General features: G+C 40.7%; 3 protein-coding genes across 3 annotated transcripts; all 3 read right to left on the reverse strand.

The window, feature by feature from the left end:
- Positions 1-6,442: 6,442 nt before the first annotated feature.
- On the reverse strand, positions 6,443-50,936 carry chsy1 (chondroitin sulfate synthase 1). The gene is made up of 3 exons (XM_084541303.1): positions 50,224-50,936; positions 41,818-42,313; positions 6,443-9,768 (listed from the first exon to the last, which is right to left on the reverse strand). Exons 1-3 carry the CDS (start codon positions 50,532-50,534, stop codon positions 8,176-8,178), a joined length of 2,400 nt encoding a protein of 799 aa, XP_084397429.1. The 5' UTR covers positions 50,535-50,936; the 3' UTR covers positions 6,443-8,175.
- A 3,331-nt stretch (positions 50,937-54,267) lies between these two features.
- selenos (selenoprotein S) lies at positions 54,268-58,832 on the reverse strand. The gene is made up of 6 exons (XM_084541232.1): positions 58,174-58,832; positions 57,748-57,876; positions 57,200-57,306; positions 57,027-57,113; positions 56,667-56,739; positions 54,268-56,013 (listed from the first exon to the last, which is right to left on the reverse strand). Exons 1-6 carry the CDS (start codon positions 58,283-58,285, stop codon positions 55,934-55,936), a joined length of 588 nt encoding a protein of 195 aa, XP_084397358.1. The 5' UTR covers positions 58,286-58,832; the 3' UTR covers positions 54,268-55,933.
- A 1,753-nt stretch (positions 58,833-60,585) lies between these two features.
- snrpa1 (small nuclear ribonucleoprotein polypeptide A') lies at positions 60,586-65,544 on the reverse strand. The gene is made up of 9 exons (XM_084541051.1): positions 65,377-65,544; positions 64,311-64,458; positions 63,729-63,807; positions 63,337-63,383; positions 63,142-63,244; positions 62,792-62,871; positions 62,308-62,383; positions 61,600-61,693; positions 60,586-60,858 (listed from the first exon to the last, which is right to left on the reverse strand). Exons 1-9 carry the CDS (start codon positions 65,456-65,458, stop codon positions 60,701-60,703), a joined length of 867 nt encoding a protein of 288 aa, XP_084397177.1. The 5' UTR covers positions 65,459-65,544; the 3' UTR covers positions 60,586-60,700.
- Between the last annotated feature and the right edge of the window lie 6,545 nt (positions 65,545-72,089).

Genomic DNA, 72,089 nt, shown 5'->3' on the forward strand with positions numbered 1-72,089 from the left:
AATCTCGTATGACTCATATTGATTCTCATAAAGTGTGTGCTTGCGCATTTTAAGCTCGTGTTACTCACGGAGATGGACAATGTAGATACAATTAACAAACCATGTACAAGTACCTCTAAAGTGTATTGAGAGGAGGACTTGAGTCTGCTTGTTTCTTGCCTGTGGTGCCGTCGTCCAGATGCTGTCAAGACTGAGTGCTGCCCCTCCCATTGGTTTGCTGGAGCACATCGTTTGATCTGAGATCAGGCTGTCCCTCCGACTGCAGAGCCCATGTGGCTACCAAATGACAGGAGTGGGTAGAGCTGCACAGCGGAGCTTTAACCAGAACAGGGTAATATTCATTGGGTATGCCGGAGATCAAGTATAATCCCCTATACACTGGGAAGGGAATGTTTCATTTCATTTTGGACCGTTTCACCTTACAGAACCGCTTCAGCTCTTGTCTGATATGAAAGGTTTGCTGGAGGCGTCATCCTGAAAACAGTGCCCGAGTTGCAACAAGCTTCTTGGGTGGACAGAAACCCTAACGCTACTTCGATATGGAAGCAAATATATTTTATCCCAAATAATGGAAAACACTCTCCGGGTACTCCAGCTTCCTCCCACCATCCAAAGACATGCTGGTTAGGTTCATTGGTGATTCTAAATTGGCCTTAGGTGTGCATGTGAGTGTGAATGGTTGTCTGTCTCTCTGTGTTAGCCCTGTGATAGACTGGTGACCTGTCCAGGGTCACAGGAATAAGCGGTTACAGAAGATGAATGAATGAATGAATGTCCATCACAAACAATTCAAGCTTAGTTTCATAAGGTCCACAAAATATAGCAGTGGGTTCCTCCTTAGTGCCCTGCCATGGACGTTCGGCTCCCCGCAAACACGCACAATGACCTCCGGATGAAAGACTCAATAAAAGAGTTGTCAGCCAGCTTCAGTGATTCCTTTGAGCCTTTCATGTTCACCGTTACTTCCTTGCGTTTACCTCACTGAGCATTCTGTGTTGTGCCAATGGAATCATCCCAGCTGGACCCATCTAGTGAGAGTAGTCACAGAACTTAATTGTATCCATTTGTAAACAGTTTGTCTAACTGTCGACTGATCAATATGCAAACTGAGATTGCTTTGCAATCCTTCCAGCTTTATGCAAATCCCCAATTGTTCATTGTACGTTGTGTGAGATTTCCTTTTTTGTGAGGCATGTTTCACATTAGCAGATGCTCTTTGTGCATTGAGGAGTGTCAGAATGCCCGAGTATCAAACTTGCTCTAACCCACCTCCAATCTTGACTGGACTCCAGGTTTTGGTAATGTCTGAATCCAGTTAGCATTAGTTAATGTCAGTAGCCTAAGGATTCACATTTTTCTCTTCAGTGTATTCAAAAACAGTCCAGTGATTTATCTGTTATTAATTAAACCAGACCGTTTTTTCCATAACTGAAACTGAGATGACTATTTAGGCATATTCTAAGATTTATACAACATGAATCTTTTCATGCCAGTGTCTCCAACTGAGGGGGATTTTAGTTTCTCATGCTGAACAGTAGAAATCTCATTTAGTTAAACAACATTTCTACTGCACAGCATCATGAGCCATTTCTGAGAAACATGAAGTAGAAAGTGACTTTGGGTGACTTAGTGGTGTGGTGGTTAAAAGGGACATACTAGGATTTATTTTATTTTCATACTGTTTACTGTGAATACAATGATAGAATAATGCATGTTCACATTAAATGTGTCTCATATGCTTAGGCTTCAGACTGCTTTGATCACTAGGCATCTAATGCTTTTTCACTGCTTTCCTCCCAAGCTGACGTCAGCTCACTACGGTCATGCTCCAGGCACAGCACTCCCTTAAAGTCAAGCTGAGGTTACTATAGGACATGTACAGACAGATTTGAGAAGTTGCCACTGCTAATCAAGAATAAGAACATGCTATGGGTTTTTGTAACGTCCACACCAGCACGATGATTCAGTGGTTCTTACAAGCAAAGGCTTCAGCCAAGCCAGGGCTTACTGTACTTAATAACTAAGTAGCAAAATAAAGCGCACACACATGTGTAGACAGAGGGATGCACATCTGTAAACATGCTATACAATAGTAGCACACAAATGTATGAGTGGTAATAGAGAATAAATTAGATAAGAAATTAGAGGATAGGTGCCCAGGGCATCATCCTCCAGCAGCCTAGGCCTATAGCAGCATAACTTTTTATCAAAAAAGGGTGTAAAAAAAAAGTCTTAAGCCTAATCTTAAAAGTAGAGCGGGTGTACACCTTCTGAATCCAATCTGGGAGCTGGTTCCACAGGATAGGAGCCTGACACCTGAAGGCTCTAACTCCCATTCTTCTTTTTGAAACTCTAGGAACCACAAGGAAACATGCAATCTGAGAGTGAATTGATCTGATGGGATGATATGGTACAATGAGGTCTTTAAGATATGATGGAGTTAGGCCTTTAAGGGCCTTGTATGTAAGCAGGAGGATTTTAAATTCATCTATTCTGGATTATACAGGGAGCCAATGAAGAGAAGCTAAAACTGGAGTAGTATGATCTCTCTTGCTAATTCCTGTTATGTGCTCTTGCTGCGGCATTTTGAATCAATTGGAGGCTTTTCAAAGAGTATTTTGGACAGGCAGACAGTAATGAATTACAGTAACCCAGCCTGGAAGACACAGATGCATGAATGAGTTTTTTCAGCTTCACTCTGAGACAGGATGTTCCTAACACCAAGGTTTTTCACAGTAGTACTGGAGGCCAGAGAAACTAGGTGATTAGATAATGAATCTCTGAGATGTTTAGGACTAAATACAATGACTTCTGCTTCATGTGAATTTATTAAGAGAACTAATTTACAGGTTATCCAAGCCTTTATATCTTTAAGGCATGCTTGGAGTTTAACCAGCTGATTCGTTTCATCTGGTTTCATGGATAAATATATATAAATATAGCTGGGTGTCATCGGCATAGCAATGGAAATGTATGCAAGGTTTCTGAATAATATTTGCTGTTGTAATTTAGTTGTATAGAAATATAAATGTAGCAGACAGGGTTGCTGAAAGAGTAAATCAAAAAAGTTTGAAAGCCTGTGTGCAGGATTTAGCGAAAAAGAAATGCAGTGTTAACAATTATATTAATGTCATTAGTATATAATCAACTGAAACTATGAATTGTTGTGTTTTCAGTAGCTCAGAATGAGCCCTGCATGTGTTCTCTTCTTCCACAGAGCTCAGCATGTTGTACCACCATGATTCTACAGTAGCCCACAGCAGACCAACCCGAAAACAGACACTGTGGAAAGGCTTTGTCCCCAGTGCTTGGACAGGAAGGGGTGATAGAGGTGTATTGAGTTGGTTTCTATCTCAAATGTCACTAGACGCCAATAAAGCCGACACAGGGGTCCAGTCACATATTAGCTTCAAATGAACTTTGGAATCTATTTCAATGCGGATCCAAGGATTTTGTCACCCCTTGTCTGCTTTAGCACATTGGAAGGACATTAGGAAGGTTTTTTTTTTCAATGCCATTAACAGGAGAAATGACTACAGCAAAGACCGTTTTAATGTTCACCAGAGTTGAAGTTTAAGTTTTACATGGAAAAAGTATAACTTCATACACTCTTTCGAAACACTTCTCTAATAAGCCTCAGATTGTTTCAAAATGCTGCAGGGAGAGCATTGATCGGAATGAGCAGGAGAGATCATATTACCCCAGTTTTAGATTCTCTTCACTGGTTCCTTGTAAAATCCAGGATAGCATTTAAAAATCCTCCTCCTTGCATACAAAGCCCTTAAAGGCCTAGCTCCATCATATCTTAAAGACCTCATTGTACCATATCATCCCAACAGATCGCTTCACTCTCAGGTTACAGGCCCCTCTCCTGTGGAACCAGCTCCCAGATTGGGTTCAGGAGACAGACACCCTCTCAACTTTTAAGGTGTTTAAGGTTGGGTTTAAGACTTTCCTTTTTGATAAAGCTTATAGTTAGGAATGGCTCAGATGACCTTGAACCATCCATTATATATGATGCTATAGGCCTAGGCTGCTGGACTTCCCATGATGCCCTGAGCACATATCCTCTATTTTCTTATCTAATTTATTCTCTATTACTGCTCATAGATTTGTGTGTTACTACTGTATAGTATGCTAACAGATGTGCGTCCCTCTGTCCACACATGTGTGTGCGCGCTTTATTTTGCTACTTACTTATTAAGTAAGTCGTGGCTTGGCTGAAGCCTTTCCTTGTAAGAACCACTGAATCATCATGTATTTGTGTGCTACTACTGTATAGCATGATATTAGCTGTGTGCCACTCTCTCCATCTGCCTTTTCCTACCTCCCTCCTCCTTCCATCCTTCCCTCCTCCCCGTGTCTCTGACCTGGAGTTGTGTGTTTCTGACCTGCAGAGCTCTATACCACTCTTTCATCAACCTGCCCAGTGTTTATGGCCTGCAGTTATCCACTCCTGCCTCAATGCATCATTCTCCAACCTCTTATATTCAATCATTATAGCAGCCACCTCACCTGCAATACCCAATAAATGTTTCTACAATTAATATTTTAATTGACAGCTCTATCCATTCTTTTTTCTTCATTATCAGTGTCTGGTGTAACATGCATCAGCTATATTTTGTACTCTTGTTTCTATTATAATTACTCTACATATATGCTTTAGTCAGATGTATGTATCTATGACAGATGGATGTTTATCTTGTTCCTCCTGCTGCTCCCCTCTCTCTCTTTCTATCTGCCGGCCGGCTTCAAGCAGACAGGACCCTCCATGTGAGCTGGGTTCCCCTTGAGATTTGTTAAAAGGATTTGTTTTTTTCTTGCCACCGTCACCTTCGTGCTTGCTCTTCGGGTTTCAGGCTCTGTAAAGCATCTTGAGACAATTTGTATTCTTATTGACGCTATAAAAACAAATGTAATTTATTGCACTGAAAATGAATTGTACTGTATCTCAGGGTAGTAAGTATCAGTGTCCCTTTAACGTGATCTAAATGAAAACATTCCCAGCTACCGGGACATATGATGGCAGCTCTTGCTGCTCATCACTGATAGCGTTTGGCAGAGATGTGGTAGTTCAGCAGAGAGTTTCAAAAGGACCCTGTGTGGGACCTCATCTGGCTCACATCAGACTAGTCAGATACGTCCTGCTGGGCTCTCGTCATGCTCTGCTCCGCCTGTTCGAGAGTTTTACTGATAAAAGGCAAAGCTCTCCTGATAGGAATCAGGGGATTTAACCAGATCCTCGGATCCTGCAATGTCCTGAAACCTGAGACAGCACCTCCCTGGAGTCAATGTGTATCGACTAGAATGAGAACAGTACCGGTTTCTGCAGGTGTGTCAGTGGTGGTTGCAACACAGTTTGACTGATGACATGTTTATTGCAGGACTTGGCATGACATCGGCTGTAGTTTACAGGAACTGTCGTGTCATTTATTTTTTTAAGTATTCATTCATTCTAAACAACCCACTACAAATAAGAAGGGCTACATACGGGAACCCACTACTCAGATGAGTCTGAGGTGAGATTTCTTTTTTGACATTTGTAACACAGAGAACAAAAAAAAAAAGAATGTTCTGACCTTCACAATGTATCACAGCAGTCCTGTAACAAATGTTGTCTTTGTGAAACTTTATCATTTTAGATCATTGCTGGCATATGTGATTTAATACTTTGGTCCTACATATACTTTAATGAAGTAGACATACTTACACTATACACTACACTATTTCTATTAATGGCTTTTTGGTAACAAGTATACAAACCAATCAGCCACAACATTAAAACCACTGATAGGTGAAGTAAATAACATTGACCATCTTGTGTCAATTCAATGTTCTGCTGGGAAACTTTTGGACCCGGCATTCATGTGGATGTTACTTAGACATGTAGCACCCACCTAGACCAGACCAGACACCCCCACCCCATAGCAATGACACAGCTGTTACTAAGATACAGTAGTGCAGGTATATTGGGGAAAAAAACAAAGCTAAAACTGGGGTAACTGCAATTTTTGGTTTTAGTTTAGTTTTTTGGATATACCATGGCCTGAATGAATGAGAACCTTCACAGACAGTACTGTAGCTCACTTTGTACAGTATAAGAGAAACTAAATGACCAAATAAACAGTTTAAGTAATGACATTGGCAAAAACATTAGAAAAACCCTTAGATCTCTTACACAACTATCACAGATGGGAGTATGAATTGAAGATGATCACAGTAAGTCACAGCAGACCACTCAGCTACTCCACACTTTCACTCAGGGCTTATTTGCAGTCATTAAATCACATGATTTATTGCCCTTTGATATGTTGTTTTTCATTTATCTAAAATGCTCATGCCCTGTTGTGAAATGTTTCTTTCCATAGGCTGATTATGAACGCCAGCACAGGAATGTTCCCAAGGCTGGATTGCTACAAAGTCTAAGTGGGCAACTGCCCCAGGCAGCCACCTTTGTAAATGAACTTTAAATGTTTTTGGCAACAGGCACAATTAAAGTGAAATGATAACGGTGATTCATTGTTACATGTGGTAAAATGTTCCCAGGAACTATGACTGAGAGTTGGAGTGAAATATACCAGAACAAAATAACACAAAAACCTGAAATCTTTCCCCTCAATTTTATTTCTTTTTAAATAGAAAACCTTGTCCGTTTGGACAGAGCTGAAAGACCAAAAATACAAAAAAGTCCGAGAACAAAACAACAACAACAATACTATGATGACAGCACAGTAATTGATCCTGTTATCAGTGTTAAAAATACAAATCGGCCATTCATGTTGGAATGCTGAAACAGGAGCATTTACCGAATGGAGCGCTACAACATACAGTACCTGTCTATAGGCAGCACAGGCAGGAGCAGGATAGTGATTCAGACCTGCCATGAGGAAATACTCTGCCATCAAACCTGTAACACAGGACCAGACAACATGGGTTTTCACATCACAGCTCCATGGAATCAGCACTGAAGCCACACCTCTGTAGACAGGAATGAACCACAACACTTTTTATTTCGACATAAAAGAAAGTGATTTATAAAAAGAGACAGCGACGTGTGACTCGAGCCGGCCAACCAGAGTGCTGCTCCCATTTCAACCCACTGGCATAAAGGCCAGACCTGCTCCCACTTCACCCATCAAAAGGCCTGGGATAGATAGAGCTTTTGTGTTTACCCTCCATTATACAGTCAGTTTCATGTTTGTGCCTGCAAACACCACCCACACGCAAACATGTACGCGCACACACGCACACACACACACACACGTACACACAGGCAACATGATACCTAAAGCAGACTGTGCAAAACTCTTTGGTGATAATGAGTTTAAGAAAAGGAACAGGGGGAGAAAAAAAAACAACTATCCCACAACTGGCATGGTATACAATCTTTCCCATATACATATTTCAACAGTCAGAGTGTAGAAAACGGAGCCTGCAAATTCAATAAATTAGACAGCGAATAATGAATTGCAGATATCAAATCCAGCAGTTGTGTTCACAGAAATTAATAATACAGAAAAATATTAAAAAAAAAAGAAAAACAGTAACAGTGTTAAATCATATTACGAAAACTATAAAAGTAAATGGAAAAGGAAACAACTGAAAAGGAAAGAAATCAATCTAAATGGCCCTTCGTAATCATTGAGACAGCTGTGATTTGACTTTTCATTCATGGATTGTTGTTTAGAATCAGTCTTTTGTAAACATTCACAATCAGAAGTTGAATTTTGTTTCGAGCACTGTTGGTCTAAGAGTACATGGAAATCAGTCTGTTTTCTGCACATAAGACAAATAGAACAATTACAGACAGTGACTGAGTACTTCACTGAGGTACATATTAATAACCCCTGCCTTCCCCATTTTCCACTGTATTGACAGATAACATTTAACAGGCTGAAGGAGCCTCAGGCCCCTGGTGTGATCAGGCTCATACAAGATTATTGGTCAACAGTCCTTCTACCTTCAATCCAAGCGTGTACTTCCAAACTGTCTTTTTTTGTTCATTATGGCATTTCTATATATTTTCTTAAAAAAGACATATTTTCAAAATATATCCACATAAAGTCTTTCATTTCAGTAAAAATAAATTAAGCGGTGAAAACACCACTAAGGAGGAGGAAGTGAGCACAGAACATATTCAGGTTCAGTTTCTGACAGTCTGCAGCCCAGCTTTTCTTACGCTGTCCTAACTGAGCCGTTATTGCTGGCCAGTCTCCTGAAGCCGTGGTCGTTCTTCTCCAGCCAGAGCTCAGCCAGCTGCTGGGTAGAGCCATGTGATGAGGCTTTGGAGCCCAGGCACATCTTATACTGCTTCGCCTCCAGGTTGGGGTCACATATGACTGGGTGGTGGACGTGGACTATCCCCGTGTCTGTGCTTCTGAACAACTTAATCCCTGACTGGACAAATTTATTATAAAGGTCCACGTCCTCTAATCCCCACCCCTGTATGGAGGTATCAAAGCCTCCAGCTCGAACCAAGTCTCCCTTGTAGACACACACGATCCCAAAGCCGTAGTTTCTCCACAGGCCTGTCTTGGAGGTGAAGACGTAGTGGTTGTTGCTAGGGACCTTCCCAGCGTACACCACCTTGGGGTCGTACTGGCTGAAAATGATAGGGAAATAGGTCTGCTCACCCAGGGCGGCATTGGTCCGACATCGCTTGAGGAAGTCACTGGAGAAGAGCAGATCTACATCACAGTAGAAGAGCAGCGAATCATTAGTGAAGTGCAAGGAACCCACTTCCAAAGCCAAAGCCCTGGAGAAGGAACCATCCACTGGCTTTATCTCCATCTCGGCCCGAGGATACTTCATGTGATACTCCCTCATCAGCTCCACCTGCTTGACACGCTCTGTGTTGTTGTCTGTGCTGAAGAGCAGAATCAGTAGTTTGACGTTCTGATTTGGGATCAGACAAACTCGTTCAAAGTTAGCCATGAAGCGTACAAATATGTCATATCGCCCTGACAGCGGCACCAAGATGTTGACTTTCTTCTCTTTTGGTTCCCTCTGGTCCTGGCCTGAGGTAGCCAGCTTGAAGGGCACCAGCATCTTCAGGGAATTGGACAGAAATGAGAGGGAATCTGACTCCTTGTTGATGTGGCTGGCCAGAGCTCTGGCATCCATCTCCTCCTCCTCTCTAAACTGGATCTGGCTGAAAGTCTGCTGAAGGTAGGCATGCCTCCTCACGGGAACTGTCATGGTTTTTCCTTTGTGCTTCTTATACAGCAGCAGGAGATCCAGCACATATTCTGCCCCATATAAGGGATTGACTCTTCTGTATCCATACTGGATTTCTTTGAAATCAATGACACGGCCCCGGGTCTTGGCATTGGCATTGATCATCTCCATTACTTGCATGATGATGTCATCAAGGGCCTGTCTCTGAGAGGAATCCATCCCACGTCGGGGTGGCTGACTGTCAGATGATGAGAACAGGTACTTCCCAGTTAAGAACTCCCACTCCAGGACTTCCTCTCGCTGACGTGGGTGGAAGCGCATAAATGAGGGCGGCACACCAAGCTGGAGGTCCTCCCGGCTGGGTTCAGCTGCCCCGTAGCGTCCCATCTGGACAATCTCCCGATGGAGCTGAACGGTTCTGTGGCGCAAGTCTGCGATCTTGCGACTAAGCATGTAACTATGTAAGCGATACTGGTAAGGAGGGTTCTTGTTGGGGTGGAGGGTGATGGCCCGATGGATCTTGCTGTTGTGGAGATCCCGTATGTAGCCCTTCTTATTTGGTTCATAGTTCTCATAGAAGAGCTGCTGCATCTGTGAAGACAGGAAATAGATTACAGTCAATCCCACTGAGTTTATATATATTCCACTAGCGTTATACAGTATATTATATATATAACACTAGGGATTTACTATTAAATGTTAACATTCAAATGCAAAACATCAGTTTTGTCTGTCCCTTCATACACTGCTAACTGTGACATGACACATGTCCGAAGGTACAGGCCTAACCAGCAATTTCTGTTCCCAGCTGTATGCAGAGCCATGATCTGGCAAAAACATGATAAGCACTGTGCTATAAGTATTGGTGTGATGAGCTTCATTCTGTAAAGTGTAGTCTGAAGTGATCCACCCAATAGATGTGATCATACTTAAAGATATTCTTTAACATAAACATGGACCTCCTTTAGCAATGTTATTTTACAGTCAACTCTTCATTCCAAGATGAAGCCTCCGATGTTATTCCCTAAAATACTCGTTATTCTTTTTTTATTGTTTTATTAAAAATGTGTGCAAAAATTCCATGAATTCTTTCGTTGAACAAGCAGACGATAAATATGGCAGCAGTTAAGCCCTGCATCTCTTCATTCCTTGAAATTCCAAACATTTAATGTAATCAGTTATTCCTCTTTATAGACCAATCGATGGTCTCCAAAAGTCTCAAAAAGTGTGTTGTACACTGCACAGTGCACCGACTGCACAGGCCACAGCAGACAAGTATTTACTGCAGAGTGCTGGAGCTTTACAAACTTACATTTTCTGGAGGCTGAAAAAGTAAACACACTGGGACAGCTGTTTTTGAGCTGCAAACAAGAGCTCAACCATGTTAAAGAAGGCAATGTTTGTGACGTTGCCTCCCAATGAAGGGAGCATCAGAACGGCTGCTGCCCAAAAAGTCTAATTTGAGAGGACAGCTCTGGAATACAGCCACAAGCCTGATCCCCAGGGAAAGGCCATACTGAGAATAAGACAGGACGGCCCTGAGAGCACTGGAAAGTGACACCTAGAGCTAAATACGATCACAGGAAGTGCCTAAGTAACTCTTTGCTTTTCCATGGCTTTAGTCTGCATTCCTCTGCACCTAAGAGAGGGCAGCCAGCCAATCAAAACACACAGTAACCATATCATCGATGGACGTCTTGAGCCAAGCTGTGCCTCAAGTGGTGAAGAAGTATTATTAACACCTCATTTATCCAGATCCTTACAGATATATCAATAAATATCACCAAGCGGAAGTACTCTCCTCAATCCAAAGATGGAGATTTCTGCATAGCGAGCTTGATTACACCAATGAGCTGTAACATTAAAACCACTGACAGGTGAAGTAAGTAACATTCACCATCTTGTGACAATTCAATGTTCTGCTGGGAAACTTTTGGACCTGGGATTCATGTGGATGTTACTTAGACATGTAGAACCCACCTAGACCAGACCAGACACCCCCACCCCATAGACACTCCTTAATGGCAGCAGCCATCTCCAACAGGACGCAGCCTGACACAGGCACATACACAAAAACAGTTTAAGAACAACTAAGCACAAAGTGTTGACCTGGCCTCCAAAAGATCCCCTCAACCCATAGGACCCAAAGGCCCCCACTAAAAACATTCTGTTGCCAGACACCACAGGACACCCTCAGAAGGCCCACGTCCATTCTCTGATGAGACACAAATGTTTTGGAAGCACAAGGAAGACCTACACAATACTAGGAAGGTGGTCATAATGTTATGCTTGCCTTATCTACTTTCCTTCATTTGAGACAGTTTGCCAAATTGTCATCAGACAATGTAACAGGATCCCACATACAGTACCTTCCTAATTGTTTCATTCATTGGAGAAGGTTAGAGTTGCCTCAGAGTAATTTATGAGGCCAGTTCCGTTGATAGACGCTGGATAAGAGCTCAGACCGTATCCAGCTGGGTAACACCAATGGTCATCATATGACAGACAACAGCTCAGGATGTTTTTATGTCTCTCTCCTGTGGTTTTTCGAAATCATTTGCACCTTTCCTAATTGCATGACCTCAGTGCTGCAACCCACGGCTCATTAGAGCAATTTCTTCACAGCCATTTACCTCACAAAATCCTGTCCTGCTAATCAACAGTTCTCTAACAAAGGCAAGTCAAGATAAGCTACAAGTTAATCCTGGTAGCTGAGGCCTGGTGTACTTCATTTCAGCCATTAAGGAGATCATTCTTGAAGCCGATGATATACAGAATGGATGCGCCAAGATATCAAACCTAATACTGAACTCACATATTAACAAAGAACAGTCAACACACATTATATTAAATACGAATGAGTCACAAGAAAGGCTTGCATGATACCTGTTCACTGAATCCCCAAACACTGTAGAAGTATTTGTGCAGCAAACTGCATTTGTAGCCGTGTTATTTAAATGCAAATAATCATGCTACATTCACATACCTCAGTTTTCTTTGTGGTTAATACTGAATGGTTTCTCCTTGTTTGACCCTGGACTTTATACTGTCCATTCACAATCCACATAAATAGGCAGATTAAAGGACATATAGCTTCTCTTTAATACTTTACAATCAGTGTTTATTTATAGTGCTCCCTAAAGAGTGGGATTCTTTATTTAATTGTTGAGTGTATTAAAATCCATACACCAATTGTTCCAACAGTTTAGTTGGTGTTGACATTCTGCTTTGTTTGGAAATGGCCTGACCTATTATATGTACATGTTCCTCTGTAACTGTGTTACTAAAAGGCTCTTTGTACCTGCAAAAATGAATACTATTAGTGTGGGGATCAAGCTGCTTTCAGTCAGAAATTAACATGTTGCAGTTGTGTCAATGTTCAGTGATGCCCAAGTCAAACGGCAAATTAAATTTTGCAGTCACTTTACCATGCAGTCACAAAGACTCTGTGTATCTGTGCATGTGCATATACAGGCTTGAGTGTGTGATACTAGAAGGCTTGGTGCAGTGAGGGGAGTATGTGCAGGCACATGAGACTCAGTCAGAGCAGGTGGTGAGGCCAGCAGAGCAGTGCTGCTGCTGCTCAGGCTGAGTTTAATCTGCAGGACAATAAGCAGTGCCTGCCTCTGAGCGGGCCATGCAAATCTAATTGGAGACGGCATTATGCTGCTGTAATTGGCTCTCTTGTAAACAGGGGTGGTCTGTCCAAACAAATTTTTCAACTATAGAAAAAGCTTTCCACAAATAAGACAGCTCTACAATAGGTCTGGTATTGATGTGTGTTATGGGAAGCACCAGCAACAGCTTCATGACACCTGATGGCTTCATCAATATTAGTCATCTAACATGTGAACTGCTGCTGAGTGAGACTGTACAGTCCACAGAAAACTTTTCGTATAGACTGTAAAGCTGCTTTACAGTGGGCGGACCACATTACTGGACTGATTCATAGGATTCTTTGTGGTACTTGGATAAATGATAAATGCTTTGATAAATGAGACCCTTATTCCAGTTCCTTCATTTCATACATATTATTTAGAGGATGTATTTTCTCCTAAACTTTAACAGTTACTTAATATCAGTCTTTAAGTATAGAATATATTTCCATCTGAATATGAATCCAGCAGGGTTCTGCGACAAAAACAATAGAGAAGCTTGTATAAATCACAGAATTTTGCAGAAAAGCCTCAGCTGCCCAGTATTTTTACAGACAAGATGTTCAAATCAGTTCAAATCACAGATGAACAAGACGGGTCAAAGTAATTTAAGCAAGCCAGTAAAATATAATGGCCATTAAAACATATAATGCTAAAGGGAACAGGAGAGATTCAGTAGAAATAACAGATTGTAAATTGGCAGGGGAACTGAGGAGATTGAAAGCTGTGGCCTGAAGTCATTTGATGAAACACCAAACAAAGAAACATGGGCAGTCTGAAAACAGCCACGTCAGGATATTAGAGAGACAGGAGCCAGGATATGAGAAGTGAACCACAGATTTAGTGTTGCCAAACACACAACGGAGAGCAGAATCATTTCATTCAACAAGTGCCACATAGAAAGAAACTGTAAAAACTTGCATGTAAATGTGTCTACCTTCAAGTAACTTTTGTTTCAACATCTAAAAATCTTGCATCTACTTCAGCATTTAGAAGGGCACTTAGAATAACATCACCAGATGTTTATCTTTCCCTAACTGCTCTTCCAGAACATAGCAGCACTGGATAAGCAGTGTTTTGTTCTTAGGGAGAATTGCCCAGAAGGAAACTACGCAGGCGCTGACATGTTCCTGTAAGTTTACTGCAGCACAACCAGAAATATCCGTCTTACACAAATCACTTGATCTAAAATGACAGAGTTATCCCATGACAGAGTAATGTCTGAACTACATCCCAACCCCATTCTTTGTGTTGTTTTGTTTCTTACAATCTGTAGACTGCCAACCAGTAGTCTAATAAAATGGTACAATTTAAAATTATAGTTTAAAGTATGTTCAAAAGGGAATCGTTTATTATTTATAGACACCATACAAAATCACTAGCCATTGAATTCATTCTTGACTATTCTACTCCACCATCTTGCTGTAGTTAGATCACTACCAAGGCCAAAATCTCAAGCTCACCCCACCGTGTCCATGAAAGCACATCTGTACTGAAACGCATTGCTGGTTTTGTCTTTTATGCTATTTGCTGGCAATAAAAAGTACAAAATAAGACATGACTTATTCTCTAAAAGCATGGCAAATTATTATTCAAGAGCACAAGGAAGCTCCAAAAGGACTAAATCAGAGTGTGATAAGTCTTTCGGTCAGGTTTTATATGTTGCACATTACAATAACAAGATTATCGCCTTGATAAGTGCCATTATAAGTCAGTGCTGCCAGTGGATATCTTCAACATGGCAAGAGCACTAATAAAGAAGGAATGTGAACAGGCCCTTTGGTTGGTGTGTCATCTGAGGATTGGAAAGTACTGGGTGACAGGGAGCAGAAAAGACCCTTTGTTCCCTCAAAAAAGATATCTTCTTCAGTTCAGGCTCCCAGGGAGAAATGGGAGATATGTTCTCTTACATGGACTCCATTGCAGAAGAGAATAAGGGCACATGAACTAAAAGTGTTATCTTAGATTTCTCACCCAGCTGGAATTCCGATTAAAAAAAAAAAAGTGTGAACTCTGAAACGATACTAAAATGATGTCTTAGATTTGAAAAGATTCAAACATAAACCTTGGTTATGTCCAGGAACTGACGGTCCGGGCAAAATTACTACTAACAATACTACGCTTGTCTTCTAGTTTCTGCAGAACATTATAAATTCATAGCGAAGTTGACCTTTGGGATATAACTCAAAGGTCATTCCCTCACAATTGTTGCATCTGTTGTATATTTTTATATATTAGTGTATGTAGCCGTTTTAGAAAGGCTCAGTTCGATGATGTTGCTACTAGGTGCAAATGAAACTCCTAATACGGAAATTTACAAAACTTGTGCGCAAAGCCAAATGCTTATAGAATCCAGTGACTTTCATCATGCTTTCACAATAGTCAAAAATCAAATACAAGCTCAATGCAGCAAACACTCAACCCATACCAAAGATATCTACTTATAGACAAACATAGAAAAGTAAGTCCCTGCGGGTGTGGTCACTTGCTTTTGTAAGAGAGCTCTGATTAACTGGGTTCTTCAATGAAATTCTTACCTTGTACAAACTCTTTTGTGTAGGCCAAGCAAGAATGCAAAAAGACAAACAAGCCGGTGTTGTGACAGGACACAGATGATTGTGCAGCTTTTCAGAGGGCCTGTATTTAGTTCAGGTGCAGTGCAATGGTGAGGACTCACACATCTAGTGCAGTGTGACAGAGAAACAACAGGCTCGAACAATCCAGATGCATATATCCTAGACTACACTGGGACATCACAATAAAGGAATACTGCCTACTTCTTAGACTAATGCATCCTTAGTCCAAAAATACCAGTCTGTTAACAGAAAATGCCAGGATCATCCTGCTCAAAAAGTGCCTCTTTTGTTCACAAAGCTTTCCCTCATTACTACAACCTGCAATAATACAGTACAATTAGTTTTTTATTTGGTATGATATGTATGTGGCCTTGCTGTCACCACAGGCCCGTGGCAGCCTCTCGCTATTCTAAGAAGAAGGCAACAGATGAGAGCTGCCTCATTACAGTTCTGTGTCTGCAGAAGAGTCCATGGGCGGATCCACAGCTCTGTGACATCAAGGCAAAATCCTAAATTAAAACCTTCCACAAAAGTAAAGGAAAAAACTACCCAATATTGGGGATTTTTTTCCTTTTTTTTTTTTAATTGTTGAACATAATTATAGCTGTGCGGCAGGCAGCAGCATACTTGTGGAGTCGTGGTGGTCCAAGGAGCTAGCATTTAGTGAGCGCCGCCCAAGGAAGCTGGATGAACAGGAACTGGGTCGTGGGTGTAGGAAAGCTTTGAGACAAATCTTTCTACACACACACACACACACACACACACACACACACACACACACACACACACACACACACACACACACACACACACACACACACACACACACCAACTATTGAAAGTGAATATGTTTATACGAGCCTATAATCTGCACCTCGGTCCCTGCCCTAAACAATCTCTCCATTCCAAAAGCAAATCTCCCTTTGAAGTCCACTTTCTAACTCTGCCATGTATGGGGCGCTTATCACAGTGTGAGTAAATGAGGTGAGAAAGTGTGCAAACCCGTTAAACAAGCAGGGGCTTCGGTGTGGCTCGCACAAATTCTCTGTCCTTTTATGCTGTCAGATGCTTTCAAATGTTATGATGGGGGGGGAAAAAAAGATATGGAAATTCAACAGTCTCCACATTTTTCACACCACCTCCCAGAAAACAAAAATGAAAACACTAATTGGTCTTACTATTATTATTATTATTACAATAGTATCTGATATCTGAGGGACAAAGGACACTCCCTTTGAAGATAACAACGTCCAAATCTTAGCCAGAGAAGACCGATGGTTTGAAAAAGGAGTAAAGGAAGTCATCTATGTCAGACTAGAAAAAACTTCTCTAAACAGAGGAGGTGGACGGAGATTTAATCTGCCATCTATTTACAATACAGTTTTAACATCTGTCCCCAGAAAGTTTCAACCCCATTCACACCTCGAGACTGGAGCCTCTGATGGACAAGGGTCATTAGAGCACCATTCATAGGGAAAGAGGTCAGGGAAAACAGCCCCCCTCCCTCAACGACAGGTGAGTACCCAACCATTAATGGAAATTAGCTGCACCAGTCTCTGGTTGTTTACACAACAAGCAAGTTTCAGTAGAAGTTTCCTATTTAAACCTCAAACTTCCCACCAGTCTCCTAGAACTGAAGATGCTACCCGGATGAGTGGTGAAACGTCTTCTCAAAAACTCCACAAGTCCAGTTGCCTTTTCAAAACCTTTTTTGGATATACCATGACCTGGATGACTGAGAACCTTCACAGATGTCATGGTAATGATTAAACAAAACCAGCAGTGATTTGTGGTCTACACTGGAAAAGTCAAACAGGTTTTGTGCTGTTATAACGTCACACTATTTCCTCCTTTACTTCATTATTCACACAGCTATTAGACTTCTGTGGCAGAAATGTGGGCATACGTTATCCAAGTGACTTTGGACAACCACACAAACTTTCTAGATAAAGACAGAGCAATAATTTTATCCAACTGATTTTTCCAACCACTCAAGCAAAACATAGAGCTGCTGAAATTAAAACTCAAATCTAGTTAATTATGTTTAGCTCACACTGATAATTATGTGTCGCTTTCTATGTGTCTGTTTTTTTTTTCCTTATGTGTACTAGGATTTATTTCTGAATAGACGGTAGTGTTTCTGTATTGAAAACTTCATTACTATGCTCCCTATGACTGTGAAAGTAATTCACTGAAACAACATCTGAGCCAGATATCCTTTCCCAAAACAAGAGCATAGAGTTTCATATTTCTATTGTACTTCCAAAGGCAAAACTGGTTTGGTAGTGTGTGAGCAGACACCCTAATCAGATAACGGATGGCAGTGTTGTCCAAAGAATCTTTCACCTCTTTCCCATCACCAAGGTTGGTAACTAATTAGACATGCACCGATATATGCAGTGTAAAGGACTAATTCTTTACATTGAGTAGGTAGTTGGTGAAATACTTGAAAGACAGTAATCTGATCTGATATATCCACCTGCTACAATAGTCATCTCACTGGTCCTACAAATGTTCAATAAAGACTTGTACATAATGTGCTTACACACGTATAACCCTTTCGCCTGGCTTGTGGATGAATAAGGAGGAGAAGTGCTAATGAAGATGAGAGAGCAGGCTCTTATATTCCAGGACTGGTTGTGGAATTCAGCTGTGGAGTTGAAATGTGCATACAGCGATCAGTCCCTCCCCCAAACCCTTTGGCATGCCCAGGAGGGGGTGATGGGAGTGGGGTACTAATTACAACCCTGTCCCTGTTTGATCCCACTGACAGCACAGCCGCCCGACCCCCAGGTACACATGGCAACAGCTGTATCCAATGGTTATGGCTCATGGTCCAGATGTCACATGCAGATGGCCAGGGAAATTTATCTGGGATCACTACAGATAGCTCCCAGCGACCATGTGGCAACCACTGGCTGCCAACAGTGAAGGGAAATGTGGATAGCGGTTTCCGCAATGCATTGCCTTTTTTGCTGACTTAAGGAAAGTTGTTGCTTTCAAATCAAGTGTTTTTTTGACATCTTTATCAAGTATCTGTCCACTACTGTGCTCATGCGTATTTGTAAAACAAGTAATGCAACTACACCACAGACTGTAGAAAATAAGGATGTTGCATCTCAACTTCCTCCCACTGGCCACAGTAATGCTAGTATCGTGGGGAAAAGGACAAAACCATATTGTTTGGAGTCAGAGTCTGTGCAATACTGCAAGAGAGCAGACCCACATTGTCGATGACTCACTGGCGTTTTTGTTTGATTATTACTGCGCTCTGCTCTACCTCCACCAGTTGCAAAGAAATGTTGGAGTATACGCTGAACACTTCATGGAGCAGTTGTCAATGGTGACTGTCAATCATTCAAGATTCACCATCATGTTGTTTTGATAGCATCAAAAACGAAAATTAAACATGACGTGTACTTTAGTGTTTTAGTTTGGCCCATCCACTAACATGGAGGCAGCCACCAGGGGGAGCTCTACTGGCTTTGCCTTGACTTTTGAGCCATTGTCATGGCGCCTATCTTTTTTACAGCACACAACAATGTTCTATGGCTGTAGTTATAGAAGATGGTTATGTAACGCAATACATCGGTCGCACAGGCTAGCAACAGAGGTGCAGGTTAGCTGGCTGTGAACAATGTTGTGTTTTTGGGACTTTTAGGTCAGAGAAAAGTTGCCAATGAGATGACAGTCAGATTTAAAATAGCTTGATATTTCAACAGTCCGACTTAGTCTACACCTGCATGGAAGACATTCAGGTGTAGTTCAATCAGCCTATAAAAAGACAGCAGCAAGACATGCCAACCCACAGGAACAGCTCGCACTACATGCTAGTTGCGTGCATGTCTGAGTAGAAGCAGGCTCTGGGAGCATTTGGGTGTCAGTAAGAGCTCTCCGACATGCTCTCTACTCACGAGTGGACTCATCTGAAAAGAGATGCTGTCGGTTAACCAGAAAAGTGAGCTCCTCAGTGTCTTGGGCATTGGATGTGAATCCAAACAGGTAAGAACCATGGCAAACAGAACAATGCTTTAAAAGATGCTTCACTGACACACATATACACACACACAAACACTATACTGCATTGCAACAGGTCTGAAAAACACTTGCTCTGACCAAAAAAGTAGTATTGTGCAGGACTGTGAGTCATGCTTACTGAAGAAAGCTTCTACACCCTTTTCTTGACCAAATCACCTTTTCATCCCAAATCTACTAATAATTGAGGTTGGTGTACTCAAAGTACAATAAGCTTTCTTTGTGGTAACTTCTGATCTCACACCTCTGTAAATTGACACCTGGTCGTAAAAACGTACAAAAGGGACCTGACTGTGCCACTCGAGCGTGCCACTTCTTAAAATGTGCTTGCCTATCTTGGATGTCACTGCCATTCCAGTAAGTGGATGATCCCCTTGCTAAAAACAGACACCCTTACAATGACAGTGCACAGAGACAGAGAGGAGACGCAGGCAACACTGTTACATCAGAACCTAGGTAAAGAGCAGGAGGTTGTCTGGTGGCACTGATGGATTGCTGTGGGGGGTAGGGTGAATGTTGCTACTGCTAACTGGATTTAAAGAGCTTTGTACTATCTTGATAGTGCCATCCAGGAAAAGAGTCAAATCCAAACACAAACAAACACATACAACCAAAACACAGAGGCACACTGCAACTGTAATGGTGCATAAATTAATCAAACGATTGTTTAAATGAAGTCCTATTATGGCATTTTTTTCTATTGTGTTAAAATCGGAATGCTCATTAATTTAATTGCATAGCGGATTCAATGGGATTTCACTCCACAAACTGTTGTTCTACATGCAAAATAGTTTTGTGGTTCATTAACTAACCAAGCTATACATTGTGCAGGTATTTGGAAGACAGTTCACTGGTATTTATTCCGTCAATTTCAGACTGACTTGTTTGTAAGTGATTTAGAAATTCTCTGTTTTAGATATAAAGATGATCTAAAACAGAGAAGACTACAACCTCTAGTGAAGACAAACCACTGCAGTATTAAAAGTTAAATAATGTGATATTCAGCTCTTGCAACAATGTCCTGCAGATACTTCTCAGCACCACACAGTAATGTGGAACGAGAACGACTGTTTAGCTCAGTGTCGCATAATATAGATGAAAACAGAAACGGGCACGCAGCTAATAATGCAAAAAAGCTTCTTTTCATCTCAAAGAAAAAACCTTTTGTTAATGGAAGTATGCAGCACTGAGTGCCTTAACACCTATTATCCAATAAACGGAGGTAATAATGCCAGGAATCAGTCTGAAACAGTCTCACTGCAGGAGCAATGAAGACACTGGCAGGCAATGTAAGGGAAGTGTTACTCTTTGCTTGAAAGAGCTCCGGTTTTATTTGCAGCACCAGCTACAGTAGCTCATTCTAACACCTTCCGAATGGATTAATAGTTGTGACAGGGCTTTCTAAAGGCACTGAGAAGTGCCAGCCCTCTCTCTCTCTTGCTCTCTCTCTCCTTCTCAGAAAACGTAGCAATGACTTTAGATTGCCTCTCAGTTGAACAATTAGTTGCTACTATCCTCAGAAAAGAGGTCATTTCTCCCATGGCAATCAGATTCATCTCCCAGTCTAATTAAAAATCTCTCGGTATGCAGCAGATTAGAAGGAGAATATGATGGCTGGCCTGAGGACAGACTAACGTTTTTGTTGCTTCTCAGACAATGAAAGTGATTAATAATTGGAACAGTAACATTCAGAAGAGAATCAAAGAATTGTGTTGAATACAAGATAAATTCAAACTAGTTGCTCCTGACTGAAATACAGAATAAGTATTCTAAGCACTTTAAAATATATTTTAATATTTTGCAGTAAATAACAAAACCAAGTTCAGCCCTGGACAATATTTATACATAAATGATTACTAATCCTATCTATTTTCTATGTTTTTAGACACAGTCACAGTGGAACTCCTGGCAAAGTTCACAACAACAATGGTGGACCATTGGATCCAAACAAATTTAAGTTTTCCTGTTCAGTGGCAAGGCTGAACTTTCTATTTAAAGATGGTGCTTTTTATTACTGGTACTTAACTGTAGCTTGAGTTTCCCCCTTTTCCTATTTTTGGTTAACTCTACAACTTAAAAGTCTCAATCTATTTTACAACAAACAACATCATCACGTCTTAACGACTGAACAGTTTTCACAGCTTCTTTCCTCTTTCTTTCCCTCCAATATCCCTCTTCCCCACTTTCTCTAGTGAGCTGTGGCATGTCTTGCCAGGATTTTCAAGCTGAATCTGAATGGTGTCAACACGTCATGTGAAATTATTTTTCTCTGACTCACTTAGTTCTCCGACAGTTCTCTCTCATCCAACCTCTCCCTTGTGTGCACAGATTTGGTTGGCTGGTTAGTAACTCATGAGATGATTTACGATGCAACTAGTCTGTGAGTTTCCTGTTCCACTAAACCAGTTCCCAAAAAAGCTAAAAAGCTGGGCCAATTCAAACAGAAATGCTCTGTCAACATATATTCATCAATTTTTATTAAATTCAGGTCCAGATAGGATGGCATTTGTGTCTGAAACCAGACAGCTATCAGTGACCTTGGGCCTATGCTATGACCACTGATCATAGTCTATATTTCAGGGCCTGATTTTAAAACAAGATCAAGTGCTGAATTTGAGGATTTGCCTCGTCATAACCTGTGGATTTGGTGAGACGACTATTTCCGCTGAGGAAAGCAGAGCAGAGAGAGGAGTGAGAATGTGGAAAAAATGAGCACACTTCTAGACAGTCTGCACAGGTTGGAAATAAAAGAGGGCAGGGATCTGAAGAAGCGATGGATGAATTCATTTGGGGAGCGGGAAGGCATTATATATGTCTGTCTCAAGTGGTCAGGAAATTAAAACATATTCAGCATCAGCGAGATGTTTAAGCAGGCTGCTTCCCATACTCTATGCCTCTTTAGAAGATGGGACAGTGGCAGCTATTTTCCCTGTGCTTGGAGGAGTATGCAGTGTTGTCCAATTTGCTGTCTGTGATCTGGGGTCTCAACAACTGAAGAAAAGAATATGCTCTAGTGCCATTTCAACTAAATGTAATACTGCCACAAAAATCGATGAGGAAATAGAACAGCCCTCTCAAAAACACAAAGAGCCATACTATCACAGAACTTACCAAGACTGATGAAAGTCTGCTGGCAATAAACCAACACTGTCTGAATCTTAGAGTCTGGTCTCTTCTGCCAGCTACAGCTGGGCTCAGCCTGCAACTCAGTCAGCACACTCTGCTAGAGATGATGAATCATCTATTCAGATTGGGCCAGACTGAGGCAACAGCATCAGGGACAGAATGCAGTCAGCACAAAGTCAGCCTCATGCTAAACAAGGTCTAATGAGTTTCCAGTGGCCTTTTCTGTGTGACTGCCAGCCTCTGTAGCCTTGGGACTGTAGGCTCAGTGGTCCTGCCAACAAAGATTTATCGACCTAAATTGCAATCCATCTGCGCTATGACCCACCTGAACATGTTGGTATCAATATGATGCAGTCTCCTCTAGAACAATCAGTGTCAGATATGGCGACAGCTGATTGATTTCTAAAAAAATAATGAGTCAGCTTGACTGTTCATTTCCCACAGTTCATATGTCTTCCACCAACCAACATTTGATCACATACACACACTAAACACAAGAATAAAACACGAGAATACACGAGGCCATAGGATCTTCAAGACATCTCAACGAGTTAATTTAACCTAACAAGAGACAGCATCTGTTCTCTCAGGGAAAGCGACCTGCTGTATAATCACAGAGAATAAAGTATATTCATGGTGAAACTCTGCACAGCAGCAGTACGATTCTTCTGAGGGAAATTCGGCACAGGATTCCTAAACTGTCCCTTAATCTTGCAATCTCGCTGGAAAAGGACCTTTTTGGATGGAAGTTGAAATGTGATTGGCCATGACTGACCTAAACTCTTACAGAGCCACTTATAATGGAAGATAATTTATTCTTGTTCCTCCCCCATATCCACGACCAAGGCCATAAAATTACCAAAAGGGCTTTTTGCATGCCTCTGACACACTTGGCAGAGAAAACATGACTGCACAGTGCATCCAAGCTCTGAACGGATTTATCACATGGTTGGACTAAAATATTCTGAATTGGGTAACACAATATTTTGAAAGTTTTATTCATATATTCAGTGGTATATAATATAGAAGGGTGGTCTGTTTCAATGTGAACAACCTGAAAGATAAGAATTTCCTTAATCTGTCACTTTTCATAGTAATGAAGTAAAAAGAGATTGTCTTCCATGGGCAAAATAGTGAGTGGTCAGACAGTCACATTTTGATTACATTTGTAATTTAAATTTTGACACGTGAAAGTATATTAAAACAATAAATTAATAATCTCAGTTAAATGGACAGTAAAAAAAAAACTATTTTAACAGTTAAGTGATTTATTTAACACAAATGCACACAATAAATAATCCTAATAGCAGTCGTAATTACAGCCGATGTTTGTATTGTAAAGAAATGTCAGAACTGTACAGATTCCCAGTACCCGATCAGAACACAGCAAGCTACATACACTGATGTATGTAGAGTATTTGTTACAATAATTATGGTATGTAAAAATGAATGTGGTACTGATGGACTGATGTGGAAATACTACACATACCACCATAAAGGCACACTTAAGGACAATCGTCCTCCTGTCTCTGGGCTCTTATCCGTTTCCTCTCTCCAAGGCATCCTCACCCCTCCCCTCAAGTCATTCCTCCTGCAGCAACATGAGCCTTTCAGCTCAGCTCCAACCTGCTACAGCTCACAGACAAAGGCTGCTTTTTAATCCCACAGCACCCTGCATGAAAAGCAAAGAGTCCCTTCACCTTAGAGTATATATATGCATAACTCGTATATCTTCACAGTTTTACAATGCTGACACACTAAGGACAAATTGTGTTCTTTGTATGTGCAGGTCCATTAGGTCTCTATCCCTTGAATGTCATTATAACCACGCTGACTCCCTGGTCTCTCAACATAGGAGAAGGAAGGAGGCAAACACACAAAAGTAGTAACAAAGTTATCACCCACCAGCCTGGAGGAAAATGGAAAGAGAGCTGCAAACCACACGTTTTCAGCAAATCCCCAGAGAGGAAGCCAAGAAAGGCCTTGGTGAGAAAGCCTGTCTAGGAATTTTTAAAAAAGCCATTTTCTGACTGTAGCAGATAAAGATATACATTATATTTTTAATACATTTTATGGGGGTTATCTTGATTCACAACATCTTGAAAATGCCTGTCCTCTCGAAATCAACAATGTGGAGGGATTTTGCAGGGTGAGGGTTGACAGACCCAAACCAATTCTGTTGTGGTGGTTTCCGTCGGCTCAGTTACAAGCTCTTCTATTGTCAGGAAAACCCAAATACCTCGCCAGTACGTCCATATGGTACCATCCACTTACCAATGACGTTTTGATAATACTCAGGATGTACAACGACAAAGAAAAAAGGGTTTCATGACGTAGTAAGCCTGCTGCTGATGTGTGGAGGTGAGCTCAATTCACAGGTCTGACTCCACTGACAGCTGGGTGCAGGTCTCGCTTTGATCCAAACCAGGGATGAGAGATGTGGCCATACATGAAGGATGTTGGGAATGTGCACCTCCCCAGACAATGACAGATATCCATCTTTCACAAATGGCCAAAACCTGACAGTTAAGCTGTTATTCAAATCATGTTGAGTTGGTTGCCATTAAGCATACTGTGCTACTCTGACAACCAGCAACTGTAAATTACTATATCATAGCTCTGGCAGAAACACATACTTAAAAGCTGTAATTTTGATATTCATTGCTTTTTTTGTTCTGATATATTAAAAAAAATTACATGCAGGCAATGTCAATGTGCTGTGTGTAGTACATTTATCATATCAATGTGCAATAAATAAACAATGATATAATAAATCTCATGAGACCCTTGGCCTTTCCTAGAAGCACCCACTTTAGAAACCACTGCCCTAGAGCAAAGTGGCTAAAGTCAACAAACATAAAAGGTGATTTGTGATTTTGGAGAGCTCTGTGTTTTCACGCGGATCTGCCAGCTAAAGCCACATAAACTGTGGCTTTTACACTCTCAGTACTGTTCACTGGCACTGAAATGTGGGGACATTTAGAAGCACTGGAGGCAGCAAGTTGCCGTCTACCACTTTACTCTCTACCAACATTCACACTGACATCTTTCCAATTTAAAATGGCATTTAAAACTAAAACAATCTCCATTCAGATTAGTGTTTTAGCTTTAACCACTCAAGAATCACTTTCAGTCCATACTTCCCTCCTGCAAACACATTTCACATGCCCATTCACATATACCGGGGATGTTACCTCCTTTGCATGTACGTAATAGTAAAATGCAGAATTAATCTACACAGCAGCTGCTAGCATAGACATCAAGGTCATTGATGCATGCAATTCATTCTCCATATTAGATTAACCAGACAGTAAAGACTGATGTTTTCTTCTGGCAAAGGGACACATGACAGGGATGTGACCAATCAGTGAAGGACATATTATGTCTACATGAGCGGTCCCAAAAGTCAATATCTGAGGTAAGTAAAGGTGTAAGCAAAACATAGGAAAATTGAGTAACAAAAATGTATTAATGTGGATGTAGCGTCTGTGTCATCTTGTCATGTGAAAAGCTCTGCCATAGTTTCTCCCCCAAGTTCATAACTGCTGTTAAGTACAAAGGAGACATATCTTCTGCAAAATATACCACTAACTTAAGTGGTAGGTTAATTAATTTGATGGTGAATTAAAAAAACCAAAGAGGAGAATCTCGGTTACAGACATGCACTTTGCTGTGGTGGATTGCAGTACACGCTGGTAAGCCGAAGCAAATCCAGTTTGCTTGTGCATTCAGGAGCAAGTCTAGCCTTGTTATCAATTATCTGTATGCTATGCTGAAGTTCCTGGGAGTTTCCCACCAGATGACAGGCTACTCTGTAGGTGATGCTGTCTGTGTCCACTCATGAAAAATATAAGAATAGTACAGAGTTTCATTAAAGTTGCAAGGAGAATTGAAGGATTATTTCTATTCTAACATCAAATATCCATTGGTATTTGTAGTTTATCTTCTTAACCATGTTCAGAAATGTGTGAGTGAACGAGCAGTGCTTTTTCCTCACCGTCCATGACTAAAGTGCCCCTGAGCAAGGTTCCAGGGTGCTGCACACGGCTGACAGAATGTGCTCACTGCTTTGTGTGTGTACAAATGGACAGGACAAATGCAGAGAACAAATGTCCTGTGTAGATTAGGACAATAAAGTATATTTGTCTTCTTACAGCTAGGTTTTAAGGCTCAAGCTCTTTTCACCGGTCACACAACAATTTCTATCACACTTTAACATCATGCAAAAGTGTGCTGCGTTCCCTTTTTGAAAGAATAAACATCTACATACACAAAGAGTGAAATGCACCTACAGAACCCCACTGTTTGTCTGCAACAAAGGCAGCTCAAAAATATATGAGCCTCAGAACAGCTACTCCCCACATTATCAATCAAGATGATCAAGACTTGATGAATAACTTTCGAAAAACACTTATTACCAATAATTTGTGCTCAAACTTAAGAATCACAATGTTTCAGACTGACTTGACTAAACTGCAAGCATAACTGGAGTAACTGCTATTTTCTGCACTCAACAACAAAAAAACAACTACTGGTTTTTGCACGTACACAATCCTCTCTTCACATCACAGTGGCCTTTTACCCGCATACCGTACATTGTTGTGAACATGGAGCGGTATCAGTGCCAGCTCTACTGTGATCCATCTATGAAGAGGAAACACATGGTGAGAACCTGTATGGTCATTGTAAGACTCTTACAAACTAATCTCCTCTAATTGGATGCTGGAGGCTTAACAACACCGCTGTGATTGATTGTGATGGGTGTCATGATGGATCGAGCACGGTGAATGGACCAGCCTCAGGACTCCGGCTGCCAGACCACAGCTACTTGCCTGCTGCCCACTGTGTAGTCTGATTACCGGGAAAGCAACTAGTCATTAATTTTATTATTGATTAAAAACGCCTAAGAGACAAACATTACCAAACCCACCAATGCAACTCAATACTTCCAACGGGGAAGCAAAGAGAGATAAAGAATTGTACTGACATACAGCCCATTGGCAGTATATCAGATGCCAGTCAAGTCATAATTAACGGGTTGTTGGGCAGCAGGAGTGGAGAGGAGGTACCAGGAGGGCAGGGCAGGAAGTTCTGTTTTCAACATGCTCAAACACAGAACTAGCAAAAAGTCAATGTTTAGATCTTGACAGGAGGGTGGATCAACATGAAGACAGACACAGTAAATACATGCTGGTATAGATGGATAAAGATTACAGCTTACTGGTTAGTGCAGTACTCCCGATGTAGGCCAATGCCAGCAGTGGAGCTTAAATCTGCTTTATCTGTTGGGTAGCTGTTACTCTACTCTGCAGAGAGAGACACTCTGAAGACGAGGAGGACATGGAATCCATGGGGTAAAATAACTGGCTTTTAAGGATGTAATTATAACAGAAATGTATTATATATTATATATTATATATTATATATATATATATATATATATATATAATTGTTACCGCTACCACTGAAACTCCATGATCCATTCATCCATCAAATTTACTTTACGCAGAGAGATGAGATGTGCTAAGTCTCCATGCATGCTATGTTTTTTCTTCTCAACACGGACCTGCACCTGACACCGCATTTCACATGTTGCCGTTATTGTCCAGCATCTCCAGTATCTACAGGATCTACGTTACCTTCAGCGCCTATGCAACCAGAGATAAACAAGTACATTTAGATTTTCAGAATTCTGCTACTTTGTACCGATGTACAGCTCTCGTACCGTTTTAGCATCATCTCTCTGGCCTTTTGACATTCATCATTTCCGCCAACGTTGAGGTCGATGGTGTATTTATTTAAATATGACATGGTACATAAAGAGCTGTTAGAGAGCGAGAGAAAGAGACTCACACTGGTTAGTTACAAATGTTATGACAATGAGCAAAAGTTGTGTTTTCTTTCTTTTTTCAGGCTCATTACTAATGCCATGATAAATTAATACAATTAAAGTGCACTGACATGCTGTGGGGCACAGAAATGCAGTGTGACAGAGCAGTGATGGACAGACAGAGGGCTGAAGCAGAAATGAAAACAGTGGACTGCCAAACAGGCAGGGAGATACAATTTCTGAACAGATCAAAACCTCAACTCTTTGTGTTGAGGCACGTCACAACCACCCGAGACCCCTGTGCTGGAACACCTGACATATTTTACATTCCAAGCATGATGCATGCTCCTGGAAACCATCCAGACGACTAAGAACGTACCTGGAAGACAACCATGCCTATTTGGCATGGTCAGTTGTATTATAGAAATGTGATTGTCACACTCACTTGCTCAATGTGAATTTGCCTGACAATGACCTGCTCTTTTCATATATGAGGTCAATCAGATATCACACAGACTTTCCACTAGCGATCTAGCAGGTCTGTCTATTGGTAAAGACTGGCCCACAGTCTGTCTAGATAAGTTCAGGTCTGTGTATGCATGTGTGAAAACAGCTCATGGGACAGATAAAGGCACCTTTGTACCTAAAATTAAGGTAGCAGAATCAGCCTTTATAGAACAATATCAATGAAAATGTACTAACAGCTCTGTTCAAAATGGTAATATCAACTGACATTAACAGAGACCTAGTTATCTGTTTCCGACCTTCACACATCTTGGACAACTAAACACATGTTGTTGTTGCTTTAGCATGTTCTCCTGCTTGTAAAGACGAGCAGGAGTGTTTCACTTCTCTTGCCTCAGCCAGATATTCTCAGCCAGAATTCAAAGTGGCAACTTTCCAGTGATCCCGCTGTTGCCTGAGGCCCAAGAGCTGTTGGTGGAAATCGTGAAAACTACTTTTAGTCTGTTTCCAATGCTCTGAGAATGAGCATTTTAAATACAGTACATGTAATATGTATGACCTGTTGCTGGGGGAGGTCTGGCAAGCCTTTCTCATACGACATGTCAACATAACATGAAAATTGTTGAAGAATCTGGGTTGCAAAGACATCTGGTCTGCTGACAGCACAAACACAACAAACACACAGCCTCTCTTACAATCTTTGCAGGCAGCATCCACTGGCATAATGCCTTATAAAGTCCTTTACCATAACACAATATATAATACATACATAATAACCTAATTGTAACCTTTACCATAAAGTACAGGTTTTAATTTCCAAAAACATTTTGTCAGGCTTCACAGCGTAATAAATAATAAAAACAAGACCACACACACACACACACGCACACACACACGAACAGCTGCAGCCATCCGGATGAGACTAAACTCTTACGGTCGTTGACATTAAAAGACTGACACAGAAACACATAATGAAGTAATGGCAGCCAGACCCAGCCAGCAGCAAGCTGACAACTGCTCAGCCCAATTAACTAAACTGAATGGGCTAATCCTCCCCTTAACACCAAACACAGGGAGATAATTGCCTACTTGGCCAGTCTGCTTGCATTTCTGCAAGAAAATAAGGGAACAACGTTCAAACTACAAGAAGAGAAAAAGAAGCAAATGAGTAAGATTGGAATCCCATTGAATAAAAAGGCAAAAAAGCAAAATGGGAGTCAAATGTAGTAATATTTGACAGCAAAAGTACTCAAAGTCAGATAAGACACATACATTCCTTTGCAGAGGTTTAATCAAGAGTTGAATGAAAAGAAATACTATACAATCCTAAAAAATAAAAAACTAATGTCAAACATTAAGCTGTGCCCTCACAGATCAACACTGCAAGGCTCAGAATGCTTCACTGATCCTGGGCTACTTCTGACAATGTCTTCACTCTCTGCTTTCCTCCACAAATATGCAACCAAGAAGAGCTGCTGCTGATCTACCCCCAAACCCTCAGTAACCAACCAAACCTGTTTGACTTGAACTCAAAATCCTCATTCCACCGACTCCCACAACTCAGCATACACAAAAATGTCCTTTCTTAACTTCCATCAAATCCATCCTTCCACACCACCTCTGCTGGGACATAAAGCCAGGTTTACACTTGGCTGAGTGATCACTATATCAACATAGGACATATCTTCTCTCAGAATATATTTATATACATGATACATTTTCTTTTATTTACATAGCTCTATTTTTAACCCCACAGCAATTTATCATCACAATGACACATCTACCCATTTGTTCACACAAACACACCAGTGCCAAGCACTGGTTGAGTGCCTTGCTCAAGGACATTTCAGCACGGGGATCGAACTGCTAACCCTCTAGGTCGTGGACAACCCGCTCTACCTCTAACTTACAAATATGAACAAAGCAGATACACTTTGCAGGCTAGCACTGAGCCTGGTTCTGAGCAGAGGTTGACTCTGCAGTCAGCAGATGGCAGAGAGAGGCTGGCCCTCCTACATGGTTGCTGGCCAAGATTTTAACAAGTCTATTTACCAGAATGACTTGATCAGCATGGTTCTGGGCTAAATATGGAGATGACAACGGCAATCCCCACCGTTTAATGTGATTCATGATGTTTTTGTAATGGATAAATGATGGTTTAGACACACTACTCTATTGTTAACATATTCTTCTGTTAGTTAAGGCACAAATGGGTTGTGTTTGGGAGAAGAGTCATCACCTCAGACATAAAAATAAAAATAAAAAATCATTCTTCTAGCCCTAAATGTCATAAACAGGAATGTGATAGGTTAAACTGGTTATGCTGCATATTGTATTCAATACATTTGTTACAAATACAAATTTAAATAAGAAATATAAATGAAATAATAAAGGTTTTTTACAACTTTACACTCTCCGTATTTTGCCTACATCTCCCAATACTGGGTCATTGCAAGGGATTTGTCTCGTTCAAAGGAGAGGAAAAGAAAAAAGGAGGGAGGAGGAAGAGGAGGAGGCCAAGAAAGTGACTAAGGCCTACAGTGGCAGGGCTTTAGAGCCTTTAGAGTGCCAGTAAAGCAGACAGGAAAAAAGAGAAGACTGCTGGGCAAAAGAGAAACAGGAGAGGAGGAGGAAGAGGGAAAAATGGTCAAACTGAAAGGGAACAAAGGTCTGAGGGGAAAGAGGGATGTGGAAAAAGAGTGGATTCAATATATTTCAATAATGAGAAAGGTTGAACTCAGGATCAGGTTTCATAGATGGGAAACACATTCACTAAATGTGTCCTTTGTGTCCCCTTGAGAAGCAAGTAAACTGACAGTGATAATGAAAAGATCAGAACAGGTCATCTCTGGACAATGCAATCATTCATCTAATAACAAAAAAAATATTCATTGACACTTGTTTATATTTTGCCACATTGCATTATACATAACTGTCAGCATGTAAAGTTGACCAAAAACACCACAGCAATACCATGCCTCCTTTCACTGAACATTACTGAATCAGTTGCACTTAACGGGGGGAAAGACTGGACTATATTATGTCTTTGCTGCTTCTTAGTTGCATATCCTAAACTGCATCTGAATAAACAAGTTCAGTAGGTGAATGTAAAGTTTATATAACTAAACTCTGTATAAAAGTGAAAGCTGTGGCTTGGTGAAGGACGACGAAAGGGTACTGCTTCAACAGTTCTGGGGGGCGTTGGCAAACATACAATTACGAGCAAAAAAGAAGGAGGTGGCATAAGAAAGGAAAGCAGGACTGTGGACTGGACACAGAAGAGGAGCCTGGCTGTCTTCACTGCTCTCTCTGTCTGTGGCTGTGCTGGCTCATCCAGGCTTGCCCACTTACATTTTTCTGTGTGGTTTACTAGTATGAGTATTCCAAGTCAAATCTGCCATATGCTCTTAACTGGACGAACTCGTAAAATGCTCTGTTCAGCCCAACCAATACCATCTTGCATGAGAAAGTGCATAATCAATGTTTTTAAAACAGCTGTACAACATACTGTTCTGCTTTATACTAGATGAGACAGTATTACAGTCTGGTCGGTGATGTTACACTCTACTCTTGCATAAAACAAAGGGTGATACTCAAACCAGGCACAGAGACGCTGAGGCAAGGGAGCAGTCAGAGCAAGAGAATTGCAGTGTATAAGTTGTTGAAGACGATGGCATGGTTAACAGAATTTTAGAATGTTTGTACCCCCCCGCGACCATTCACAGAAGAAGAAGATGTATCCAGTATTTATTTAATTTAATTTTGGTTTTATATTTAAATTCCTTCATTCAGATTAAGGCATTAAGATTTTTAAAAGGCAAACTATTGGTACAGTCAGCTGCTAATGATTTCATCATTGTCCCATACTGAACTCATCAAATAGACAGAAGCTGGGTACTGGGAGCCAAGGCCTTTGAAAATCAAATCAGCCAGCAAGACAGCTCTTACATGATTTATTTCACTTACTTATTCATCATATAATCGAGTATAACATTTTACAGGGAGACATTCTGGCCAGCATTGTAAAGCAGAAAAAAACATGTAATCCAAGCTGAAAACCTGACACTCACCACTTGATATGGGTGCAGTAAAAACGACCCAGCCAAAGCAGCACCACCGTGATCTGATAACCTACTTTGTAGCAGGCTTTAAACCAGGCCAGGCTACAGTCAATGCTACCACCTCCCATTCACAGCACTCCAGTTTTACACAGCACAAGAAGAACCATTGTACAGTAACATTATCACCCTTCTTCACATTTCAGAAAATATACACCGATCAGGCATAATAGTATGACCAGTAAATAAATAACACTGACAATCTTTTGACAATGCATTGGCATTCATGTGGATGTGACTTAGACATGTACCACCCACCTAGACCAGACCAGACACCCCCACCCCATAGCAATGACACTCCTTGATGGCAGCAGCCATCCCCAGCAGGATGCAGCCTGACACAGACACACACACAAAAACAGTTTAGGAACAACTAAAAAAAACATGAAGAACAGCACAAGGTGTTGACCTGGCCTCCAAATTCACTAGATCCCAAACTGATCAAGTATCTGTGGGATGATCCACAGAGGCCCCTCCCCTCAACCCATAGGACCCAAAGGTCCCCACTAACAACATTCTGTTGCCAGACACCACAGGACACCCTCAGAAGGCCCATGTCCATTCTCTGATGAGTCACAACTGTTGCAGGCACAAGGGAGACCTACACAATATTAGGAAGGTGGTCATAATAATAATGTTATACCTGATTGGTGTAGGCACAATGTGACTGAGTACAACTGCAAGTCATTGGAACTTTTTGTTAACCATTCCGCAGATTTAATTCCAGAAAACTAGTTTTGGCAAGTCAGTAGGGATATCTACTTTTTGTAAGATAAGTATTTTTTTCCAATCATTGTTGACATTTTTTTCCACTGTTAAGTGACTATATCACAATTCAAGTGTGTCAGAGCTCTCTACCCAGCCAGTCTCAAGCAGACGTGTTCTCCCCTCTGAGCTTGGTTATTCTTGAGGTTCAGTAAAGCATCTTGACACAATTTTGGCTTGTGACGCAACCTGAAGGGAAGCAAAGCAAGGAATAAGCAGCTGCCATTTAAAAAGCCAGACTACGGTTTGAAACGGCTTCTTCCTTCCTGGAGAAATCCTCTGCACTGATGAAACAAAAACAGAACTGCTAAGCCATAATGAGCACCACTATGTGTGGAGGAAAACCAACCTCATCATGTTGCAGGGGTGATTTGGGGCAAAAGGAACTGCTACACATTGGTGGCACTATGGGAAAGAAAATGATTTGGATACTGGATCTATTTACTAATGAAGCTTGGGCAAAAGTTAAATGACGAAGATCTGCTCACATGTTCTTTCAATCCCTCCATAGTTAAATGTGCACTTCTTTTTTTCTGCTAATTCATTCTCTTAGTTATTTCTGTTTTCCTACGCTCACTAAACAGGACTCCATTCTCAATTCCAATTTGACTGTTTTTGTCCAATGATCTGTTCATCTGCGTTCTCTAAGGTAATAATCAGCCCCAAGTGCCCGGACTTCAAATGTATTACAACTCTGTCACTCTGCCTTTAAACCCATCTGTAGTGCAGCTTTCCTCCATCCCATCTCTGCCTAATCCTGGTTATCTAAAGGGTCTCAACTGAAGTCTCCATAAGCCTGTCTGCTTCACCACCACCAACGTCTAGACTCCTGGGGGTCCTGTCTCATCTAGTACCATCTGGGAATCCACACGGTGATACTGCTTCCTATTGGAGTCTAACCGCAAAAATATTTATTCAAACAAGCTCCTGTTCTTGCTCTTCAATAAATGTTGCTCTTTACTTCCAAATGACCTCTTATTACAGAACTTAGCAACTACGCGTAACAAGTAAAGTCTAGTTTTCAGTGCTGGTTGCTGGTTTGACCACTGAAGATGACACGGCATATTTTCGAAATGTGGATGAGTTTGCTTATTGGTGTCAGGTCATTTCTCTTATCTTCAATTCACTTCCCCTTTCAGCTAAACAAACAAAATGGGGAAATTATTTTAGATTGCAGCACAAACACGTCAACACACCAACTATAAGCTACAAGTATTGACTAAATTATACACTCCAGACAGTAGTGTTTGGAGGTCTAGTAGCACTGTTGAATTTGACATCATTCCTGACTTGTTGCCAATGCACTCAAATAAAAACTTTGGAAATTATGCAGAAACAGGGGAATTATTTGTGTAACATAATCAGAAAACTTAAAACATTCTCATAAAATGTGTGTCAAATAGGCAGATGAGTTAAGTCGCACACAAATAGAGAAGCATGAAATGGCACTTTTGCACAACAATTTCTGTAGTCATTTTAGCCAATACAACACACAACTCATTCTTAGTTCACTGCAGTAGTTTAGAGTTTTCCTAGCTGCTCTGCTGCATAATGTTGGGTGCAGATGATCAAATCTGAAAGAAACAACAGTTTTTGTTGCAGTTTTGTTCTGCATTATACTCATTTCAAGTGTTTAAAGTAACTAAAAGATTACTTTCGTGATGGATAACATAATAACATGACTTCTGCAGAAGACTTGTACTGTGTCACTGTGTACCAGAACAGTTCCTCAGTAAAAACATATTTCTGTTTAGTCACTATGATAAGACTATCAACTTTCACCCAACATTGTGGAGGTTATCAAGCAGATAAGAATAAACTAATCATAAACACACACATTAATAGTTCATTTTAAGTAAACTATCAATGCCAAACTTTGGCATTGTATCGTATTTAACAATACCAGAAGTTGGGATGGTGGAGGCACAGACAGGGCAGACAAAATTCCACACTGGTGGCATTATTTAAATCCTTCAGAATGTCAAGTAACAGGGGAAAGGTTGCAGCTACATGCCATCACGAGTGAGGCTGGAACCAATAATTACAATTAATAATGTGAGGTTAGTTTGAAGTTTATATTAAAATAACTGTAAATCTAAGCCATTAGTTTACCATCATCAAGAAGGTGTCAGTGTCTCTTATGGAAGACAAGGAGGTGGTCTGCTATAGCTGAAGCTAAGAAGTATGAGGCAGAAGTAAAGGTAGTTCCTAAGGGTTCACATACCTAATCTAGCTACTGTTCATTGCTTGGTATATGCCAGGATTTGTGAGTTGCCTGGTAAACTGGACTACTGTTTTCTGTGAGAGTTCCATTCCAGCTTTAAGAGTATGTTATCCTGGTGTACTTCTTTATGATGTGTATTCTGATCCTTTAACACAAGTTCCTATCAGGCTACCTGAACACATGTGAATACAAGCTGTTTGGGCAAACATCCTAAATGTTAAATCAACCTTTGTTTATGTGGCATGTTTCTGTGGGAACAGCTGCAAGTACAGCATCATGTCTGGACAGCCAGACTGAATGGTACTGCTGATTTCCTTCATCTCTCATTTAATGCCCACATCCACTACTTCAGGGTGAAAGCACTTAAATAGATAAAAGAAGATCGAAATATTCAGACTCCTACACTTTATGCATATTTTATGCTTAATTTGAAATAGCCAATACTGCCACAGTGTTCCCCACATAAGCTTTACATGGGTGGGCCTCCCCATCGCCCCCGCCATACCATATCATTCTGATATCTTAAGGAGAGTGTACTGACAATTACACATGGTCTGTAGGGAAATACCAAGAGAAAGATGTTCCCTGGCATTATTCAAAAGAAGCAAAGCACAAAACAATAAAAAGAAGGGGTAAGAATACTTTCTGGATCCACTTTTATATTTAAACCCATAATGACAATGTTATGGCGGTTCTTTTATTCATGCTGGCATACACAGCCCAGCCAGACGCTTTTATCCTTCTCTCTGTGTGTTATGGATATTGTGCCGAACTCCCCTGCAGACTCATTCTCTAATGTCTGCAGGGGACACAAAGACACATACTTGCTATACAGTGATGTATAGAGACTCATACTATGCTGGACTCTGGTTGGCGCAAGATATCTGTACAGTAAATGTCGACACAGGATAGAAAGGGGAAAATGGAATTGCTAATAGTCCTGCAGAAAGGAGGCAGTAATGCAACATAAAATACAATGGTGCGGTTGTTGGCAGAAGGGGAGCTCAGGCAGCACTGCACAGTGAGAGGGCTGGCTGAAGGTTTGGCAGCTCTGCAGGGCACTCAGGAAAAATTAGGATTAGGAGGTGGACTCACAGCAGTGCAGCCCTGTGATTCCCATTAGCTGTGTTGGAGCTTCTTGAGCTGGGTGGGGAAGGATTTTTCTCAGTGCTGCAGAGGATAGTAGACTAATGTTAACCCCAAGAACATTATAACCACATAGAGGCCCCTGGGTCAATGCAGTAATGCATTGCAAGTAAATGCATTTCTGCGATTAACAGATCAACTGAATGGGGTGTGAGTCATGATTCAGTGAGACAGAAAATTTTCACAGCTCCCACTCTTTTTTTGTGTCATAGGGTTGATTGCAAGTAAATGTTGGTTGCTATAATGTATGATTAATATTTAGAATGTAGCCTGCTTAAGAAGTCTGACTACATTCTGTATCCTTTCACATCTTAAACAGCACGTCATATTTAGGTAAATGCTGGCAAACACGCATTTAGCTAAATTATTTAGCAAACTATTAATTAATTAGCCTAAATAACACAAACAGATCAATCAATGATTTGTGTTTGGGAAATGACAGTACAGTGACTGTGGTATAGTCTTAAATAACCTTGCACTGCTTCTGCTAACTTGATATCTCATGCTGTCTGACTGGGAACGTAACCTATTCTAGTAAACATCACTTTGCACACCCTGCAGTGTATGATGTGCAAAGTGTTAGACTGCTGCAGGATGTTCAGAGAGTTGTAATGCTTCAGAACATACAGCTCCATCAGGGTAGTGGAGATGTTAACCAACATGAGCTGGTGCAGGAGAATGGATGGAATTATATTTTCAAATTCCTAAAGCCAGACAAACATTTACAGGAAAGAGTTTAGTGTCTACCATAAGCAGATCCACTACTCTACCAACTGGACTCCTCTGATCCATCTATAGAGAAAAGAGTTAAGTACAGATGTCTGAATGGGGTGTGAGTCATGATTCAGTCTGACAGAAAAAATTTTTTTACAGCTCCCACTCTTTTTTCAAGAAAACATTTCCCAGGAAATGTTTTGTGTCATAGGGTTGATATGAAACAGTGGAACATCCTAGACTAACAACTTCCTGTATGTGGAAGTCTCCATTCAAACAAACAGTACTGTGCAAAACCTTTCAACACTTTAGATGTTTAGTTTCTTATCCATCAGGCAATACAATCATGGAAAACTCTGATTGGTCTCAACTGGCAACTTTCCTGCCAAATACCATGAACATCTCTGTGCTGCTAGACATGTAAAGTCTCCGTCTCCTTAACTCAGGCCCACCTCAAAATGTCACCATTCTGCACTTCACTACTGCTGCAGCCACACACTGCCTTCACTTTATATTGCAGAGCTATAATTCATGCCAATTCAGCAGTCTTGCCTCCCATTTCTGTTTATTTTTGAATCATGGGCATAAACATTTATTTACTCATTGGGCCTTGCTCACGGGGCCTACTTTTAGTACGATGCAAAGGAGACAGAGAGGACAAGTACACAGAGTGGTGGCCACAGGATGTCTGAAAATACACAAGGCTCACCACATACTGGGCTGTGTGAATGCATTTCATGACAAGAAAGAATAGACACATACAAGACACGTACAGTGCACGCATCCATATAGAATAAAATATATAAAACTAAAAATACTAATATAATTATTAGCTTGACCTAAGAGAAATACATGGGTACAATGGGTTTCCGAAAATGTTGATCTCATGCCTCATCGAGGGTGATTTCCCAGATCCAGACGTTGAATACACCCACTCCACTGAGATGACTGGTTTGTTTAACAGTTTGATATAAAACAGCAACTTCTGGACTTCTGAATGATTAGCCAATCAGCGCAATGGGCTGGACAAAAATGCCATTATCAAGGTTTTGTCAGGGGATCCAGTGATTGGTTAACAAAAATAAATCCCCCTCCCCCATCGAAATCAGACTGGAGGCAATGTCAGACTGAAGGCGGAAACAAGTTGACACTTGAGTCATATGATCAACCAGTGAGCAGCAGTCCTAAAATGCTTTATTTAGAGAGGTCAGAGGACTATGGCTAGGAAGATTAACAGAATGGCTACAGTAACTCTGATAACTGTTCCTTCAAGCTGTGAGAAGAAAAGCATCTCAGAATGTACAAGAGGAACCTTGAAGCAGATGGGCTACAAGAGCAGGCCATGTCAGATTCCACTCCTGTCAGCCAAGAACACATATTTGAGGCTTCATGTCAAGACAACTGTAAAAGAAAGCTCTCTCTATAAAATGAAATCTAAAATGATTTAAAATTACAGGTGAGACAGGACAGGATCAGATCAGAAAATGCAGCGCACTGGTTTTCCAAATAGAGAATACATCAGGAACCAGTAGGTTCTTGCAGTTAAGACATCCACTGAGAGAGACAGAATGTGTGACAGAGCCAGAGAATGGTGTTGGGCTGAAAAACTGTCAGAGCGATAAGAGCATGCTGAGGCATTGCTCATGCAAGTGTGGGCGGATGACTTCCTGTATATTGGTCTAGCATGAGAATGACTGATGTAGAAGTTTAGGCCTCCTGAAAGCTTAATTATTGGAGCCACAGAGAACTGAAAAACGGTGTGAACTGATGGACCAGTATGTCAGTGTACCCCCTAACACAGTCTCTCTTTCAAGCACACCACACCACACCAGAATATGAAATGGAGCAGACGACCCAGCAGTTTAAAATTAGGTGAACATCTTTTCAAACACTGTGACTGACACCCTGTGTGTCTCTGTGCTCACCCCACAACAGACCGGTACTTTGTCCAGTCCCCTTCAGGCTTTCACCATGGTGATAGAACCAAAATAACCATGATGTGGTTCTAAATATAGATATTTTCTGTCAGACTGCTGCTCTTGTGTTTGAGAAACTGTTTCTTCCACAGTAACTCTCCATCATTACAGCGGCACAGGCTACCATGGCAACAAAGCCCTATAGCACATGCTGGGAAAAACTGAGGCCCTCACTCTTCACTAGTCTAGCCGCTGCATCGTCATAGTTAGGGTTAACTCATTAATTCAATGGCATCAATTTTGCCCGTCAGTCAGTGTAAAATGGTGACCTACATAAGGTACATAATCAGATCTGATCCACAGTTCATTTTTTGTGAATGAGAGGGCTGACCGTTTTTGCCAAAATAGAAGCACAGAGTCACATCATGATTTGTGACTTAAAGCAATCAGTTGGATAGTGAGCCTGTACATCCCTGTATTTAGTCACAGGGATTTAAATCTCTACAGAAGCCAGAGTTATTTTAGCATTGTCTGCTGCTGTTCAAAAACAGCCTTTAACATACATCTGTAAGTACTTTTATACACATGCTGAATTTCCTCTGCACTGCATGTTGCTTAAGATGCCATGGCAGAAATAAAAGTTTTTTTTTTGTCAGACCTGATGTTAAAGAAACAGCACACAGTACTACCTCGGATATTCAACATTAAACATATGAACGAAGCAAGTCCTGCTTCATTTTCACACCAACACACAAGTGTTTTTTACCCTTGACTCATTTTAACTGAATATAGTGATTGTAACTGCATGAGTTGGCACTTAGTATTGTGTCCTTTAAGTGATCTGTGTAAACAGTCAAACCACTTGAAAAATAACACTTGTGTATGTCACTATCTAAACAAAACCAAACTGTAGAAATGGCGCACAACGGTGCAGGCAAGACACACACGTACCAGCTATTGGAATGCTTTTCTGTAAGCTGAGACAGGTCAGATATCAGCTTCAATACAGGGAGAAATACATACAACATTGACCACTCTAACAATACAATGATATGCAACCAGTTGTAGTTCTGTTGAAAACTTTGATGTTTTTTTCCTCTCAAAAAGACAGCAATTCAAACCCAATAAGACATTTTTACCAAGCCTGCAATTTGCTGTAGGGAAAAGGATGGCCCCAGAGGTGTTGATCTGTCAGTTTTGGATGCCGGTAGCAAAGTGTATGGTGAGCCTAATTCTGACCAGTTTTGTAGAAAATCATATCAGACTGGTGTATCACAGTGAAAAGAAAATCTTCCGGAGGTTCGATAAAGTAAGAAAAACATATTCTTGTATGTAAAACAAGGCTAGATAGCCAACACAGAAAAACAGGATTATGTTACCATTGTACACTAATAAAAGACCTAAATTTTGAGAAACTATAGGGGAAATGTCCCTTATGGAATCCTTTGCATACACAATGCACAAGAATTGACTAGGGGTTTTCAAATTTGACAGTGTGGGCCTCATTGGTTGAAACTGAGAGGACTGAATTACATCTACAACTAGTGTAATTTGAGGTATTTGTAAAATGTAAACAGAAAGTATATAAGGTTGCTATGGAGTCATCTACTTTTTAGCAAGTATTTGTTTCCTATTTGGCAAATTTCCACTATTTGAAGTGTGCAGATGTAGTTATTTAGCAGTTCATGTGTGCAGTGGCAGTGCTGGCACAGACAACTACTGGAATACACTGGAAAACTTGCTTGCTGGTAAAAGCAGTGTGATGTTCATGATTTTTAGGGGGACTTATAGATGTTTAGTCCTGGTGGACATCCAAGATAATTACATGCAAGTCCCACATAAGCTTTATAGCACCACAAGTCCATACATATTTGTGTCACAGCAACAGCTAAAGTATATTCGCCTCACACCGCACATTTTGAAAAACTCTAGTGTAGACAGTTACTACTCAGTACTCAAGATCTTCTTGTATCAGGGTCATAAATGTAGTTGGGCACTGTGTCTTGAAATTATGTTTGGACTCAGTAACATGAGAAATATGATATGAAAACAAAATAAAATAATCTTACCTCATAGGACCAGACACACTGGACCTTGGCAAATCTCCTGACACACCGGCCCACCTCCACATCTTCATGGGTGGTGTACATCTCCTGCAAACACTCTCGGATGTGGGGCACCATCCTCTTGAGGACCTCGCGGCTCATGATTACCCCTGGACCTCCCATGCAGAAGTTTTCACCAGGTTCCAGGGCCAGTTTCCCAAGCTCGTCCCGTGCCCCCATCCCTGTTTGGCCCAAGAAGATGGCCTCACTGCTGTTAAGGCTGCGCAGGAAGCTCTCTAGCTTCTCACTCTTGATGTAGACGTCATCATCTGCCCTCATGAACCACTCATACTTGTCGAGGTAATGGTCATGCATATACTTAAGCATCATGAAGGACTTCTTCTGGGGTGGGTATGAGTCATCCACATTCTTCAGAGCCACTACGGGAATGGGTATGGAGGTGTCAGAGCCCTCGCTGGAGAAGAACTCCACGCGACCTGGAATTGTCTGTGCCCATGTCCTGTAAAGAAACAGAAACAGACGTCAGCAAATGGTCAGGTCACAGACATATGTGATTATGTGTAAGGTGCAACAACCAGCAATAGCATGTGCTGAACAGTAACAGCTCCACAAGAGACTTACAATATTCTACACTACAGTGTGCATGCTGAACTGGGTGGCTGTGTATGCAGATATGGTACACATTTGAATATGAATAAGGGACACAATGACATAAGCAGCATTTATGTCATACAGAATTCACAGTTTTCCAGAGCTAGAAAACACATAACAGTAAGCCCTAGATCACCAGTGACATCAAGGTGCTTCTTAACCAGAAGAAGAGGGCTTTTAAGGTTGGTAACTAGGAGGAGCTGAAGCGCGTGGAGCAGGAAAGAGGCGAAGGAGAAATACAGATCTAAGGTGGAGCAAAAGTTGAAGGATGGCTGCACTAAAGAGGTGTGGGACAGCATCAAGACCATCACTGGCTATAGCTCCAAGAAGAGGAGCAATTACTTTTTTAACAGGTTTGATCGCCCTGCCCCCTCTATTGCTCTTTCTGCTTTGACTCAGCTGGCTGACACCAGACTTAATAGCACCTCATCCTCACCACCATCACTTCAGCTCAGGTCAGCTGACAACTAAGGAGGCTCCATCCCAGAAAAGCAGCCAGCCCAGACAGATTGTCCCCACGATTACTCAGGGCCTGTGCTTATGAGCTGGGGGAGCCCCTTCAGCATGTATTTAACCTGTCCCTACACCTTAGGATGGTCCCCTTGCAGTGGAAGACATCCTGCACCATCTCCGTCCCTAAGAAGTCACACCAGAGGGGGTTGAATGACTACAGACAGGTCGCCCTGACATTCAGCATCATGAAGACCATGGAGAGGCTGCTCTTCCATCACATCAGGCCCTAGGTTCACCACGCTCTCAACCCACTGCAATTTGGGTACTAGGAGAAGGTGGGGATGGAGGATGCCATCCTCTACCTGCTCTGTCGGAGTCTCTCATACTTAGACAGGGGCAATGCTGCTGTGAAGATCATGTTTTTTGACTTTTCCAGTGCATTCAACACCATCCAGTCACTGAAAAGAGTGGGAAACTGCATGTCCGAGGCTATCGCCAGCAGCACCCTATTCACCCTGTATACCTCGGACTTCAAGTACAACAAAGAGTCATGGGATGACGCTACTGGGCACTGTAAAATAAATAAAGTATCTATCTATCTTCTATCTATCTATATTCCTAACCTTTTTTAAATAGATACTTGATAATCAATCATACATCCCTGTTTGGTGCTCAGTGGTAAAGCAGTAAAAAAAACATCACATTTTGTGTGGTTTGAGACTTCCTACTCTCGTGTGGAGAACTGCTTCAGTTTTCTAACAGTGGGCCACGTGACACTGTAAGTGCAACAAAAGATAAACACTTATAACACTTATATTAATATATTAATATTCACCACCACGCAAGTTCTGGATTAAGATGCAGCATTATTTCTCAGTTTTCACGTTTCACTCAAAATAATTTCAACCTAAATGGAAAACAAAGAGGCATGTGTGGAGATTGCACTGTGCAAGCAGGTTGTAGTGCAACTTCCTTAGAGGTTGTAAAATAGCTTTCCCTGTCAGCCGCTTCTAAACACAAGAAAAATGAATAATTCTCACTAAAAAGCATTTTACTTGCTAAAACTTAATTTCTCCTTGTGTTGTTCTGGAAAGATCAACAGTACTGCTCTGAACTCACATTTAGTTTAATACACAATTACTACAGTTAAGTGAAGAAATTTGAAGAAAATGAAGTATAAAAATATGCTTCCAGTTGCAGGAACACGCATAAAGAGTAAGTGATGCGGCCTGTCACGCAGCTACTGTAGGCAGCTGTATTGATTAAAGGGAAAGAGGCATCACAAAATGGATGCAGACGTGGACACGAATGATGGCCTTATACTGAACTAGTTTATACTGAACTAGATTCCTGCACTCAAATGTGTTCACACGTTTCTGTCATAGGAGATGAGCAAATAAAAAAACACAGTTTAAAGGCAGGAATGAGGGCATGAAAGGTAGTGGTCTATCTTCCCTTGTGATCATTATTATTATAATGACGGCATACGCCTAAACAGGAAACAAGAGACAGCAGAGTACACAGGCCTTTTCAATAAGTAAAACTCTTAAAACAGAGGTTTCAGTCGGTATGTTCTTTGGTTAGACAGTGAACAGATGACAAATCCAGCACAGACTAACAGCCTGTGTCTTGTCCCATGGGACTGAGTCATCAGGTTGCTAACAGTCCACTGGGAAACCTTGGAGAAAACCCTTGATTTACTTGCAGAAACTGAGAAATATCAAAAGGCCAGCAAAACATGTTTTCTCCCAGATCTTTAAATTTCTTCTCTAGATGTGCATAGCAATAAGAATTAGGTGTAAAATAAATTGAGTGTGTATGGACATATATGAATGTACTGTCAGTTATCATGGTCTTGGAAATGAGTGCACTCAAAACGGTGAAACAGTCTTTTAACATGTAAATGATGCTGAAGCTGAAGTGTGCTGGTTTCTCTACAAAAACACAATAAAAAGCAAGTCAAGTCAAGTCAAGTCACGTTTATTTATATAAGCAAAAGGAATATTGAATGTAGGGAAAAGAGAGAATGGGTGACCTGAAAAGTTACACTGATATTTTTCTTTAAAAACATTTTTGGTTGTATTCCTACAAGATATTGCATGTGGTGGTTAACTAACATTACAAAGAATTGCTGTCATATATAGTGCAGACCAGAGAAATGTCCAGTGAACTAGGATTCCAGACCACTGGAAAACAATTTGTTTTCACCATTGAAGCCATGGTTGGCCTTGGAAGGAGGTTCAGCCCTCAAAAAATCCTGTTGTGAAAATAAGGACTGCTTTCTACACCACATGTTGCTCTCTACATAACATTTGCCGTTAGACAAGGGAATGTTAAATGGTTAGTCTAAGTTTTTAAAAGGGCATTGTAATGGAGATCATACTGTTGTGCTGGTGCTGGGATCAAATCCTCCAGCTAAACAACTCTTCTATTAAGTTGTCCACACATGTAAAGGCCAACTGATATATATTGTTTTTCAGTCATCACCATGCCCGCTAAGATGGCGGCACACATGGCTGCAGTGGCTTCTCCAGCTCCCATGAGATCTGTGTTTTTTTTTATGCCTCAAGGTTAGACTAACCCATGGGCTAACCCATCCAGACCACCGATCCCAACCATCCTGCTGGCAAACATACGATCCCTGGACAATAAATATAAGATTATGCAGAACCACACAGTGTGACATGTAGGACTGCTGAGTCTTTATTTTCACTGAGACATAAAAATTGAAAGACACGTCACCAACACCAGAGACACATGACGCCTGTGGAGGGGAATCCAACTCATGACAGACTACAAACCACCACCACAAGTTTGTGACAGTTTGTGACCCTTTCCTCCCAGACAAACTGAATGACTTCTATGCACCATTTAAAGAACTGAACCATACCACTGTCTGTGCTCAAGACCTTCCCACAACCCAACAAACAGGTACTCTGTCTTTCCTCAGCTGATGTGAAGAAGACCCTGTCCAGGATCAATCCCCACAGCTGCTGGACCAGACAACATTCCTGGGAAAGTATTAAAAGACTGTGCGACTAAGCAACTGAAAGAGGTCTTTACGGACACATTCAATACCTTGCTGAGACAAGCAGTGGTACCAAAGTGCTTCAATACCTTCACCATCATACCGCTGCCAAAGAAGTCTTCAACATGTCTGTATGATTACCACCCTGCAACACTGACCACAATTGCGATGAAGTGCTTTGAAAGACTAGTTGCGAAGCACATTAAAGCCACCCTCCCACCTCCCAACTCTGGACCATGTTCAGTTTGCCCATCGCTCAAATAGATCTACAGATGATGCAATATCCCTGACTTCAACCACTACCCTGAGCACTGGATCCCCTTAAGGGCTGCATTCTCAGGCCACTGTTCACCCTGCTCAGCCATGACTGTGTTAAAAGGTCCAGCTCCAACTACAGTATAAAGTTTGCTGACGACACAACTGAAGTTGGCCTCGTCAGCAACAACAATGAGACACCGTACAGAAAGAAGATGCAACACCTGGAGAGGTGGTACAAAACCAACAACTCAAACCTCACTGTCTGGTTTGGAAACTGCACAGTTTCTGATTGGAAGACACTGCAGAGAGTGGTGCACAAAGCAGAGAGGATCAGGACACCTACGGTCGAGGTGCACCAGGAAACCTTCCAGCATCTTAGGAAACCTCTCCCACCCCCTCCACTGCCATCAGGTAAACGGTTCGGGAGCATCAGCTGTTGCACTCAGCAACAGCTTCCTCCCACAGGCCATCAGAACTCCCCATTCTAAAAACTCCCTACCCCCCTAACATCAACACACAAAGCACAACGCGCTCCCATACAAAAACAAACTCCCAAACATCACACAAGCCACTTTCATCTGAGATGGAGACATGGAAACAACAACTACTGCGCAACAATTTGTACTGTTTTTACATATATATTTATGGTATTTTGCACTACATGTATTTCTGGCAATCTGAACTCTTTAGCACTGGCATCAGTACCCATTCTAGCAAAACTAATGCTCAGTCAGTATATATGTCAATAATGATGTTCACTCTACTTAAATCTTGTACCTATAGTTAGCCTGTACAGTTGAATCTATCAGTAGCAGTACTCATTCATTCATTCATTCATTCATGTTGTAACATACTGTTGTGTAGTAAAGTAGTGCTACAGTAGTTGAAGTTAAAGTAGTTCTTGTGTGTTTCTTGTCAGCTTATATGTAACACAGTGGGACCAGGAGAAACAGCATTTCTCACCTTTATATGTTATTATTAATATATTGTCAAAGTGACAAGTTTACCAGATCACAATACCAACATATAACTAACTGACCTATATTTGAATAATGATGTTTCAGTCTTGATCCCTCATCACGTTCATGTCCCTTGAGAGATTTAACTTCTCTTTACACTGAAAGGAACATTTTTACTGGTCTCTATAGAAACTTTTCAAGTTATGATCGAGTATAGATTGTATAGATAGCTCTGTATGTATTGCAGTGAGGAAATCCCAGAGAAATCGGATGTGATACCCCTGGCAAACACAATACGGGCATGTTAAAAAAAAAATTAAGTAGATACCCTGGAAATAGATGGCTTTTTGACATATCTATTTGATTTGATCTAATGGTCTATGGTCTACACATAAATACAGTGTTACAGTATATTCAAAAACATGACAAGTTATTTTCATTATTTCCATAAAATCATCAGTCATATGGTAAAATACTACGGACATGTACAGTTTCACCTTGTGATACATGTGTGATAATTGTGTCCCAGATTAGGTTCCAGTATCAGAACCTCCTTAAGACACTATAGTTAGATCATGTTTTTAAACCTCTGACATCTAGGTTTAGAGCTCTCCTTACTACTGACATGTACAGTTTCATCATGCCGTAAGAGACCTCCTGCCTTCAGAAAAAGAGATGTAGAAGTCTCACAAACTATTTGAAATAGATCATATCACTGTAAGGAAAGTCATCCACAAATGGTACAGAGTTCACATACAAACATTGGTATGACTCGTTTTCGGTGAAATTCTGGTGAAGTTTCAGTCACCATTGTTGAAAGTGAAGCAGGAAGTAGAAAGTGAAGCAGGAAGTAGAAACTAAAATTAACCCGAGTGGCTAAAAAGACACAGCGTAGACTATCATTTGGAGCCAGACTGATGAGTGCACAAGTATAAATGGCTTGCATTGGCGCCGTAGGCTATGTGTGTAGGTTACGCCTATATGTCCCGCAGATGCATAAGCCATGCTTAAGTCTTTGAGATTCCCAAAAATCACAGGCTCTGCAGGTAAGTCTTACAACTGTTGGCATGCAAGCATCTACAGTGAGGAAGGCGCTGTATGAATCTGACATGTATGGGAGGTGTGCCAGGGAAAACCTTTACTGTCCAAATATTACTCTAGAGCAAAAGTAAGTATAGCAACTGTTTAAAGAGAGAACAGTTTTGTGTAAAGTAACAGAAGACATGTCTGATGCAAACCAAAGACAGCTCTTCAGGAGAAGAATCGCAATTGTTAAGTATAACAGTGACAATATTATGGTTTGGGGTTGCTTCGCCGCCTCAAGGTCTAAGCAGGTTGCAGGTTATTGTTTCAACTATGAGTTCTGCAACCACATCAAAGAGTGCTTGAAGATAACATGAGGCCATCTATCTGAACGCTTCAGATGAACCAGCAGTGGACCTTTCAACAGAATAATGAGAATAAGCACACAGCAAATCCACCAAGGAGTGGCTCAAAATAAAGAAATGCAGGGTTTCTGAATGGCCTAGTCAAAGCTTGGACTGGAATCCGCTTGAAATGCTGCGGGGGGATTTGAAGTGAGCAGTACATGCAAGAAACCCCCAAACATCTTGTAACTGAGGGATTTCAAATATTTCAGCATGACAATGTCAGAAACAGCTATGCAAACCGCCTTCAGTCATATATATATATATATACACACACACACACACACACACACACACACACACACACACACACACAGTGATCAGGTATAACATTATGACCACCTTCCTAACATTGTGTAGGTCTCCCTTGTCTGCTATGGGGTGGGGGTGCCTGGTCTGGTCTACGTGGTACATGTCTAAGTAACAGACACACCAATTCCAGATCCAAAAGTTGGTCAAGGTTATTTGCTTCTCCTGTCAGTGGTTGTAATGTTGTGGCTGATCAGTGTATATCAACAGATTTAATATTCTTCTGTAGAAAAAGTAAATACAGCCTTGGCCTCTGAAGTTGCTTCTTCAGCTGTGCTCGAGGGGACAATACTAGCTTCTGAAGCCAGGATGTACTTATCTTTTCCATGAAGGGAATATTACATTTATTGCTTTTTTTCTGTTGAATAAATAAATAAATGTGTATTTTCCCGCTGGGTGTATTCAGGTAAGTTACTTCTATGTGTAGACACGGGGATCAAATGTTTGCTTGTCCAAAAAAGAACAACACATCACAGATTTGTGACACTCCTAGTTGCCAGCTTTAAACGCCTGCTGATCTCACATAGGGATGGTTAGAGAGCCTAAAGCATAACTAAAAAATGAGTTCAAGATTTCAAGATTAAATTACATTAAAAAACAAAAAAAATATTAAGCAAGACTCTGAAAACTTGCTTAGAAATATCCTATGATAAAACATTATCACTACTGAATAACTGACACTGCAAAATAAATAAATAAATAAATAAAATATGAATCCTACAACTAAAATGTCTAAAATGATGCCAAGTGGAACATCTCCTTTAAATGACGTACAAACTGGATTTCAGATCCTATTGGAAAGAGTGGAATGTCATTATTTCCAGCTGCCTTAAAGCTACTCAAGGCATAAGAGTAGTTAAAATGCATGTCAAAAGGGTTGTATGTGAATTTTACAGTCCATGCACAGCAGTTAGCTACCCAGTTAGTACAGAACCAGTCCAGCAATGTCTGCAAAAACGTACATACACAACACATTTCACGCTGTAATTTGGTATATTTTTGCATTTTCTCGTAAATTCCTTTTTGAATATAAAAAGCAAACAAGAAAACACTGTGGGCTACAGGGTGGCAATCAGAGTGGACCAGTGAAAAAAGCTGAGAATACTGTTGCTAGCTAGCTACCTAAGAAACACACCGTATAAAGAAAGGCCTGTGCACCGTAATAGTGATTTTTTTTTACCGGCCCGTGTCGTTAATGGGATCTTCTAAAGAGGCTACATTAAAGTGCTGAGGTGTTCAGCTGAGGATGGCGAACCGTTAGCTTCATTTAAGAGAAAAGCTAAAGGAGTCATTTGAAGGAAAATTGGCATTCCTCATCACATACCTATGTGCCGCCACGGCTCGGCTGTTCAGGTACTTCTGGGCAGTCATGACACCAACGAAGAGGAAATTACTGGACCTGGAGCCAGGCTTCTCGGTCGCCGGTGAACCGTTAACTTGCGGTGGCCATAATACTCTGCCGTATTCCTCTCTGAGACCCGCGTTCAACCCACAGCCGGCAGGGTTTGCTTTTCGTTTTTGTCCAGCTCTCTTCAACTCGGTCGCCTTGGGTAAAATGAGTCTGGAAGCCAGTGTGAACCCGACAACCAGTCCCAGCAGAACACTAAACCATGCTCTTCGACTTCGACCTGCCATTCCCCAAAACTTCACCAGCTCGCTGAGTATCCTCGCTGTGTCCAAAACAGCGTATCTGTAAAAGCAAACCAATGAACTAAATAAAAAAAAAAAGTAAAAATAAAACAACAAAAAAAATCTGGTCGCTTGAGGTCCCGTGTCTCCAGAGAACCGGGCTCACACACACTCTCTCATGGTAGAAAAGCCCTTTTCTTCCAGATGCCTACGTAGCATCGCAGCAGTCTCCTTGAAGCGGCCACCTGAACCGTTCTCTGTCGCCGCTCCCTCTGACCATCAAGCTGTCCGCCGCTATCGACCAGGGGCTCACTTAACGCCGATCGACAGATGCCGCAGGTTTTTTCTTAGCCTTGAATAGCGGCCCCATTCTCGCCATTATCTCACCATTGGAAGAATGTCTGACTGCCGACGATCGTTGATCGCGAAGGGTTTAACAGCAAGTTTGACCCAACGGAATTTCCGTAGAAGCGCTCTGACTGGCTGACTGGATGAATCCTTTCAAGCCATTCATGCTGCGTTCAAGTGTTATAGGAAACCATAGGAATCTGAAACTTAGAGGTGTTTGCTCAGCCTTAATCTTTAAAGAGAAATGCAGTAATAATTGCCATTAACTCTGAAGCTGCACGGTGGATTTTTAACTTTTTTAATATGTCTTAAGCTTTTTCTTGAAAATGTTCTTTTACTTAATTAATTATTGAAAAGGCTGGCTGAATGTTTAATAGACGGAACCTGAAGGGTTTCTGTTGCAAACTTAACTGAAACAAGACTAATAACTGTTTCATTATTGTTTCTTATTTAAAGAATTAAGAAATGTATTGATGGCGTGTAAAGATTAAATATAGAGAAACGCATGTAATAAACATATTTGTATTTACATGTTTTATTCTATAGTGTTATTAATTGGTTATGTTGTTGCTTTATGTAGAATTTTCCTAACATGAACTTTTTGTGCTCCGTGATACAAAACATGACAAAAGAATCCCGAAGAGAAGAACGGCCACAAATGCAGCATGCCAACTCTGTGATCTCGAGCTCCCCTGTGTGGTTATAGTGGTGTACTGCAACAAGCCGCTGTCTGGTGAAAACTATTATGTGTTGGTTACAGAGTAGCTGAGGGTTTTCTTGCTCCTTCACAACCATTAATAACGAAAATTGTTGAACTTTAGTACTATTAGATTGTTTAAAACTAACACTGCGATCCAACTGCAAATAAATACTTTGTGGCTAACATAACAGTTTTTTCAAATGGAGATTAACATATTGATCACAGACCACACCATTCCTTTTCATTTTAGTGATTCTTGTTAATATGGTGTGTGTAAAGTACACCGAAACGTGTCAAGACACTCACCATATAGGTTTTTTTTTATTATTTTTTTTGTCCTTGTTGACACCTTGAAGATTTGGTAGCACTTCTACCTTCTTCTGTTCAAATTCTTATCAAATTCTTATCTTACTGTGATAGAAGATTTAGACACCTGGAAGGATGTGAGGATGCTTAAAAAAGGATGTAAATGTTTTTAGTAATACATTAAAAGTAAATGCGAATTTAATCGAAGTTTAATCACCTTTTTGCATTCAAAACATCACCAAGGTACATGCAGACCTTAAGTGGATTTAGATGTCCTCATTTGTTTTGTGTTTCGGTATATTCCCAGATTGCCTCCTGATGGGTGGCTCCATCTGTTTCATCACCTCATTGATTCATCACTCATAGTGATTCTTGATGAATAACTGGGGTCATTGTTCTGCTGTAGGATGAATACGGGATAAGAATGTAAACATCTAAAGTGCACAGTTCTGTAAAATATAGCCTCAGCTAAAATATTTGAGGCTTTAATTCTTCATGTCATTCAAGTTTGGCAGCACTTTATCATTGCTGCCCTTGCTTTTGGACAGCGTCAGTTCTTTTCCCAACTGTCTTACATACATTTATACTGTTGGAGGCAACAGGAACTAAAGAATTTAATTCAGTCCATATCAGTTTACCGCTGAAAGGATTTGTTGATGGCAGTTAAATAAAGTGACATGACATTCGCCCCAGAAATACAATTTCTCCTGGAACATTACAGGAAGCTGTATGATGTATTACATCATTATATACACAGTGTATTACCGAGTAGTTCATAGTTAAACCTACACATCCTTGTTCCATGCTGCTTTCACTTCACTGAACCTGAAAGACGGAAAATGAAAAAGATCAAGACCTTCACTTTAAAATGCTTTGAAGCTCTGTGGGGCCCAAAACAAAGCAAGGAGAAACTAGCCTTGAGTTGACAAATCATCAGGTACACACAAGTCTGTTCAAAGCGAACTCGGAGGAAATGCAGGGTTTATGAGAGGACTGTAAAGTGCGGAAGCCTGCAAAGACTACAAAGCAAAAAGGGTGAATCATCACCATCACCTGGACTGTTGTGAGGCATCCAAGCATGACGGATTGTGGGTTATAATCAGAAGAGAATCAGGGTAAATATACATCAGGTGTGTGTTATCTGTATCGTTTCTAAGAGGAAGTCTCACTTTTCTGCTTACTACTTGCTGGCACTTGCACTTATAAGTATAACTTGTAATGATATGGATTTTCTTTTTGTGTTAACCTAAACCAGTGCAAAATTGATTTTAATAACAAGTGTTGTAATCTATGGGCCGACTGGGCCTTTCTGTGTGGAGTTTGCATGTTCTCCCTGTGTCTGCGTGGGTTCTCTCCGGGTACTCCAGCTTCCTCCCACTGTCCAAAGACATGCTGGTTAGGTTCACTGGTGATTCTATCACCAGTGAACCTAACCACTGTTATCACTGTTCTGCTGCTGGAAACACTCACCAGAACACCAAATGTAAATGAATCAATTGTTCAGTACAGTTTCAAAGAAATACACTCTTCTACTCCTGTCTAAGAAACATTTGCAGAAGCTAAATATTGTTTAACTGAGCTATTAAAAGAGAATAAGATGGCAACTGAGAGCCAATGACATGTAACTGAAATACAGAATAAATACGAGACTTCACCACAATGATGGTTACATATTGTAACTCCATATTCTGTGAGTACAGGCGTAGTAATCCCTAAGGCCTGCAACCATGTGGGCCTGTGCTGGGCATGGGGTGAGAAATAAAAAATTAAATGGTGGCTGTAATGGATGAGGAATCAAACAGTGTTTTGTCTTTAAATGACAGAAGAATCATACCTCAACTTTAGTGCCTCTGGATTATCCTGCCAAAACACAGCACACCACCTGCCATTCAACTCATCGCTTAAGACACTTTCGCACTCAGAACAATGAATTCTATGTAATAATCTGAGTTTAGGCACAAACATCTCTATTTCTTCGTGAAATATTGCCAATAAAGTTCCTGAGATATTGAAAGGTTCAAAGGAGTTCAAAGGAAATAACCATGGGCTGTGATCCAGTACCATTAAGCAAGTTCCGCATACCCAGTTTATGTGTTTGTTACCTGGCTTCACTAGGCCGAACAACCACAATCATTCAGTATGTACGCATGTTTCACAATGGACGTTTATCAACTTCCCAATCTACAGTAAATACGGGTGTGTTCACATAAAAAAGGACAGTGTTGGCACCAAATGACCAGTCATAAACATGGAGCTGCGTGTTTCTCACTGGAAGAACAAACTTGATATGACAAATTAAAAATCTGTTCTAGAAGTCTAAAAGAAACAGATGCTGCAGCCCAGCTGGCGAACTAACTTTAATGAATACAAAAACATATTTCAAAATGATAAGTAGGCCTACTTTTTATTTTTATTTTTTAAAGTCAGCCCACAGTGACATTACACTTTAAGGTATCTCTGCAACTCAGTTCAAACTGTGGTTGTTGCAGCTTAAACTGGAAGTTGAACGTTATTTCCCCATGATGGCCCTAAGGGGTAGTAGTGCTTGTAGAGTGTTTAGACAGTCCATTTACCCGTTTCTCTTTCAGGACATTTAGCCACATTAATGCAGAACTGCAAATCTACATAACATTAAAGAATTCTAACACACTGCACCCGGTGCTTTCAGTGTTTATGACCAACTCATCCCATTATGTAAAGTCCTATCTCAGACTTCAGGATGAATAAAGCTGAAGTAAGTGCTTATATGCTCATAGACCGATCAGACAGAACATTATGACCACCTTCCTAATACTGTGTATAATTGTGACTCATCAGAGAATGAACATGGGTCTTCTGAGGGTGTCCTGTGCAGTCGGGCAACAGAAAGTGTTTTTGTGTGTGTGTCTGTGTCAGGCTGCATCCTGCTGGGGATGGCTGCTGCCATCAAGGAGTGTCATTGCTATGGGGTGGGGGTGTCTGGTCTGGTCTAGGTGGGTGCTACATGTCTAAGTAACATCCACATGAATGCCAGGTCCGAAAGTTTCCCAGAACATTGGATTGTCACAAGATGGTCAATGTTACTTAGTGGTCATAATGTTGTGGCTGATCAGTGTATAGTGCACATAAGAGGAACACCCCACAATTCTTACTCAATTCTTAATAGAATATGAGTCAGCTAACACACCATTTGGATTTCATTATTGTGTGTTTCGAGAAAGAAAAATACCTCTGCACGCAATTGGAGAGTCCCATTGTGTTGTAAACGCGTTTAACTTCATGGCCCCGAGTTCACATGTATGACTACAATGGTGTTACTCTTGTGTCCATCCTCACATAAAGCCTACCCAAATGATTTGTTTGGCCCAGCAGATCTTTGCCGGAGCAAAATCCCAACGGAGAGACTTGAGAACAAGGTTCCGACACAAAATGTTTGTAGGCTGGGAAGTTGGTCTTGCTTCCAGGCTAGCATGTTGCATCTTCACACCATCCTGAACCAGCTGGACAAATTAAAACTCCTGGTGACTATCTTTATTGCATAAAAATGTGCATAACAATGGACAGGACCTCTTTACATTTTGACATTATAATCAGAATGTTGAAAATCATTTCCTGTAATTAAATGTCGTCCACCAGCTAAAACTTTTGCAGTAATGTAAACTCTAAAGCTATAGTGCCACACGCTGATAAGCACATTGAAATATATCAGAAAAACACACTGACTGTGGAATTCATCAGCCAAACCTAGTGGTTATAAACCATTTACAGGAATGGCTTCATGACAAGCTTTCAATTGCACAATGCATGTACCTCTTAACAGCATGACTGAAGATAATATATTTTTTATGCTCAACAGCACAGAGAGATGAGAAAGTAAATTAAAGAAAAATAAAACCAGATAGCTGGCATGTGCAGTTAAAGAACTGATCAACACAACAGGGGTATAAAGCAAGAAATGTAAATGAGGTATGAGCCTTGTGGCATTATCAGCTTGGTTCAGTCAGCCAGCGTGCACGTCAGGTGGTCAGAGGTCAGAGGTCATACAGACCAGAGTCTCCAACCTTCTTTAGCCTCATCCACCAGATGACGGCCCTCTCCTGCCAGGTCTGAAGGAGCAGGAGCCTCCTCCCTGTCCCGACAGGGGACTGTAGCCTGAAAGACAAGCAGAAGAAAAGGCTGCAGACAACTGGTACAGGTGACACCATTCAAGCACTGCTAACACACAGAAGGACCAGATATAAAGATAGGAGAGATAATAAAGAGCCACAACTAAACCAGCAACTAAACAGGCAGTAAACATTCCTCTAGACTCACTGTAATACTGTGCTCTGCTCTACCTCCACCAGTTCCAAAGAAATAGACAGTATTTTTTTTTTTTTTTTTTTTCCTACTCTCAGGGTCCTACGGGATTGCTTCATAGAGCACTTGACATGGCAACTGGTAGTTATGAGGTCACATCCTGTTTCTATAGCGTCAAATAAGACATAAGGCATTGTTTATTTATCCCACGTAGGGGAAATTTTCTTGTCATAACTATTGAAAACTAAACTTCTCAGAAAAATGGACACTTGAATACACCTCGGCATCATATCAACTTCCTAAATGACAGAAACTATTCTTGAAAAAAATGACTTGACAGTTTGGCCCAAGTCCCATCCACTAACATGGGTGGGGTGCTCATGACATGTACTGCAGCCAGCCACTAAGGGGAGCTCTACTTTGTTTTGGCTTCACTTTAGAGGAGCTGTTCTGTCATACAGTCTATGGTGCCAACTGATCCAGATCATGTCCAGTGAAGTACATACCAGCATCACGAAGCGGCCTCTTGTTCGTCTTTGGTTTCAGCGTTGTTGCTGATGAGCTTTCCTCTTCTGTGGCCTACAGTGACATGTGTTAATCAGACACTTCAGTACTCTCGTAGTTACACCTGGTCGACATTCACAATCAAATCACAGTTTCATACTCAAGAAGTCACCTGAGAGCAGATGCTATTGCTAAAATCATACTGTTAGTCAGGCGTTGCTAAAGTGGTAAACTTGAAATGATTTGGAAAAAACTAGTGTGGACACTTTCTCCGAGTACAATAACTCCTCCTCTGTTTGAAAAGTTAAACTAATGTATCCATAAAAGTCACAACGTTACAGATGGCCGAACTTTAAACTCACCTGGGAAAGCTTTGTTGCTTTGTAACTCTTTCCCTGCTGCATACTCTCCCATATCTCTATCTTCTGCCTCCTCTTCTCTTCTTCTTGCTGCACACAAAACACATTAAACATTCTGTTTAGGTCGTAGAGAGACCACCATCATGCTTTTAAATGTTTCTATTTAACTACTGCACCTGTTTCTGTTTCTCTTTAAAGATGGCTGCTTGCGCATCGAGCTCCTCTTGCATCTTTCTCCGGGCTGCTTCCAGAGCCTGGTGCCTTTTTTCCACCAACACAGCATCTTTATATCAAATAATAAAATCCTGGTCAAATGAACGCATGGCTTTTGCAGTGCACAGGTAGAATATTTTTGAACATTTCATCCATAACATGTGAAGTGAATATCTTTGGGATATAGGGCGGTGGCCTCAGAAAGAATAAAAGAAATGTATCAGTTAAATTTTCATTAAGCTGGTTGGGTAATAAGAAAATCTGATAACAGATTCAATTTTTAACTGTCATGCTGCCCTACAGTTAAATGTAGTTTACAAATGCACAGGGAGTGGTGTTTGACGATCAGTGGACTGAGAAGCATGACAGCTGTAACCCAACAATTTCAGGAACAATAAAGTGCGTATGAACACACTAAAGACAGTGTAGTTTTTCTATAATACAGAGATCTATATGACACATGTTGCTGATACAACTTCTGTTTTGGCAACTTAAAGACTTCGGGGCTGACCTTCTGTTTGTGGGGCTGGGTTGCTGGAGCTCTGGCTGGACCTCCTCTTGCTCAGGTACTGAATGAGCAGGTAGATGACCCCAGTCACAACCAGCAGGTACCAACCATACTGGGACACAAACTCTCCCGCTGTTGGGGGCCGTGACAAAACACAGGAAGTAAAATATTACATGAAGTGACCGGTATGTTGCTCAGTATTGAGGTTTCATAATTCATACACTAAGTTGTTATGGACACAATTAATTCATAATTTCACATGAAAAATAAAACGTCATATCATAAATACAAGCTACACTGGAAACACGATCGTTTTTAACTGTATAGAGCGATTTACCTACTGACATTGCTTCAGTTCAGTTCAATTATAAATAACATAAAGTAAATTTAGCCATTAATACGTTGGTCATTGTGATCGTGTCAAGTTACCAGTTATGATTAGGGAATTCAGATCTTGGTTTTTTATGGAAGCTCTCTCCACTCGAAAAGGCGTCCCATCGTCATTGACGTCTTCGATCTCTACATCATCCATTTCATCCATAAATAATATAATACACGTCGTCTACTTAAGGCTATTGACGTGTACCGAGCTGGCGCGCAAACGGTGTCGACTCTGTAAGTTAGTTATCGTTGTGGATACAGTGTCAGTAGTGTTTGCTAGAACTGGCTAGCTAAAATGCAGATCATTGGGATGACGTGGTGGCTGCATGACGCGCTTACGTAGCAATACGTAGCCACGCGGACGCCATATTGGTACAGAGAGGCCACGCCCCCTCATGCAAAATCAGAGGCGGCCCGATCAGAGAACGTAGCGAGCGGGAGCGGTACCATAGCACCATAGACTTATGTACATGTGGTCTATGCATAGCACAGTCCCAGACCATAGTCAAGACGCAGACTCGGAGGTTGCCGCTCAAGCGGGCCTGTAGTACGGGACGTAGCGACTCTGACGTCACCACGTTGTGTAGTTTGTGGACTACCTCCTCGAGCTGTGCTTTTTAGCTACAAAAAAGCAGTGCACAATGTCCATACACCTGTTTATTTTGGTCACATATCCACAGGTTTACAGTTTTCCACACTAAAATGGATAGTATACTTACATTACACTCTACCAAACTGACTGTCATGTTGCTTGATGTATACCGTACGTATACCCTGTCTTGTATCTCTCATATTATGTTGTTTAAAAGTTAAAATAAAAAAAAAAAAAAGGTGGATTTTTTTGGCCTCTTTTTTGATGCTATTTGTTAAATGTTCCACTAATAGATTCCTCTTGTGTAAGACAATAAGATAATCCTCTATTCATCCCACAGTGGATATTCTATTTTATTTAGCACAGTGGGACTAGAACAGGGGTCTCAAACACATTTTAGTTCAGGAACCACATAGAGCCCAGTTTGATCTCAAGCAGGCTGGACTGGTAACATAATAGCATAATGACATTTTCCCGTTTGTTTTAACGTAGTACAAGTACATTTTATGACTGACCTGAAATGTTTTAAGAAAAAGATGTGCAATTTTGGCACATTGTTGTCTTCTTTTAAGTTCTGGGTGTGGTGTTCTGTCCACTACTTTTACTAAAACGGAGGGCAGATTAGGAATAGTTATTACATTTATTGCAAAATTGCATTTAAAGTTATCTATGTAATTTCCGCACTTTGCAAATGCATGCTGTGAGCCAGATCAGACCCTGTAGCAGGCTGGTTTTGGTCCATATTTTTGACACCTCTGGACTAGAGGAAACAGTATTTCACACTTCTGTATGTTTTCATTAACATATTGAGGAAGTGACAAGACTGAATTCTGAATTATTTTTCTCAAGGTTTTGTAACGGTTTTTGCATTACTGCCACCTTCTGGATGAGGGTGTCATCAATATCCATGTCCAGAGATGTAGCTATCCTTGTTAAGCAACATGATTGACCATCATTTAGGGTGAAAGCCCATTCATCCACCTAGAAGTATCCAGGTTTTCTAGATACTGCAAAGGTTTAGCAGCAGTTTGGTTGAACCCTTAAATTACCCTGGGGGTGAGAGACACTGCAGTACCAAGATGGTAAAAAAACAATCTTTTTATCAGGTGAACTTAATGATTATTTAAATACTGAAGACATACACCAAATATCTCTCTGTTCTAGGGTCCCACTGATCTTTCCACTGCTGCAGAAGCACCTCCACAGCATGAATGACGCTGCCACCATGCTTCACTGGGTATGGTCCAAAGAGTTTTATTTCATACAGGAAAATCTGACTGATAGGTCAGTAGTAGGTTCTCCTATCTCTACAGAGGACTTCTGAAGTTGCAATTCTTCTCAACGACTAAGAATCTTGGTGCTCATCTTTGTTGGACAGAAAACTTTATAAAGAATCCTTCTGGTTTCAGACTTCTGCCACATTCACATTTACTGAGGCCACTGTCCTCACTGTTTATAACCATTGCTGTGGTCTCCCTTTCTAGACAAAGAAAAAAACACCATAAATGTAAAGGGGTACTTTTACAACTGAGTTTTCAAATCTGCTTCCAAAAAAGTCCAAAAGACATATATTTACATTAACATTATGGTTATTGGATTGAGCATGAACTCATTTTATCCATTTATCAAATCTTACATTTCTGTACATACAGTATAATGATAAAACCTAAATGGGCCCATGAAAGGGGCTACCACACAGATGTCTTTGGTGCTCTTTGTATTTGTTTATGGACCAATACTAGTGCTGAAATATAGAAAATTTTACCTTAGTGCTGCAGGTTGCACAGGAGATTTACAGAGCATATAGATGGGTCGCATCCTGAGAATTTCAGCAGCTTATTTAAAGAAACATGTCACACTCACAGAAGTATAAGAAATCCGTTTAATGTAAGTCATTTTACAAAATAAAACAATCCTGGTAAACAAATGTATAACACAAGAAATCAACGGGGAAAAACATAAACAAGAACGCTGTCAGCATACTCAGGAGCCATTAACGTGTGGCTCTTCATCCATATCTTCTTGATCCTCTCCTTGGTCTCCCTCATTCATTTCTTCCCCAGAACCTCCACCCATATGTGTATCCATCTGTGCAGCGTCACCCTCTTCCTCTTCTTCCTCCTCCACCATCACACCCTGACCTGATTTTACAAAGAGAATATATCCATTCAATCATCTATCTCTGAAAATACAATAAGGTTATAAAAACATCTTTTTTTCCTCTTTGTTGCAGCTCTGTAGCTGTGTTTAAGAGTTTGGCTTAAGGGACAATATTTATTGAACCTGACTGAAATCATGTGTTTTACATGTCCCATAACATTAATCTGAACAGAACTTTGAACATGCTCAGAGTGATTCTGCCACCTGTGGAGTGGTGAATCAGCCAGACATATAAAAGCAGTTGTTTTGTTGCCAACACCTGCTGACACTGAATTCATTCAATAGAAGAAGATGACCAAGACAAACAGAGATAAAGCTTTCTCTAATGTTTTTGTAACCTTACTACCCACAGCGACCAAGGCTTTATTTATCTTTTTAGACACTTGTTTCAACAAATCATTGTTTTGCTATCGCCATGTTGCTGTTCTTCACTCTATTGTAATTATTAGCACAATAGTAGTGTCCATAAAACCATAGCAACTGAAGCTCTAAGACCCAGAGGACTAATAATGTAGACTATGTATACATAATACTTGTTACCAGGATCAGCTCACTATAGGTTAGGTTTTTGTCATAGACTGCTTAAAACTACTGCTATTATTACAACTGCCTATTCAGAAGCTGCTTCTTTGACTGGTTGGTGGACTTACCTCCTCAGTACAGATTTCTGACACAAACTCTTAAAACCCCAGTTCTGGTTAAGTGTGTTCATGCAAACTGACCTTGTCTGAGCTCTCGGCCAGGGATCTGACCAGCCTGCAGCATCCCTTTCAACCTCTCCACCTCTGCCAAGGACGAAGCATTAGCGATGGCATTCTGAAATACAGACATTCATGTAAGCCTCAAAGAAAACAGTCTGGCAACTTCTATTCTCAGTCATCCAATTTGCGTTGTGCAAGACCAATGCAAAAGGTCTGAATGTTCACCTAGGTTATTTTTGTACATCGGTGCATTGTCCTTAAATTCCACTGCTGTTGTGGAATCATTGACAATAATTATCATTATCATTGATGAGTTTAATACAGTTGAGCGATATAGTTTGTCATTAATTGTCGTGACTGTGATGCTTCTCTTTCTTCAAGGATGCTCTCTGGCACCAGACCAAAAGCACTCATGACAGATATTAGTTTATAAGTGCAAGCAGGCCTTACTTAAAATGTGTCTGTTTTTACTTGTTTCTTAAATGACACCCATCAATGCACATTTTTGATGACATGGAATTAAAAGTTCAAGTCTCAAAAGCTTAACACCCTAAAAAACATATATAGGTTCTCCAAATAAGAGAACCTATGGAAGCACGGTGGTGGCTGAATGGTTACAGCACATGCCACATATCTGCTCTGTCCACTGTTCAGTCCTGACAGAGGATCTTTGTTGAATCTGCCTCTTCACTACGAACGGTCAAAAACAGCCACGTATAAGAATTGAACCTTGATTGCTTCCACATCCGCTTGAGACGGCCCCGTCCTCTTTTTCTCAGGCTGGGCTGCCTCTCCTGGAGTGAATCTAAAAAGAAACACAGCTCATGTGAACAACATGCGCACACATGGGCCTCTCTGACCTCTCAACCAGTGTAGTCAATCTCATGTGTAGTATCTTTTCTTGGGTCAAATAAACTGATACATTGTCCAAAGACAGCAGCTCTGAGCACCACTCTGGTGAATATTTCTGGCATTGTGATTAAATTGTTGTGCCCACTTAAACTTAATTAGTGTATTACCTCCACATTTGCAGACACAAATAAATAGTGATAGTCTTTTTGTGCAGATCCCCACAGTCTTATGTGGTTTGCTTGCATTGAGAAATGATGTGAGGTACATTCTGTGAGTGCTGGTGACAGTATTTAACCCCTCTGATCAGCCAGGATCCAGTGATTCTGAGAAGCTGCTGTCTAACACGGACTTTCAATCTTACGTTTTTGATCGCCTGGCAATATCCTTTGCAAGTTGAGCACCTCGTTTGCCCTTGAACATTTTCTCCGCCTCCTGGCGTTCCTATGACGATATCACACAGTTAAAGTGAAAACCCTTGTAAAATGACAGTCTCAGCTTTCATCCATGTGGTGCAAGAGGTGGCAGGAAATCGAACAATTCACCAGAACTCCTTGGATGTTCAACAGCATAAATACTCCAGGGTGAAAGAGTTCAACATGTTATTAACCTCTACAGAACAATGAATAATCTTCCACAGTTTTAGCTTTTGTACCTCAGACACTGAATAAGATCATGTTACTTCAGACTAGATTGAGACTTGTCACGACTTACCTTCAGTTTTACCTTCTGAAAGTCAAGCACACGGATCTGTGGGATTTTGTTGATGACATAGAGCCTGTAATGCTTCTTGTTTGTCACTGGATTCCTCAGCAAGCTGGAAATTCAGTGATTATTACAAATGTGTATGATCATGATAGAGTAGTGCGTGAGACAATAAATGTATCTTTGAGTCTTGATGATTTCTACCTGAGTAGGCTCAATGACTTCACCGTAGCCAGTGTGTCCAAGTCACCCTACACAGGAAAAGAACAAAGACTCAGAAAAACAAGTGAGATCTGAAATGACACATTACTACCTAGGGAGCCATATTAAAACCATGTGGCATTCACTGGGATGAGAGAATACCAGAGACTAGCAGAGAGAGGTGTGTGTTATATTCCGGACTCATTATAAATTTCCACAATGACAAAGCAAACACTTAACGCTTAAGGAGTGTTTGTAAATGTAATAGTAAAAGACTACATACATACAATGTAATGCACACAAAACAATGAGAGGAGATGAAATTCTAAAATAAAAAGAAGAGAGACCAAGAAGAAGATGCCATTTAAATAATTTTATTGCTGAAATGTACTCACCAGCTCCTGAATGTTGTTGTTTGTGAGAACCAGTTCTGTTAGACTCGGCAGACAGTGCTCCAGATTCTCACCTATGCGACTGGAGCGACATATCATAAGATTACAAGCATACTGTGATCAAGACTGATTCTGCATTGACACCATCTAATGACCAGAGCTCAAGTAAACCAAATAAACCAGAGCTTGTCTAAAGCTATGCACTGTGACTCATTGAGAAAAAGGCAGAAGGCAGACAGTTAGTATTCAGTTTGTTTAGTTTGTTTACAGTTGATCTATGATAAATCTACTCGTAAACCAAGGATTCCCTTATGTGGGTATTTTTATGGGTTCGGGTTGGACTCCGATTATAACAGTCCATTCAGAAATATCCAGGTCTCTGACTAGGACTCGTTTACTGAAAAACCTGAAAAGTGAACCCTCTTTACATGACCAAATGTAGAAATAAAACCAAACTATGAATATAACCCCTGGTTTATTTGGGATTTCTGGAAATCACTGAAATTCTCTTAAATTTGTGCATTCCACATCAACCAGCTACATGCATTCATTCCTCTCTAGCCAGTTGTTGTAGCCACTACTTACCAAATCCTGTTGTTGTTCATTAGTAGTGTTTTCAGTCTCTTGAGCAAAGGGAAGCCGTCCAGTTTTCTGATTTCGTTATCAGACAAATCAATAGTGTCAAACTGGTCCAGAGTAGCTCCAAGATTTTCAAGCACTGGGATTTTATAACCTGGGAGATCAAAATAAACAAACATAAATGTAGAATGCTAAAGAAACTAGAATAAAAAAGGGATATGAGATATCTAGCATGATGTGCATAATTTGTAATAACAGTAATAATAAGAATAATAAGAATAACTGTATAAATGTAACAATAACTCCTGTACATAACAATTTATGTGCAGTAGTGTGACCGAGTAGAGAATGAGTCCTGTCAATAGTGCAAATGTGTAGTTATTTGTGCAAAAGATGGCAGTGGGTATTAAATACATGCATAACAGGTCATATGTATAATATAATCATCTACCATCTGTACTGACTGATTACACATGCCACTTATTCATGAATAAAAGCAAACATTCAGCCTGTCCTTTAGCTACAGCTTGTCTTATAGCTGTCTCTTTTTATTTGTATATTTCCAGTTTGCTTGTGCATCCCCTCAGGATCCACTGACTTCCACTATCCTTTGACTCTAAGCCTAAGTTAGCTAGTCATGCTAACAATAGCTAGCTGCATGTTTTCTGATACGTTCTCAATTAGCAACGATTTAGTAACGTCACACAGAGATAGCCAAGTTCCTGCTGAGTTATTCAGTCTTGGTCTGCAAGACTCGACAGCAGCCCACACCTGATGATACCTCTATTGTCTTTTACATTCATACATTAAAACGCTTCTGTAACACGTTAGTCGCGTGCTTCCGGGCGCTAGCCAACCGGTCGCTCGTGACACAGTCTACACGTACTTACTAAAACTATTGTAAATGACGCTAACGTGTAAGACATTTTGCTGTCCATAACAGACAGTACCAACACTTCGGTCACGCTTTTGAGCTGAGTTCTAAAGGAGGCCCGCGTAAATCCAGAGGAAGCTGCGCCAACACAAGGCCCCTCCAGCTCTAGGTTACTGTGCTGAAGAGAGTTGAACTAACCTCGTAGATCCAACTCTCTGTCTTTCACGGGGTTGGTGTACTGAGCAGCCTGCTCGATTAGCTCCGCGGATAACTTCACCATGATGAGGACGAAAAAAGACGTTAGCTAATTGTTGCTAGTGCATCAATACGTCCTGAGAGGTGTGCTTTGCCGCTACCGCTACACGCTACCCGGAACACTTATGGCGACGACATTGCCTTTAGTTTCTTATAGCGCCTCCCAGCGGATGGAGGGCAGTATTGTGAGGGGTGCCTGCCACTGATCCAAACTGCACGCTTTACTGTATGTAATCTAACAGGAATTAAAAGGGTGTGGGGCCCTATTAATTAAAGAATTAGATGTAAATACTTCGGGAAACTTTTGGGAGAACTCACCTTTCTCCATTGTCCATTTCATTCTATTTTCTGCGCAGAAAACAGAGCATTTTGGGTATCTGGTGCAACAGTCCAGTGTTTTGTTTCACATATTGTCACAGTGGACAATGACCAATACTGTATGGGACCAAATCCAAACAAAAAGTTTTTCCATGTTCATGTGGAGGGTCTACCACCGTAAGAATCTTTATAAACCAGCTAGTGTTAAGTGTGAGTGGGTTATCAAGCCCTCTGACACTGAGTCTGTATGGATACAGGATTATAAGCCATACTGAATATATTCTTCAGTGTGGTTATTTCAGAAGGACAGCATCAGTAATAAATAACATGATATAGAAGATATCGACAGTGTTTCAAATTTGAATATAGAAACAAACCTTCTTTTAAGCTGCAGCAACTGTTTTCCAAACATTAATTTTGCATTTTGGAACCTTTCGTACTTCCATATTTAATTGTTATTTTAGGCTATTTTAAATATGTTTTGGCTTACCTGATTCCCTCTGAACTTCCAGCATCTTTGTAGCTGCAGGCATCCATTTATTCATTAGGATTTACTAAAGCAAAACTATGCACGTAACAGGGAGAATGTTTTCAAGAATGTGATTGTTCCAGTAAATAGTAGGCCTATAAACGCTGTAATGTAACGCTTGCCATGAGTTTAATTCAGCTTGAATTAAAACCATACAAAAGAATTCACCCATTTTAAGAGATCAGTAAATACCAAGTGTAACACTGGAGCGTGAACACACCATGACCGTCCATCATTTTAACACTACTTGTAATTCTTCTTCTGACACTTACTTTCTGTTGACTGGTCAAATCAAACATCTCATCAACACAATTACTTCTTCAAATTATAATTAAGTTACCTCACTGAAATTAAGTGGTTCACCAAATGCACTAAAATTCAAGGTGGACAAGGAGGTCAGTAAGACGGTGTGATTCACTTGGATTTTGTTATAGCAACACTCAAATCACATCATCAGACAGATATGCAGAACTAAAAGAGAAATAACTAACTCTGCTCTGATGGACTATATTTGTCAAAAAAACAAGTGTTTTACTAAATTTGCTATCTGAAATGAATGCAGAAATTGTGTGTATTTATTCTAGTTACGGTGCATAGCAGTTAGAAATAGCCTAGACCTCTAGGTGGCAGTGTCAATTACTCTCATGCAGCATAAATAGTTTGATAGAATGTCTGTGACATTTTGTGAGTCAACATATCAAAGCGCATTATTACCATGAAGTCATTATGAAATTAGGTTAGTTAATTTGTCACCTCATGCTCTCGACAAAAAAAGAAAAAGACTGGTGACTTACTCTGAGGTGGCTGATTAAGAGAATCAACCCTGTGCACCATCCAAAGACTCTTGGACTGCCGCTGCAAAGAACAAGCAGAGGGGGTGTAACAGAGTCTTTTGTTTTAAACTGTCATTTCCAAATTTATGTTTGAGGTATCAGAGTGAGATAGCCTTCACTATTTAGTGTCTCATCTATTATGTCTCTTGACAGAAACAGAGGAAGAAACACTGCTGTCTTAAACACTTATGTCTGTCTACTTGATTTAAAATAAATTCTGATGATTTGTTGTAATGTAATTCTATCCACTGCTGTGTCAAATGTAGATAAATGTCCTATTTAATTTATTTAATTTAACTGTAGTGTTCAAGATGAAAAACTAGTTAAGTTGGGCTAATGCCAAGGACTGGCAGGCTCAGCCGCAGCTGAAGACATTATGTTGCATTATGGGATTATCTGTCCGTCCCTTCCTACATAAGCACTGTGCATATGTCAAACTCACTCTTCCTATTGTGATATCTCAAAACCTCCTTATGGAATTTTTTATTTATTTATTTTTTTTTTTTTAATTTTGCAAAAACACAAGGATAATGTGGTAACATTTTGGCAATCGATGGCCAAGGTTAAAACAACTTCGTAAAACACATTTTTGGCCATAACTCAACAAATCACAATGGAAATATAGAAATTGGATGTTTTATTGCCATTGTACATCAGTACAACAAAATTACACATGCCAAATACCCATTCACACAGTCACCAGCATCCACAATCAATTACTGCATGAGTGATTATCCTTCAGCTGGCAACAAGTCATTTAACCCCAACTGATGCAATGAGTAGCTTCTCATTTCTTAAACAACCATGTCCAAGGACACAGGGTCAAATCACTGAGAAAACATTGAAGGAGTTAAGAACTATTCAACGCATTATTAAAAACCGGAAGGATAGTGGAGAACCATCTTCTTAGAGGAAAATGTGGTCGGAAAAAAATCCTGATTGATCGCGATCAGCGATCACTTAACACAGTGTTGTTGGTTACGCGTTACAAAGTAACGCGCTAGAGTACTGTAATTACTTTTTTCGTGTAACTTGTAACGTAACGTGTTAGTTTCGTGCGTTAAGTAATCAGTAACTTAGTTATTTTTTTAAAAAAGTAATCCGTTACTTTAAGGATTACTCCGGATAAGGAAAGAAAAATTCCAACTGCAGCCTGCTTTTTGTCAGACAGTACTGTGCCACCTGTGGATGTGTCAGTGGAGCCGCAGCGCTGTGATGATGCGTCTGTGCCCTGCTGACCTACGTTACCTGCGTGTGTGTGTGTGTGTGTGTGTGTGAGTGTTTTCGAACCGCCGGCAAGATGGCAGAGAAGACAGCTTTTGAATCGTGGAAGTACGCACATTATTTTCAATTCGCCAGCGAAAAGGACAAGAACAACGGTAAAATGCACACGTCTGCGTTGGTGAAAAGCTTCTGTCAACCGCAAAAAAATCCACTTCCAATTAAAAAAAAAACTTGTATCTTGTATCCAGGCACCACTGTATCACCCTGGTATTGTTATCCTGCAGAGTTAATTTGGTTGGATGACTGACATTATTCATTGTCAGGACTTCTCGGTGCATTTAAAGGAGGCTGTGTGTCTGTGTCAGTTAAGTTGCAGCATATGCGAGGCGCTGCAAATGGCTTTTAATTTTTGGTAACGCATGAGTAGCTACTCTTAACGCGTTACTTTTATTCATAGGTGACGCTGTAACGTAACAGATTACTTTTAATTGATGGTAATGTTGTAACCTAATTAACTACTTTCCAAAGTAACTATACCCAACACTGGTTGTAATAGTTCTATTTGTTCAGTGTTAAAGCCCTATAGCTGTCATTTACAAACCTACAATTCCAATCTTGCAAATTTTCAGAGCTCAAAATGCTTATAATAAAGTCTGTGCCTTACACGTCCCTTCCACACACCCTAGTTTACGCTTATCTCTCTGCTACACAGGCCATTCATTCAGGGTTGGAAGAAAGCAAACAAACATGTTTGTTCTGTATGTTCCATCACAGTCTTATTAAGAGGTCTAACCAGCACAATATGTACCAGTGGCTACATGGGTATACCACAACAAGTCCTCACATGATAGGCACATAAGCAGTAGTCTGGGCTTCACGTAAAAAAAAAAAAAATGTTTCATGTGTTGTACCTTTTCCTTAAAAACTAAAAAGTAACTGAAAACTAAAATCAAGTTAAAAGTGGTGTGGTTCTTAGAAGAGTCAAGGTGAGCCTTGTATCAGAAACTCAGGAGAGTTTGGGATAAGGCAACAAAAGACCTCTCAATGCTCTTCAACAATTAATACATTCATTCATTCATTCATTATTCCTGTTAAGGGTCGCAGGGGTCTGCTGGAGCCTATCCCAGCTGTCATCGGGCGAGAGGCAGGGGTACACCCTGGACAGGTCTCCAGTCTATTGCAGGCCTAACACAGAGAGACAGACAACCATTCACACTCACACGCACACCTACGGCCAGTTTAGAATCACCAATAAACCTAATGAGCATGTCTTTGGATATATACATACTAGTTTTTGGTATTTCAAGTTTAGTTTTGGACTCTAAAATAATAAATAAAATAAAATAAAATACTGTATTTGAAAGCAAATAAATTTACCTTTCATCCTTTATTATATGAAAACAAAAAGAAAACGGAAACAGAACTAAAGCCATTATTTGATTCATATAAAACCAAAAGTTATTTTTTGAAGAAGAAGAAGACGATGAAGGAGAAGAAGTTTACAGCAAAATTAAAATTACATCAGCAGAAAGAAAGTCTAATGTTAATGTTCTCTTTTTCTTTTAGACTACTAAATAAAATAAAAAAATAGTTTTTATTATTCTTTTGTTTTCGATTAAATTAAAACACTTGTTTTTTCCAGTTTTTCGTTTCTGGTTTTAAAAGCAAACTTTCCAAAAAGTACACGGACCAAGAAGATTACCAGGTGATTTCCAGTCCTAAGGAAGGCAAGGATAGTGGAAGAAGATGCTAGCGAAAACAACAACACCTGAAAACTAGATCATGAATATATGAACAGATACATAGTCTATTCAGTCTATTACTTATGTGTCAGTAATCTGTGTCTGTGGCAGTTGAGCCACAGTAAACAACAAAAGAGTGATGCTGCATGAGTCTGTGTTTAGTCTCATTTTTCAGGTTAGTCAGACATGTCAATTTTTCCTACGTAGTAAGGCTATACTTCAGTTTAGGCAAGTGGAAACCAACTGCAGGTGTCGGAAAAAGATAAGCAACAAACCCTTTCATCAACCTGATGTTAGCGTTCACTGTACAATAGAAATGTCATCACACATTTATAATGCTCTCTTGGCATAGCTTGTAAACTGTGTTCAGAAAACTCATTCAGTAGTCTTCCTGGCTCTACTGGTCTGGAGACTGTGGTGCAGTTTTCTACTTTTTGTTCAAGTCCATGTTCCCTCTGGCTTCCTAGGTTTCACTCCCTGGCACCAGCACCACTCCTGTTAGGCAAACAGCAGCACCCAGAGCAATCAGTCTATCCTGACACACACGCCACACACTCTGATAACAACTCATACACCTTCGCTTCGGACTTATCGCCCTCGTATGCCAAGTTCAAGCCTACCCGTGACTTATGTGTAGTGTCAACAGAAAATCATCTGTGGTTTATCAAACGTTAGGTTGGTGGGGTGGATCACAAACAGCTTAATATTATTGATGCATTTCAAACAAGTAGTTTATTTAATAGTGTCAGATCAAAGATATAAAATGCAATTTGAAGTAAGGCAGTGCATTGTTTGATTTTAATTTGTTGACAGTGTTACTAGATATATGTGTAATACCATGTCACACCTTTTTAATGACTGAATGCATGTGGACGAAGTCAGATGGAAAGCATTGCTCACAGACTACAGCAGCTTGACACTGACGTCACAGAGCCAGCTGTAATGACAGAGCATTTTAAATTCACACATGACTTCTTTGTACGAGCTCACACACCTTCTTACTACTGTTTACATCAAGTTTTTTTTCGAAAAATATCTGAAAAATCATTTACTAATAGTTATTGTATCTACGTGGAAATGACAACCTACCTTGAGTCAATATACTGAGTCAAATGTCTTGGTGATGGTATTGCTGGTGGTGGTGGTCCCCAAGTGGTCCCCAAGTGGTCCCCAAATTCGCCAAAATAGCCAGGTCTCCACTGAAACTTTGATATACACTACCGGTCAAAAGTTTTAGAACACCACATTTTTTCCATTTTTTTACTGAAAATTATTCAGTTTAGTGTCTCATTGCACTCTGAAATGAAAGCATAGAACAAATAAGCAATTTGAGTTGAAAAAGAAATCATGGAATCAATTTATACACCAAAATGTATTCTAACCTATTGACTCATCAAAGTAGCCACCTTTGGCAGATGTAACAGCTGAACACACTCGTGGCATTCTTTCTACAATAGAAATCAAATATTCTTCAGAAAGTTCTTCCCAAGTCTGTTGGAGAAGTTCCCATAAATGTGTGGCACTTGTAGGTTGCTTGGCTTTCACTCTTCTGTCCAGTTCATCCCAAACCAGCTCGATGGGGTTTAAGTCTGGAGACTGTGCTGGCCACTCCATGTTTTCAAGCTTACCATCTTGTTCTTTTTTCCTGAGGTAGTTCTGGCATAGCTTGGACTTGTGTTTTGGGTCATTATCTTGCTGTAGGATGAACCTCTGACCAACTAGGCGCATACCAGAGGGTATTGCATGGCGCTGCAGAATGCTGTGGTAGCCGTTTTGGTTCAGGGTGCCTCTCACTCTGTACAAGTCACCGACCCTGGATCTAGCAAAACAGCCCCAGACCATCACACTTCCTCCTCCATGTTGGACAGTTGATGTCACACACTGTGGAACCATCCTCTCGCCTACTCGACGGCGTACAAAGATCCTGCGTGATGAACCGGATATTTGAAATTTTGATTCATCAGTCCATAATACCTTCTTCCAGTCTTCAGTAGTCCAATGGCGGTGTTT

This window comes from Chelon labrosus (genome assembly GCF_963514085.1).
Source record: "Chelon labrosus genome assembly, chromosome: 3".
NCBI lineage: Eukaryota > Metazoa > Chordata > Actinopteri > Mugiliformes > Mugilidae > Chelon > Chelon labrosus.

What these genes read in the sequence shown, in the direction of transcription:
- chsy1 (XM_084541303.1), bottom strand. Translation starts at nt 50,534, where the DNA reads ATGGCAGGTCGAAGTCGAAGAGCATGGTTTAGTGTTCTGCTGGGACTG. An exon ending in CGAGCCGTGGCGGCACATAG is followed by an intron (nt 42,314 to 50,223) that starts GTATGTGATGAG and finishes GTTTCTTTACAG; the next exon opens with GACATGGGCACAGACAATTC. An exon ending in AGTGTGTCTGGTCCTATGAG is followed by an intron (nt 9,769 to 41,817) that starts GTAAGATTATTT and finishes CTGTCTTCACAG; the next exon opens with ATGCAGCAGCTCTTCTATGA.
- selenos (XM_084541232.1), bottom strand. Translation starts at nt 58,285, where the DNA reads ATGGATGAAATGGATGATGTAGAGATCGAAGACGTCAATGACGATGGG. An exon ending in CCCAGCCCCACAAACAGAAG is followed by an intron (nt 57,307 to 57,747) that starts GTCAGCCCCGAA and finishes TTTGATATAAAG; the next exon opens with ATGCTGTGTTGGTGGAAAAA. An exon ending in TTAAAGAGAAACAGAAACAG is followed by an intron (nt 57,114 to 57,199) that starts GTGCAGTAGTTA and finishes TTTTGTGTGCAG; the next exon opens with CAAGAAGAAGAGAAGAGGAG.
- snrpa1 (XM_084541051.1), bottom strand. Translation starts at nt 65,458, where the DNA reads ATGGTGAAGTTATCCGCGGAGCTAATCGAGCAGGCTGCTCAGTACACC. An exon ending in CAGAGAGTTGGATCTACGAG is followed by an intron (nt 64,459 to 65,376) that starts GTTAGTTCAACT and finishes TTGATCTCCCAG; the next exon opens with GTTATAAAATCCCAGTGCTT. An exon ending in TTCAGAAGGTAAAACTGAAG is followed by an intron (nt 62,872 to 63,141) that starts GTAAGTCGTGAC and finishes ATATCGTCATAG; the next exon opens with GAACGCCAGGAGGCGGAGAA.